This window comes from Callospermophilus lateralis, chromosome 6 (assembly GCF_048772815.1).
Source record: "Callospermophilus lateralis isolate mCalLat2 chromosome 6, mCalLat2.hap1, whole genome shotgun sequence".
Classification (NCBI taxonomy): Eukaryota; Metazoa; Chordata; class Mammalia; order Rodentia; family Sciuridae; genus Callospermophilus; species Callospermophilus lateralis.
In genome coordinates, this window is record NC_135310.1 from 20,620,149 (window position 1) to 20,692,237 (window position 72,089).

The 72,089-nt window shown below is 38.8% G+C and overlaps 1 protein-coding gene across 1 annotated transcript; it reads right to left on the bottom strand.

The window, feature by feature from the left end:
- Positions 1-3,215: 3,215 nt before the first annotated feature.
- On the bottom strand, positions 3,216-53,440 carry Samd5 (sterile alpha motif domain containing 5). The gene is made up of 2 exons (XM_076859657.2): positions 52,723-53,440; positions 3,216-7,942 (listed from the first exon to the last, which is right to left on the bottom strand). The coding sequence occupies exons 1-2, from the start codon at positions 53,179-53,181 to the stop codon at positions 7,880-7,882; spliced, it is 522 nt and encodes a 173-aa protein (XP_076715772.1). The 5' UTR covers positions 53,182-53,440; the 3' UTR covers positions 3,216-7,879.
- Between the last annotated feature and the right edge of the window lie 18,649 nt (positions 53,441-72,089).

The following is a 72,089-nucleotide window of genomic DNA, read 5'->3' on the forward strand; positions in this document are numbered from 1 at the left end:
ATAAGGCCTTCTATCAGTTATCACACCTGGTATTTTAAGAGGTGGTATTTACCCCTTTTTCCAGGTGATAGAGCAGATGGGAAAGGGTTTAGTAGTTTGCATAAGTCACAGCCAAGCATGGGAAGCTGGGATTTGTATCCAGAATTTTGTGACCCTAAAGCTGAAATGTTTCTCCCTCCCTTCCACAAACTCCACGCACATCAGAAAAGAACAGAGATACAGTTTGCAATCACCACAGAGCTACAGGCCCCTCTTAGGTCAAGGTACTCTACCTCTCAGCAGCTTATTGGGACTCAAGCTCAGATATGAACAACCCTGGACCGTTCCTAACTACTCCACTCCTTTTTGCCTTCCTATTGGTAAAAGATAGAAACAACTTCAGGGAAGGTTTCTTTTGTTCTTATTTCCAAGAACAAAAATCATGGGTCCCAAATTCATATCTGCAAGGGGGTGTGTGTGAAAATCGTGAGAAGGAAGTTCGCAGGGCGAAGAATCGACTCTGAAAATGTCTTTGCAGTTTATCTAGCAGCATACCATATGCTAACCTGTATGTGATAAAGAATTAAGGGGTTTGATTAGCTCTAATTGCAGGGATAGGCTGGTACCTATTAGTTTTAATTTGCAGGAATAGATGCCAATCCTCTCACAATTCAGACTAGGAAAAAATGATGGAAAGAAAACCTTAATTCAAATAGTGTCTCATGTTAGTCTAAGCACATGCCCTTGCCAACCACAGTGTTCAATACATTCCTGAAAAGGGAGACCTCATTGAATATATAAAATTTTACTTGAGAAATTATACAAAACAAGAATGTCAGAAGACCCAAGTAAAAGCAAAACCATACCCCAAGGTAAACTTCTAATAAAGAGAAACTTTCGTTTCCCAGATTTGAGGGTGGAAGGCATTGCTATCCTACAGACATAAGGCCACAGTATTCCTCCACCATCCCTCAAAATAGGCAATGCCTGGTAGAAGCAGCTCAGACAACCTCAGGATTCAGTTTCCTTAGGCATGGGAGAAAGCTCACTTGGTCCTTCACTCACTCAACAATATTATGGAACACCTACAAGGTGACAAACACGTACTAGTAACTGAGGAAGCAGCTAGTGGGGGCAATCAGATGTGCTCACAGCCTGGTGGAAACCAGCAAAAAACGAGCAGAGCAAGTCATTTAGTGACTTCCTTCTAAAGAACGTGAGGTTATTCAGATACCATCTGTTTCTCAGACCTTCCGCAGGGCGTGTTTGGCAATCCTGCTCCCTGAGCACTTTTACAGATGGGTGACCAAAGGTGTAAAAGGAAGTGTCTTAGACAGCTCTACTCCCTAGGAAAACCAAGACCGGATTCCGGGCTTCTGATTTATAGGCAAAGATCTGAAATAAAACTAAATGTATATATTCTTCACTCAAAACGGCTACTTTCGTGAATGCTCTTATGTAGATTAACTTCCAAAATGAAGTTGGAGTTAAATTGATTGAGCTAAAAGGGATGTCAAAGAATACACAATGAATATACACAGTTCATGATCTGTGCTTATTTTTCAACCAAGAAACAGATGAGACTCCACAGACATCCTGTTATTGGTACACGAAGGTATTTTAAAGTAGAGGAGCTAGCCAAAAAAGTGTCCGTGGTTACATGAATGCATTCTGTCCTCAGAGTAACTCTGGTAGGGCTGGGGCTAAGTTTTTCACTTGCAATTGTTCAAGACTTCTCTTTTAAATTACAAACCTTTAGTGGGGCAGCAGATGGCCCAGAATGAGACTAGAAGTTTTCATTATCCAGATTCAGATGAAAGACATTTTTAAAGCTGCCTTATGTGAAGTGACTTTATTAATGATAAAGACCAACTTATTCTTAAACATTTATTTGTGAGCTTTACTGCATTTCCCTTTCTCTTTTTTTAATGTTTTTTTTTTTTTTTTTTTTAGTTGTAGTTGGACACAGTACCTTTATTTTATTTATTTTTATGTGGTACTGAGGATCAAACCCAGGGCCTTGCACATGCTAGGTGAGTGCTCTCCACTGAACCACAACCCCGCATTTCCCTATTTCTAAAAATAAAAAATAAAAAGATATTTTTGTGTCACTCACCAATATCATGAACTATGAGATCAAAGAAGACTTGAAGAAAGAGGGAAGATCAGGACTCTGTACCCTGGTGCTGGCCCCTGCAGAAAATCAGGGTTCCATGGAGGTTTGGTTTGTGAATATGTCAAGGCTATGTCTTAAAACCACAGATCTAAGTTCAAACTAAGTTCAATCTAGAAAGATGGGTCTTTTTTAAAGAATTCATGGAACCCTTTAGGTATACTTTCTAAGATCTATGTTGGACAAGAAACCAGTAGCAAAGGATCTGGGAAAACTTCTTGTCTGCCACCAACCTGGTGTGTCATATGAGATGCCACAAACACCTATTTTATTTTATTTTTTATTTTTTTAGTGTTTGAACTGTGCAGTTTCTGAATCTGATGCGGTGAATCTTAAGGTCTTTTTTCATTTCCAGAATTTAAATTTTTACATCTTTCTCACTTTAAATATATTTTTATTCTCATATTCGGTGGGAATAAAAAGAGTCACTGATAACCATCGAGACCCAGCACTTCATGACATTTATATATAACCCAAAGCACTGTTGCAAACTTCTTCAGATAAATGTCTTTGGGCTAGTTAGTATGCTGATCAAGTACAATCATTATTCCATTTTTTCAAGGCTCTGAAACCAGAATGCAGTTATGTTGGGATCTGAATCCAAGACTGGTTTTAACCACTGCTGAGATCCTGCTTATCTGTTCAGCTGATGTGGAATCTGTGCTGCAGAAGCCACAGCAGAATCACGTGATCACACACAAGCTCCCTCCTACCACTTGATATACCCCCCTACCCCACCTCCCACTGCCTGAGCCACTGACTGCAGAAAATCACACAAGAGAAGGCCACAGAAAGCACACACAACAGGACAAAAGCATCCCAATATGTATGATGGTGTTATCTGAGTTCTGCATGCAGTGTGCGGAGACTTGCATTTTCCTTTCTTTCCAGTTAGAGCTCTGATTTCCCATGCTGACCATAATACTGTAATACCATGAACATTTATACATTGTCAATTTAAACAATGCAAAAACGATCACATTCATCAAAATGCAGAATGATCACAAAAGAGGCCAAGGCAGAACTGCTGTGCAGCTATAACATTTATTGAAAAGTAGGCATATGTTTGCAAATGACAGAGCTGTGTGGGTTACATTACATGGTTCATAACGGCGTTCCAATTAGGCTTCTCATAGAGTCTTCACATATAGCCCTTTAAAAAAATGTAACTGAAAAGGGGAAGAAAAAAAAAAGTGTGTTTACAAAACCAAATGGTAGCTTTCAATTAGAACAAATCTGTGCTTGGCTACTTAGATATACACATGTTGATTGTTCCGGCCCAGCAGATACTTCTGTATAGCCAGAATTCTTCAATGAATAATGGCTTTGGTAACCCAAATTGCATCTCAGAATATTCTTAAGGTTAGGAAACAGGGCCACAACTGTGATAAACAGTAAAACGTCTGACATTTGTCTCCCTCAATATACCAGTTTGTCCTTGAGATCGTCCACACAGCATTTCATTTGTAGAATAATAAGGAGAAATTCATCTAAAAAAGGGCAGGATACTGAATATAATCTATAGAAGACATTTCCCATATTAATGTTTAAAAGTTGCCTTGTTTCCTTTTGGTACAGTGGAAGAAAATTCTGGGGCCAAAACTGTAAAACAAAAACCAACCACCAGTTCTCAATGTGAGAATTTAACTACTTGTTTTCCTCTAAAAATATATCTTTAAAAAAAAACAATAAAAAATAAAACATCTCCAGAATTTAAACTATTTAAACATCACTTTCCTGTTTCACTTTCATTCAATAAGTAAAAAAAGAAAGTTGGGCTGTTCATTTTTCTAAACTACATCTTTGCCCCTTTTGCCTTTTATGGAAACATCCCAAAGAGTGATATCGAAATATTTCTAGTCATGGACTAGAAAGTTATTTGATTTTATTTCATTAGAGATTAATAAGGTAAAGCTGCAAAGGAGTTTTAAATCAAAGAATCGAATAGTGTAAAATGTCTGATGTGGGGATATGTAATTGGGAAAGATCAGAATAAAATTAGAAAATTCTAAAAAAAAAAAAGCTTAATTTGATTTGTTCTGAATAATTTTTTTTTATTTAGTAAAGCATCTATGTGTGAACCTATGCAGTTTTTTTCTAAGTTATCATCAGTTAAACTTATTTAAGAATTTTCTGATACCTGACATTTGGTTGGAATTGAGAATTGGTCATTTAGGATTAGGTTCCCATTCATTTCTCACATGTCCCTGGGTAAAATATTCTATTCTTTATCAGTTATTTACTTTGAAATATTGAAATCTTCCAGCTCCCTGGACATATTTTGATACTTCATTATTACATGTAAGAAATTATTTAAGTCAAACATTTTGTCTAAGAATTTTATTATCTTAAATCTCTTTTTGTTCTTCTTCAACCTCTTATACAAGGGATCCATTTACAGCACTCAGCCTTGTAATAGAAAAATTCAGACATGCCAATCTCAGTCCTCAGACAGGTAGTTCCCAGTCCCTGGTTGAGCTGGTTTCTCTTCCCATAGAGAAGGGTTTGCTGATCCACCATTTTCAGCCTTATCTCTTGGCTGGATGCATCCCAGAAGAAGCTATGGGGGTGATGCCCATTTGCACTCCTCCTTTATAAACCCAGTCATAAAATCAGAGGAAACTGGAAACTGCACATCTGCCACTCATTCATTTACACTCCAAATTTTTAAACCTGAAGATGCTACAAGAAACACAGAGGTAATGAAAGCCCTGATTATTTCCCCAGATTTGAAAATGCTGGTCTTGGTGAATCTGAGGATTGTTTTTTAAACATCATATTCTTTTCATTCAATCACTAAGGCATTTACTGAACTCCTACCATGAGCAAACACGGTAGTCTTTTTTCATGTCTCCAAAAAAGAAAGCAAAGGAGGTCTTTATGCTGTGGGCTACAGCAGCAGATGAGCATGTCAATTTACACTTGAGTTCTCTACTCAGTTTTAAAGTAATCTATTCCACAGAAGAGGAAATTACAGAAAGTCAGGAAGGAAAGGGAGACAGGAGTCAGCACCTATTTCATGCCAATCCTGGACCAGAACTACAAGTGGGTATAAGCCGTAGAGGTCTTGAGCCTCTTAAGAACTGTAGGAGGCACTGTATGTGTTTCTCCCATTTTATGAACAAGGGAAAAGAAGCTTTAGTACTGTCCTCACCATTCAAGATCCTTTCCCAAGCTACACTACAGCTTATGCTCTTAACAGGTTCATCATGGGAAAACACCATTAGGAAAACTCTAGAATCTGAACTGAGATCTGAGTAACTCCAAAGTGAAAACTCAATGCCTCCTGTGTTCACGTCACAGCAGCAACATGCAGGAGATTTCTCTGGACCGAGAAAATACCTGAGTTCTCTGAATGGAGAAACTACTTTTGTTGCTACACATCCAGTTTTCCCAAGATTGTTGGCTCGGCTCTCCCTCTGGTGAGGAAAGAGCCCTTAAATGTATGTGTCCCTATGCCAAGAAATCTTTTATGTGAATAAAAGCTTTCATACCCCTCAAATTTTAAGATGAACCGAAAAACAATGTGTTACAATCCTCCAAATTCCTCAATGTGATAAAAACAGTCTGTACTTAAATCTCTCTTGGTGTTATAGGAAATATAAATCAAGATTGCCCTTTAGTCTTGATAATATATTTTCCCCTTAGTGAATTGCTACTTCTTTTACATTAAAAACTCAAAATTATCCTTAGTATTTAAATAAACTGAATAAAAAACCTGAAGAATTCATCTTAAGAATAATCATTTCCAAATACCATTCTTGGTAAGAATAATTCTTTTCTCTTATATTAGACCTCATATTATTTAATGCAAAGAAAGCTTCCCTCAATGCTTCTGTTATTATTTAAAAATTTTCTTCCTATAGCTTTAACTAAGAAGTCTTTAAAATCTCTCGGCTATTTCATGGTTCTAAACTGTGACTCTTAATTTAGGTAGAGTATTAAATATTTTCAAATTTCAACAGCAGACTCAGAGAAAGGCTTTAACTTTGGCAAAATAATTGAAGTCAGTCATTACTCAAATAAAAAAATCAAACTTGAAATGACCAAGAGCCTTTTTTGATTTGGGTGGTTGTAGTGGACTGCATCATAATGCCCATAGTGAAAATAATAGATGTTTCAGAAATCAAGTCCTGTGCAGCCACAGTCCAAGAGCTACATGCAAATGTACATCTGTGAAATAAATCTGCCACAGATGCTGCACCTGGAAATGAGGTCTGAAACAGGAAGCCATTTACTATCACAATAAATTATATCAATAATCAATATAGACTCCCCACCCCTTAATTAAACCCAGCTTGAAAATTTTAAAGACTCTACTTCGAAAATTGATGAAAGGCTGACTAGTATATAATCCTTACAAAACCACAGCTAGGTGTAATTTAAAGGGCAACTTACACACACTTTTAGAATTCCTTTTATTTGTATTTAAGAGTGAGACATACTTTACTTAGTGTCTAAATTAATCTCTAAAAGTAGCTGAACTATTTAGACCTTATATTTAAAAAAAAAATAGTATTGTGCTAGGAGTGTCCTTGGAGACCTAATCCCTTCTTAATTATCTATCTACTCCTGGGGATCAGTATGCTCCAGGAGACGAACATTAAATCTCTTTTCCTCCGAGAGTTTCCTATTCTTGTCCTATGTCTATGTAAACTTATCTCTCTTGTATACTTCCACACAGTGCAAGAACACGGTACTGCTTAGGGGATCTTGACAGTTCCCAGCCACTACTCTATCTTCTTCCAAAGCCTCCTTTTGAATAAGTTTTGGTCCCATCAACAAGTTTGCATTTTCTAAGTAGAAAATAAAACTACCAACACCCAAAGGGAAAAAAAAAAAAACAATAGGAATAATCAAAACTCCAGCTTCACCTTAATTTCCTCCCTGATCCTCAACCACCTCTCCTTCAGGGCTGTGCCCACTGCCTTCTCTCTGTTCCCAGGCCCACAGGCCCATGGAGGGAGGTGGGCCAAGACACTGCAATTCAGGGGCCCCCGAAGCAAAACAATTGGCACTTGCTCGATATATGTCAGAGCATGACACACTTTTTAATCTGAATATCAACCCTCAGCCAGAACAGATTTAAAAAGAGAAGTCAGAAGAAATTGTCTTCCCTTGGTTATGTTCCTTAATTCACTTGCTTTATGTCTGTACTTATTAACTATAAAGCACCTTAAAATAAGAATTCCTTCACCAATCTATTCTATATAGAATTATGAAATACCACAACTTAGTGAAAAGAGGGTCCTAAAAGAAGTGAAAGAATGTGTATGTTAACATATCAAATTAAGACTATTGTTTAAGATTAAAGTTAGAAGTGATATAATTAATGGTTATGATTAGAAACCTACCTTTTGTATTACACTTAAAATAATTTTTACCCAAATGCCTTAACTTTACATCATCTATTTTTATGAAGAATTGACAGAAAGGAGGGGAAAATCCCAGTGTGTGCATAAGACTGTGTCTCATGCTGGTGTGTCCTTTTAAAAAATGAACTCAGTAATTCATCTGTGATATTTCACTACCTTATTTCTGGCTCTTAAAAGTCAGTTACCCAGTTTCCTAAGTTGATTATTCCAGAATTTTTCCAAGCAAAAAGTTAAGCTGATGAGTATATCCAGGGTCACCATCCATTTCCCTTTTTGAAAGAAGATTCTAAATATGCCCTTTTCCAGTCTTCAGGCACCTCATCAGTCCTCCACGAGTTCTCAAAAATGATATCTAGCGGTTCTGTGACGACTTCGGCCAATTCATTAAGTACTCTAGGATGCCAGCCATTGGGACCTGCGGATTTGAACACATCTGGGTTATTGAAGTTCTCCTTTACCCGTTCTTCCCCTAGTCCATCAGGGATTCCTGCTCCTGTTTTTAAGCCATATTTGTTCCTCTTGGGTTACCAGGTGGACTTTTTTGGGGGAAAAAAAAAAAAAGCTTTGAGAGTCTCTGATTTTTTATGTAGCAAGTTTTTCTTTCAAGATAATAAATGAAGAATGGATTTTATTCTTTTCAAATCTGTTTTTTATATACCTTTGTTTTATTTCTTTATTTTTATATGGTGCTGAGAATCGAACCCAGGGCCTTGCATGCTCTAGGTGAGTTCTCCACCTCTAAGCCACAACTCCAGCCTAAATCTGTTTTATTTTTAAAAGTCTACTTCTTTTTTTATATAAAAAAGAATGTATGATTAAAGTGTACTTTGTAATTGTGTGCATTCCTACATCACTCAATACTACACAGTGCATCCTTAATAATAAAGTCAACAGTCAACACCCTCCCTGAGTGTAAAGGCTACCCATCTCATGTTCAAGTGCCAAAGGGTACTTATCTATTCAACTTGTATCTGCAAGTGCTAATTCAAAATGCATCTTCTATGATAAGGAAGATTCACAATCATCTTTAATCATTATCATTTATATGCATAAACAATAATTTTTTCACACAGGCATTTAAAAAGCATAGCTGTAACACAAGTCAGAAAGAAATTAATAAGGATTTCTGACAAAGCAGGAAACTAGTAGAATTCATTTGCTGTGTGGTCATCAGCATCAAGGTTCTCGGGTTTATATTACACTAATTATCTGCAAGCTCTGATAGGTGTTGACAGTTTTAACCCCTTCACTGTCACAATGATCCCCTGAAACTGAAAGACAGCAGCAGATTATTTACTGCCCATCTGTCATAGCCACACGATGTGCTGAGAATCCCTTGACAGATCCAGGATGGACAAAGAACAGGAAGAAAAGGAGAATACAAAGAGAGAAAAGGGATGCCCGAGTTTTTCCCAGGATTTTGAGGCTGCTTCAGTAAAACTTTTTTTAAACTGGAAAACGTGGAATCATTTTTTTTCCCTCCTAGTCTCTATCTCTCCAATATCACAACAATTTTTTATCTCTTGAGGCTTAACCAATGTCAAAAATAAGTAAACATAAATCATATGTGGGCTGGGGATGTAGCTCAGTGGTAGAGCACTTGCCTAGAACATGTGAGGCACTGGGTTAGAGTCTTAGCACCACATTAAGAAAAAAAAAGGTATAAGCGTCCATCTACAACTAAAAATATTTTTTAAAAAAATCATGCTTCAGAGCTGGGGCTGTAGCTCAGTGGTAGAGCACTTGCCTCGCAGGATGAGACCCTTGTTTTGACCCTTAGGACCTCATAAAAATAAATAAATAAATGGAGTTATTGTATCCATTTACAACTAAAAAAAAAAATTTAAATCATATTGCATATATCCTGAAGACTTTTTGTAATACTGGGGATTGAATCCAGGGTTGTGTTACCACTGAGTTACATCCTCAGATCTTTTATTTCTTTTTTCTTTTCTTTTTCTTTTTCTTTTTTTTTTTCTTTTTTTTCTTTTTTTTTCTTTTTTCTCAGATCTTTTAATTTACTTATTTTACTTTGGAACAGGGTTTCGCTAAGTTGCTTAGAAGGTCTGACTAAGTTGCCAAGGCTGGCCCCAAACTTGTGATCCTCCTACCTCAGGTTCTTAAGCTGCTGGGTTAATAGGCATGCACCACTGTGCCCGGCCATCATGAAGACTTTTAAAGAACAACTGCACATTTTCTCTAAGGTACAATTTGTTTTAGCACAAGCTGTTTTCACCCCTGTTCCAATAGCCACCTGCTGATGGCAACATGTTATTATTAATTAGTTTGGGTGACACCACCAGGCAATCAAGTCTAAATGATAGAAAGTATTACTATCCAGGAAGTGTGTTTCTTTCTCCAGAGAATCAAGTTATTGTCAGGCCTTTTGTGGTTTGTTTTATTTTGGCTGTAATTAAAAGAAAATCTAATAACTATTATATTCAAATAGTCATTCTTAAAAAACAATATCCATGACAATTCCTATATTGATATCACTTCCTATCATGATCTATGAAAAAGTTAATGCCAATCTATCTTGATTAGCCAAGTTATTGGTGTGTTCTGGAGGGAGAGTGGGGTAGTGAGGGAGGTCCTCTAGAGAAGGGAAGTCACTTTAATACAAAGAAGTGTATTATAAAGAAGAAAGAGGTTTGCTTTTTAATGCTCTAGGAAGTAAAGAAATGAGAACACATTAATGGTGAAAATTATATTTATTATAGAGTATTAGATAATTAGCTATTTGTATCAGGGGAAAATACCAAAACAAAAAAACAAAAAAAAAAAAAAAGGAAGAAAAAGAAGAAGCCTTAGGCCACAGAGTTACAAGAAGACTTGGGCTAGGGCAGGCAAGGGCCACAGGACCCTGGCCCCATGCATGAAAGCAGGAAGATGGCCTCACCTACTGTATGATCCAGGACACACAAAGAGAGAGAGGAAGTACATTCAGACAGGTTTTCATCTAGCACACATCCACACCTCCACACGCAACTCATCTGGAGACGCTGACCATGAAGTCATTTCACAAATCTAATGACAAGCCAACAGCCTCCACAACCTCTGGTTCCACAAAAACAAATCACATTCATCCAACAAGCCCAGCCTTGCAATTTGCTGCTTTTCATTCTTTGGAGGAGGTGGTGGGAAGCAGACAAACAGGATTTCTGCAGTTGGGTCATGGAGAGTTTCAAGATGTGAGAGCAGCCGCAGACAACAGTAATTAACTGCACACGTTGCTTCATGATCATAGGACACATTAGTAATTCCCATGTCACAAATACTCATCAAACTCTGGTGGCTGATACACACTGTGACATCCCAGAGCCTGGTCCTAATGGATCCCATTTTTTCCAGTGGAATAGAAATGAGCAGATTTTTAAAAATTCTGACCATCTTGAAGATAATACAGGCAAACACACACTCCACAGTATTTCATTTTTCTCTCAACTGTTCTGGGATAGTCCTATCAAGAAAACCAGGGCTGTCTTCACTCCAAGGAAAACGATGTCTGTTCACATGTGTTTAGTTCCATATGAGACCAGCTTAAAAATCCTGAAAGCAATCACCTCTAATTTCTCAAAGTTCATGAAAGCCAATCATGGGAAGAATAAATTCCATGTTTTATTTTTGGTTCATAATACTCCTGAAGTTTTCCCATTTTTCTTTTCTTTTCTTAAGACATGGGTCTCAATATGCTTCCCAAGCTTATCTTGAACCCTGGGCTTAAGAGCTCCTCCTGTCTTGGTGGGGCTCTCCAATAGCTGGAACAACAGGTGCACACTATTGCACCTGCCTGTTTTCCCTTTTTTTAAGTTTAAAAAAAAATTTCAGTACTGGAGATTGAATCCACAGATGCTTTACTACTAAGCTGCATCTCCAGCCCTTGTTATTTTTTTTTTTATTTTGAGACAGGGCTTACTAAGGTTCCCAGGCTGACCTCTAACAATCCACCTGTCTCCATCTCCTGAGTCACCTGGTTTACTGGCATGTGCCACCATGCCCCACTATTTTCCTATTTTTAAAGACAAGCCTGGTTGGGGAGAAAAAATATTTTAAACTGCCAGCAGTTTGTTTGCAGTGTGCCAAATTATCATCTCCTTGTTCCTAGGAAAGCTAAAAGGCTAGTTGGTTTCCTCCCCCTACCTGACTGTGAGACCATGCTCAATCAGAGAGCTCTTGTATTAGGACCATCCAAATATAATTCTCAGGCAGAACTGTGGCTTTCTCAGTTTTTTCTTCCCCTAGGCTTTTATGAAGATGGGAGGAGCCTCTCATTTCCCAGAGATTTGGCAGCTCTCCCATGCCAACTCTATCAATGTTAGTACTCTAATTTGAGAAATATGAAGGGACAGAAAAAGTTATTCAATACTTAAACTATTATCCTATGGTTAAAAATTAAGATTTATGAGATGATTTCTAAGTTGATTACTCTGATTTTAACTGACGTCAAATCTGTTATTCTCTGAGCTTTTGATTTTCCCCTAATTAAAGGCAATCAGAGTTTCATGCAGGCGAAACCCACTGAGAAATGTCTCTCTATTGTGATATTACTGTATAGTGCATACATAGTTCAACTGTAGATGCAAAGTCAATACACAAATTCTCCATATTTGGTTTCTTAAATAAAAAAATAACTAGTGTGTAAAATTAATAGCATGTGCAATTTCCAAAGAGTTTGGGGGGCAAAACAGTTAAGGACGATACAAACAACTGCCTTCTCTTCTAGTTGACTGATGGGATATAAAGTTTAACTGTTAGTGGTACTGGTGATAAAACATGGGATATTTTTTAAACCTCATGATAGATTAAAAGATTTCCAATATTCAGCCATGTCACACTGGTTTTATTTATGGGGCCAAGAAAGGTGGGAATTTGCTTAGAGGAGGAATTTAAATATAGCCTCATTTTAACTATTAACCTCTCCAAGGGCAAAATCCATATTTTACACTTTTTTATACTAGAGAAGTCCTACAGGATAGAGTTCTTCAGTCTATAGACTAGAAAAACATTTGAGCTATTCTGAAATAAGCTACATAGATTTCTTCTTCTTCTTCTTCTTCTTCTTCTTCTTCTTCTTCTTCTTCGTGTGTGTGTGTGTGTGTGTGTGTGTGTGTGTGTGTGTGCGTGACTTTAAAAACAAATACCCAAATGTTGTCCCATTACAAACTGCTCTATTTAACCATCTGATCTGTTTTCGTGCATGGTGTGTGCTTGGCAGGTTGGTAGGTGCTGATTTGGCATTCCAGTTTCTGGGACAAATTAAGTGGGTTATAAGAAACTGCCTCTCACAGTCTCCTCTGGACCCACATAGATCTTATATTCACTAAGGACTTATCTGCAGCTTTTCAACCAACTACACTAGAGAGGCTGGCTGGAAATTTTCCTACTCATTTATTATTCAGAAAACTCTCAGGAACTTATTCAGAGGTTAAAAAACAAAAACATCTTTGTTTATGCTATCCTCAGGGCATTAACTGACTTTATAATTTTTCCAACTGAATAGCTATGTAAATTCCCAACTCTTTTAAAAGCACTTTGCTACACTCATCACAGAATATTCTGAATCAGCGAACTTCCCACTCAAGGAACAAGAACCAAGGTCTGCCAGTGGCTACAGGTGCTCCCTTCTGTCCAGGACCTCCCCACAGCTGGAAGTAACATCACAGCTTATCTCCCCCAGCAGAGGGAATGATCAGGAACTTATTGTCTGGGAATTTTGTATTGTATGTTCAATAATTTTATAAAAATTAACCTCTGGTCACAAGAAGCCAGGACTAAGTCACTACTTTTTCATGAAGTTTAGTAGTCTGACTAAGGAGGTGAAATGCCAATTGATTTTAAGAACAGGGAGGGAGCCTGGGTACACACAGACAGGGAGGAAAGACTCTATGGAGAGACTAACGGCAAAACGGGGGTGGTGGTGGTAATCAGGGGCCATAATCATTCCTTAGGTCAAGAGTACTCATTAAGAGTCTGAGAGGGGATTGAAGTAATTCCTCATCAAAAAATAGAGGGAAAGACTGGGTGCAGTGGCACATACGTGTAATCCCAGAGGCTCTGGAGGCTGATGCAGGAGGATGGTGACTTCAAAGCCAGCCTTAGCTAAAAGGGAGGCACTAAGTAACTCAATAAAACGGTGTCTCTAAATAAAATACAAAATAGGGGAGGGGATGTGGCTCAGTGGTCGAGTGCCCCTGAGTTCAATCCCTGGTAACCAAAATAATAAATACATAAATAAATATCAAGGGAAAGAAGACTAGATCGGTAGAGATGCCAACACATTGGAGGTGAAGGACGGAGGGAGTGGGGAACTGATGATCAGCAAACTTCTCAGTCACGGTGGATGAAGCTGGTGCTGTCTGCAGAATGGATGCTGGAGTGGGCAAGAGCAGAGCTCTGAGTAGGAAGTGAGGTTGTCTAAAATCACCCCCCAAAGACTTGACTACTGCAGGAAGGCAGGTTCAGTGGGCTTTAGAGTCTTTCTCTGCATTATGCTTAAAAGTCTCCAGTACCACCCAAAATGCAACCAAGATACAGGCCTATAAGTGCCCAGAACACAGGAACACATAAGCACTAGAGATTTGAACATGAGTGTGTTGAACAGGAGCTGAACACGTTCGATGGCTCTGTAGATGAATCTTCTGATGACGTCTGTCTCCACCCTGCTGCTCAAGGAGATTCTCCTTCTCCCTCTCCTGTCTGTCTCACCCACGTACTCACAGTGAAATCATCCATTATCAAGTACTAATGGTCTTTGAAATCAACACTAGTATTAGTCTGCTATTATTCTGATTATCTCCAATATAACTGCCACTAACAGTATGCTGATGATACATACTACGATTATTATTATCTCCTGCCCTAGCAACATTTGAAAATTACTGTTACTAATTACTGGATGAATGACCTCTGTAGCAAGCACTGTGCAAAGAAGGTGTGTTTATACATAATCTCCTCTAGGCAACCCAGGATAACTCAATGGTGATCTGGCACCAAACTTTATACATGAAGCTAAAGATTTAAAGTGTAGATAATCTGCCAAGGTCAAGTTGCTAACCAGGAGCAAAGGATTCTGTCCAACAATAAACCCAACCTCATCAAATTACTTCTATACACTACAATCATTTTCAATCAGGTATCTGTATTAGTTGAACAATGTCCCTCCAAATTCACTTTCATCTAGAACCTCAGAATGTAACCTTAGTTGGAAATAGGGCTTTTGGAAACAGATATAATTAGTTTAAAAAAAAAAAATCTCTGGATGAAATCATCCTGGATTTAAGATGGCCCCTAAATCCAATCACTGGTATCCTCTTGAGGGGCTTGGTAATTTTTGTTTTGTGATGGTTTGGTTTTTTGGTGCTAGGGATTGAACCTAGAGCTTTGTGCATGCTTATCAAGAGCCACATCTCCAGCTGACTGATGTCCTCATGAGGAGAGCACACAAGGAAGAAAGCCACACGAAGATAGAAGGAGAGATTCGACTACAGATCAGTAATTGTCATGAATGGCCAGAATCTGGAAGAGACAAAGGACTTATTTAACACAGAAGAAAGAACAGCCCTGCTGATGTCTTGGTTCCAGCCCTGAGAACTATGAGAGAAACAATTGATTGTTACAAACCACCTGGTTTGTGGCAACTACTTTGTTACAGCAGCCCTAGGACACTAATACAGAGGCCCTTCACCAAAATACATAATTTCTCAAATGCTCTTAGGAATATATTTAATTGCTTCATTGTTCCTGAAAGTGTACACAAATGAAAATATAGGCAAAAGGTATTTTGTTTTTACTCAGAATATAAAATGTGCAAAATGTTTATTTAAATGATATGTTTAATCTCATTCAAAATGTATAAAGAAAAAATTGACTTTTTCTTATTTAATCAGTGATCTAAACCTCTTAATTATGTAAGGGAAAACATAACTTATGAAAATAAATTGAAATATGTACTACATACACATATATAATATATGTGTGGAACAATGTATATTAAACTGCATACTGAGATGCAGCTAGCTACTACAGCACCAAAATTAGCAAATAGTTAACATACAGAAATATTTTTTTTCTTTTACTAAAACTGTCTACCAGTTTATTATTTACTTGAATACTGTAATTTCCTTTAAATTGCAAGATAAGAAAGAAGTTTCCAGTGGCTATTTCCAAACGTTTTTCTACAAATGACACACTGTAGTTGTGGCCAATACTTATCTCTGATGAATTAAAATTTAATATAATTTTCAGTAGTTTTCTGTTTTGATATCAGTTTTTAAGAATGAGAGTTTAATCTGTGATATAAGTATATTTGAGCTCTAAGAGTTTTTCATGTTAAGGAAGAATATTTGAATAACCATCATTCAGATATCTAATAATACATAATGGAACAGTTGTGGTTCATAACTTGGAAATCCTTTTTGAATTCTCTTGATAGCTCAGAAACCTCCAGTATGAAAATACTACAGTATTCTACATTTGCAGTTTTTAAACATTTCAGTTTGGGATGATGACTGCATTTTTTTAAAAAAATTAAGGATTCCAAAGTGATTTTGTTTATTTGAGTTAAAACTATTGGTATTTATTGTATTTTTGAATTAAAGCTGATAAATATTTAAAATATTTAATTCCTTAAAAAGTAACACTCATAAATGCACTATATGTTAACACAAATAACTATATTTCTCACCGAAATTAACAAGAGTGGCATTGTTTTACATTTTGGTCTATCTCTTTATGTCTGGCCTGATAAACTGCAAATACTCTCATCTCCTACATTCAATGGGTGAGAGAGAACATGTGTTTCAGTTGAAGTACATGAAGAAAATCCAGCCTCAAACAGATGTGTCACTGGAAAAGGGAGGAATAGTTGAAAAGTATTTTTAGATAATTATAGATATTCTTTTTGATACCATTCTAAAATGGCAACAGGCAGTTTCTAAAAGATCAGTTGTAATGTGAAATCTGAAAATGTATCAATGAACCTTTTGTGCTCTGCTACTCCATTAAAATCACTGGTCTATTTTCTACTTTTAATGTACTTTTCATTACATGACTTTTTATAACATCAAGCATTGCTCATGTGGAAAATATTGGGTTTCCATGTTAAGCAGATCTTCCAAAGATTGACACAAATAATTATGCCATTAAAAAAAAAAAAAACATAATATTGCCAACTGTCTTGTTAAAAAAAAAAAAAATCTCCAAGTCCTAGAAAACTGTCAATCTCACTGTGGCAAATAGGCATTTTTTACGTTCCCAATTTTCCCTCAACCATCCAGCTTATTATTAAAAATATTGTCAATTGTTTTTCTTGAATGGTTAGATTCACTTATTATTAAGAAATCTGGCAAATACCCAAGTCTAGATGACCACAGTTTGCCCTGCAGATGTTCTCTCAAGTACACATGGTGTTTTATGACAAATCAAGATGCTCAGCCGGCATCTTGCACAATGGCATAAGTGGCTGGCCAGGTGACAAGGGTCATACACACTGCTCTCTGCAGAAGTGCTTCTTTAGTAGTTCCATTTTGTCATACAGAATTGTTTTTAAATGTGCACAAAGGCTGAGATTTAATCAATTTATTAATTTCTATTGTTTCACCAGTGGTTTTTTTTTGGGGGGGGTTGACAAACATGAGAGTGAAGAATATAAAACATATTAATACAGACAGGTACAAATGTGCCAGCCTCTGCAGCCATCCTTGATTTTCTTCTAACAGTGCAAACATCTACACCATGAGAAAAAATGAGTAACATCATGGTACTACTGTGAAATCATATCTCACAGACCCCTGAAAGGGTCATATAACCCACAGGGGTCTTTGGGCCATGCTTTAAGAACCACTGATTGATTTCATCTCTGGATCCCAGAAACAGGGAAGAGGTCACATAATCAGCATCAAGCAAGTCTTAGACCAGTCTTTCAGTCTGGAATACAAATTTGCCCTCTCACATGATACCTCCTTTCTAGCAATCAGTCCACATTTGCTTTCCTGGCCTCCCATCTGGCTTGGTTCCAAGGAACTGGTACCTTCCTGCCAGGAAGGTGAGGTGACCTTTCACTCATGTCTCGTGAGCGGATTTGCAGAGATGGTCGGTGGGTTCAGAAAAACCTGCTTGACAGAGATACTTGCTTGCCAGTCCCTTTCAAAGCAATGCAGACAATTCTGAGAACTGCCAGTCTGCCACATCAAAATAACCGGCTGCCTGTCTCCTGGCATCCAGTCTCAGCCCCTACACACTGAAGCATGGCCTCCACTGGGCCTTGACCTCACCTGCCAAATTGGAATGGGCAGGGAAGCAAGACAACTGTCATAATCCTCTTTAGCAATTCTGCGAAAAGGCATATTTGCATGTTTAGTGGCTTCCAGAGTGAGGGCCTATCCAGGGAGCTCGAGCTGTTGTCTATTGCCCTACCTTGTGTCTGACTTTGGCAAAGGTGAAAAGTGACACTATGACATCTAACAAAAACAGCAAGCTCTGATGGACCACCACCTAAGGGTTTTAAAGAACAGCCATGAGAGTCATCCAAACAACCCTGAGAGGCTGGCCTTGTCCCAATGAACTCTGAGGAAGTGTCAGAGGTTACCCGAAGCAGCAAAAGATGTGAGTAGGACTGAGCTGCTTCACACACTGGAGACCCTAACCACTCACTCTTGCTCCTAGGAAGTAGCAGTTCCCCGGAGAAGATCTGGCCCCTCAGTCAGTCCCAGGTCACCTAATGCGTTGTATTCAGAGTGGGCATGGGGTGGGTATGGGGGGGGGGTAGTTTTGGGGGGAGACAGTAGGGAACGTGGGGAATGAAGGACACGTGGCTTTTATTACCTCAAACCAAACCATTCAGCCCCTAGCCACCCCTGGCTGTCATCTCATCTGGTCCAGCCAGGACAAATGGGAGATTCCTGGGGGAAGCAGCCCAGGGTAAGGGATCTGCTCTCTAGATTCAAACCCCAGCCCTGCCACTTCCCAGATACGGTTCCTTGGGCCCAGTGGACCTAACCACTCTCTCCTTTAATTTTCCCCATAAAATAGGAACAAGACTAATACCTCCAACACAGGAGGCTGTTGACAATTAAATTAGCTAAAATCTTAAGTCTGCTTAGAACAGTATCTGGCTTGTGAGCCTGTCTGTCTGGATGTTTTTCTAGTGCCTGCCTTATACAAAGATGTGGAATTTATACATCTCAGCTCAATCACTGAGTGATATAAACCCACCCCTGAGGAGACATAGATACTTAGGCACATCTTCAGAACAAAAACATAATGGATGTTCAGTGGCATTATTAAGTTAGTCATCCACAAATGTTATTAAAATAAATCATGAATAATGCGTGTGCTTTAAGCACCGTTTAGCCATTAACTTTAAAATTTTTTCATTTAGCTTTGTGAAGCATGCCCTATAGAACATAAGTACTGTGGTAGTAGTTCTCAGCTTGTTGAAGCATCAAGACCTCTTTAATTGTTTTAAAAACAGTCTCTCCCCACACTGCACATGACTGTGTGTATGCATATAAGCAGAAACACTCACACAGCATAACCTCACTATTCTATTTTTCTTACTTTGAAAAAAATCACTGCTTTAAAAGAGACTGAGAAATTTAGAAACAACTTCACATATATTTATATAAAGCATATTATTTATGGAGCATCACTGACAACAGTTGGTACCCAAATAGGTTCTGGGACTCTTGTATTTATTCCTCAAGCGTCTGTGTTCCTTGCACTGGGAGTATTTTCACAGGGGAATGGAATCATCAGAAGCTAGAATTGGATTCTTAAAGAAGTTCAAACACATTAAAATTTTTAAAAATGGTTAACCAAGCAAGATTCAAACTCCAGAATCCAAATTTCAGAATCAGCACGAGTGGTCCTACATGTTTGCCCTGGTCAACATGCAAGAGGCAAAAGTTGACAGCAGCATTTCAAGAAGCTAAAGGCCAACATTTTTTACGTCTTAACTCAGAATAACTGGATTTCCTCTCCGAGCAATCTTCCAAAGGCCTTAAAATATTTCATTGTTCACCCCTTTAGGAATCTGACCCATTGCAGCAAAGATGTTAAATAGAGAACAGAGATTAAAACTCAGGGAGTTTCTGTAGGAGCCATGGTTCCCAAAACAAAATAAAAAGGACACAAACTTCCTGGGACTCATACAGATCCATGGAAACATACCTGAGCACAAACACAGAGGTTCAATGGGTTCAGTTCCCCCACTGCCCGGAAAATGTATTACCCTCCCTTCTATTGATAAAGAAGGTTATGCCCTCCCTCTTATTGATAGGAGCTTCCTTTGTATGTCATAGGACACAATTCCAAGCATTGACTTTGGTCCATCAGAGATACACACACACACACACACACACACACACACACACACACACTTGCTCAAATCACATTTAGAAACAAATTCTTCCATGTTTTCCTCTGTACTTTTCTTTCCCTTTGAGCCTAAATATAAAATAACCTTTCACATTAAAGGAGAAGTTGTTTTTATTTTTGGACATAACGTGCAAAATCATGCTATTTAACACTACATTATATTCACAGATCATGCAAGTTAAATAAAGACACCTTGCTGATTTCTTAATATAGATTCGGCTAAGATTAGTTATGCATCTGCCACCTTAACATTCAGATGGGGTGGAAAGAGCCTTAGTTAAAAATCACACTTGCATTGTAAGTGCTTAGAATTTCATGGTTCATTTAAGAGCATCACAATCAAGAATTTAATTATGTCAAAAAAGAACAGTATCTTCTCAACAGTCCAAATTATATCCCCCTCAATTTTTCTCCCCACCCCACAAAACAGATCATTTTCCTTAACCTCTATGGATTTATTTTCTGATCTATGAAATAAAGAGGCTGGCCAAATGATTTCAAAATATCCTCTGGTTCTATCATGCTAGGACTTTAAAATTCTTAGGGAACAGAGTGGCAAGGAGTCCAGGAGGGGCAAGAGCCAAGGCACTATGGAAACGGGGTCAACTCAGTGCCTGGACAAGGCAGCATTTCCCCTGGTACCTGACAACTGTCGTACAGGGCACTCAGAGCTGGTGGGCAACAAGGTGTGGGTGTGGAAGGATGACTATTGTGCCAAAGCCTCAACCATGTCATAAAATTTAAAGATTTGCTTACCAATGTGCTATTCGACAATCGGCTGAATCTCAAAAACATGGATTCCTCCCATCTAATACCTGTACACCACCATCATCAGGATGGACTGAGAAGTATCTAATGATAGGGGATTGATCTGTGTGGTGGGGGCAGGGAGAAGACTTATTTTGGGACCAGAAAACCTAACAATAACTTCCAGTGTGAAGAGCAAAATGTTTATATTGTGTGAGTTATTGTAAGTATACAGTATTAGCCTTTACTTGTGAAATTAAATATTTCACTCTGGATGGGGGTAATGTTTTGATTAGTCCAATTAAAAGAGGGTCTAAGTGGTAATGAGTCAGGTTCTTCCAGCAAACAGAATCTGAGACAAAGGCTCATGAGCAGGCAATTTATTTGGAGCTAAAATTCCAGAGAGTACAAGGAAGGGAAGGGAAAACCGATACAGGATGTATGATGGGGTTGACCACTGGGGATGTTTTACTAAATTACACAGTACTTTCCCCCAGGAGCCTTAGGAAGTATCATTCAGAATGGTGCAAGGAAGAAAATGAGCAGAGAAACATTTATGACTCAGCTTCTATTTCCCACTTGTCCGTGTTGCCTTGTCCAAGATATGAATTTCCTTGGACTTCATATTGCCTCTGGACATAAAGCAGGAAGGCTGTACCTAAATCAGTGAACTGTCAGACTGCACCTGTATGCTGTGCTTGTTGAAACCCATGTCAAATTGTTTGCTTAATATTAGCTAAAATAAGACTTGAGGCCAAGATGATCTCAGTGGTGGTGCAAACAAGTATCAGGCCATGTGTATCAGTCAGGATGGGCCAATTAATGCTGCAGTAACAAATGATGCAGAATTTTAATGGCTTAAAGACAAGGGTTTATTTTTCGGTCATGCTACAAATCTACTAGGGATCAGCTATAGTTCTGTGCCATTTTCTTCACCCCAGATCCAAAGCTGACAGAAGAATTTCTATTATAAACACTGTCAGTCATTATAACAAAGAGAAAAAGATTTAAAATTTTTGAACTATGCAGAGTTTTGTAAAGTTTCTGCTTAGAAGAGATTCACATCACTTCTACTCACCTTTTGTTGTCCAAGGCGTGTCATAGTTCAAGACCAGGACACACAATACTTCCAACAATATTTCTATGGGGCGGCGGATATAGGACAGGTAATTAATAGCTAATGTAACACACTGGACCTCAATTCCATGGGCAGAAAGTCAAAGGCAGGAGGAATAATTCACTCTCAGGAACCCTGTGCAAACTCCTTCATAGGGCCTTCTTTTCTTTATACACATGGCCACCCAATATTCAGAAATATCAAGTGCCAATCAAAGAAAGGAAGTCATTTCCAGTAGACCTTTGTCCAAGGAGAAAACAAAACGAGGCATTGGGACCTGCTGAGACCGAAGCACTAGAAATCATCTCGTTCCTATATTGTGAATTTCTTTGTTTCACAGATGCTGAGCTGACATCAGTTCTCAGAACTCACAAAGGAAGCGACCTCTAAATGAGTAAATGACAGAACTGGAGCCAGGACTCGGTTTCCTGTATTTGTATTCCAGGGTCAAAGTGATACAAAACATTACAGTCATCATTCTGTATTCAAGTGGGGATGCAGAGAATAGACAATGACACATGTAAACACACAAGATAATTTCAAATCCTGTCGCATTCTGTAAAAAGGGTAAGACAGTGAGAGGCAGAGATAGGGCTGCCAGTCTTCAAAGGATGATCTCTCTGGAGAAGTAACACTTAAGAAAATTATTAAACCACTTATGTAAAATCATAAATTTTTGTTTTGTTTTTGGGAAGGGTCTTGCTATGTTGCCTGGCCTGGTCTCAAACTCTTGGGGTTAAGCAATCCTCCTGCCTCAGCCTCCTGAGTAACTGGAACTACAGGAATGTGTCTCCCTGCCTGGTTTACAAAGTGTTTTTTTATAAAAATATTAGCAAGATGACCCACTTAGGGCTATTGTTATTCTATTAAGATCTCAATGGACATCCCAGTTCCCATGAAATCTCTCTACTTTAATTGACTATTACTCTTTTTTAAGTGTACTTAATAAATTAAATTTTATAAATATTGTTCTTAATTTTAAAACCAAGCAAGTGAACTATTTTATATGTCCATGACCTAAGTGAACTTTCTTTTTTAACATTTTCTGGACATCAAGAAGCTTCTGAAAGAAAATTCTCTTTTCCCACCAATTCCAGCCATACTCACATCGAATTCTTATTTTAGAAGAATTTCTTACTTGACAAAACTGTGTTTGAGCAAAAATGCCAGTTCTACTAAACAAAAACTTCCTATTTTTTCCTGGGCAAGAAACACATAGTAGACAAAATTCTAAGAAAAGCCCAGTGATTCTTGCCCTCCCTTCTGAGTGTGGATAAAATCTGTAAATGCATGAGATGTCACACTCCCATGAGAAGGTGACAGTATGTGACAAAAGGAAAATAGTTCAGGTTGGCGAGCCTAGTACAATGTGCCCTTTCAAGCACTGTACTTCTCTGGTTGGAAAACAGGAAGTCAGAGACATGCAAAACTCAAAAATGATACAACTCTACAATCCACTACTGCTGGTCAAACATGGAAGGAGCCAGGTGAAGAGGAAGGAGGAAGTCTTTAGACCCAGACCCACGGTAACAGCCAAAAAATGAAATGGGAACCTCACTCTGCTGTTGCAAGAAACTAGACTGTTCCAAAAACCTTAATGAGCCTGGAATCAGGTTTTCCCTCCTAATCTCCAGAGAGGAGCCCAGACTGGCTGATACTTTGCATTTGGCTCAGTAAGACACTGAGCAGAGAACCCAACTAACCAAGCTTGGAACTTGCTCAGAATTCTGACCTACAGAACTATGAGATAATAAATGGGAGTTATTTTTAGCTACTAAGTTTGTAGTCATTTATTAAGCAGCAATAGAAAACTAATACAATATGTAACTGGATTTATCATCTGCAGTGTTCTGTTAAACAGTTAAATAATGACTCTTTCGCATCTTCTGAATGTGCCCCATTAATTTTCATGAAAGGGAGGGAATTCCCTGGGGACAAAGGAAGGAGAGGTCAGTGATGGAAAGGCTGGCCCAACGTGGGACAGACTAATGGGGACTATCATCTGCCCAGTGGGCAGGGTTGCATTTAGGCAAGGCAACCAGCAGCTCTAAAGGAAGATAGAGGCCGACTGTGATAAATGACCATGTACCCAGCCATGAGAGATAGGAATCTGGATGCAACCAACTGATTTTCTTTCCGTTTATTAGTATGTGGGGCAGAAGGTAGCAGGGAGATCATGAAACTACTTAAAAGATGTCATATCTTAATGATTTCCCTAGCTGTAAATTCTCAATAGTACATGCTGAGTACAGAAGCATTCATATACTGCAGCAAGAAAACGTGTGATATTCACAGACTACTATTTTGTTTCCCTTTTCCTCAACACACCAAAAGGCTTTCATTCCCAGGTTTCCTTACCCATAGGCCGAGGCCCTCCTCTGATGGAGTTCTGATGGGTGAGTTGTAAGCAGAAACAACAGAAGTCTCTTCTAAGCCTCACTCTAAAATCATCCTATGCCACTGTCCCCGAAGAAGCCAGTGTTGAAATGCTAGGCCACAAGATGAAGGTCACTGAGGCAAAAAAAGTCTCCACAAACCCACCAGAGTATTTGTGATGCTAAGGTTTTGAGTTGGGTGTGGGAAAAGGAGCTGATATCTCCTTGTAAAAGCATAGCCTAACTTATGATAAATACATATGTTCTCATTTGATTTTAACAGCTTCCTAGACGGTCTCTTTCTCTATAACTCTTCTCTTGATTTAGTATAACACCTAAACATTAAATAGGAATTTGAATATCAAAATAAATATTATAAGGAACTTTTATTCCGATGCATCTTGATGTTTACACTGGATGATTTCTTATAGAGTTATAATAAGAAGCATATAAAACCTGATTTTTACAAGTGTGTGTACATGTATATATACACACGTAAATTTAGACATAATTATTAATGATGGGAATAATGACAAACTTCCTCCAGCAACGCCAAATTAAAGTGTACTTAGCCTTCGCATTCCCATCCCCCACTGCCTCCACCCCAGATCAGGGGAAGGCCCTGACCCTCAGATCTTTTCAGCCTAATTCATGGAATGTCCATCTGGAACCACGACAAGTTATAGTGAAAACTAGCACGTGCTTAGCATGGAGAAGGATTCACAATGAGAAGTTAAAACTGTTTCGAGAACACTCAGAAAAGGTGTTAACTATTTATAAACCAGGAGGCAGAAGTAAATCCACCAGATGTCTAGTCCAATCACCTATATTTCCATGTACTTGAAATGGATTTCAAAAGACCTAAGAAGAGACAAAGGGCTAGCACATATTCTTTAATGTACAAGATTATAATTAACCTAACGTCTGTTTCAAATTTACTATTATCTATTAAGAAATAAATAATTTTACAGCCCTCTAATGTAGCTCTTAAGCTTTAAATCACTGACCATAACTAATAAGCAGTCTAATAGCACGAATACCCTAAATAGAGCCACAGACCGCAATTTCTCTGGGCATAAATCATCATCATTTTTAATGCAAAGGCAACAGCAAATCTCTGTAATTACTGGGTGCATTTTGAATCACTTTTATTATTACTGCACTGGCCCCATTAAAAATCCAAAACACTGAACTGCATGGAATATAAAACTGGAATTATGATACACTACAAACTCTAATTGAAATCCATAAATTTTCTACTAGTATTCAGAATTATTTTGTGCCAGAGAATTTCAGCTATGCAGAATTAACTTTGAAAGCTTTTGCTCTGTCTAGAGCAATAAGAACATTTTATACTGTAAAATTTGAAGAGTTGATTCTGGAGCAAAATTACTTGGATTTTTTTTTTTTCTTATTCACTCAGGATTTTACACTTATCAAGTAAACAATAACAAAAATAGAATGGAAAAACCAAATGGAATTTACTATTTCCAAAAGGATATAAAGTCATGCGCCAATGGCAGTGTCACTACCAAACTCACCCTCACCAGTCAGAGGCAACTACAAGATCTTGCAACATCAGCATTAACCTCCTTAACAAAAATGACAAAGTCTCTAAATTTTCAAAAAATAATAATAATTTTAAAAAAAGGATCAAGGACACTAAAGCAACACTGTTACTTTTGTGCACTTAAGAAATGAACATACCTGCAATCTCAGGGACTGGGGAGGCTGAGGCAGGAGGATTGAGAGTTCAAAGCCAGCCTCAACAATTTAGTGAGGCCCTAAGCAACTCAGCAAGACCCTGTCTCAAAATGCAAAATAAAAAAGGCCAGGGATGTGGCCCAGTGATTAAATGCCCTGGGTTCAATTCCTGGTAAAAAAAAAAAAAAAAAAGAAAGAAAAAAAGAAAAGAACTGAAGATAGGATGGGCCAGCAAGCCATTCTTATGGAATGCCAGTCTCTGAATATAACTTTGTAAGCTTAAAGGCTAATAATTTAATAATTCCCACTTTAAAATCTTGAATATGCTTCTTATAAACATTTATTATAACTATGGGTCAGTTGTTGGGCTATACATATGAAGTTTTTAAAATGTTACTCTTGAGCAGAATTGCTAGGTAGGCAGGAAAATCTGATATTTTAGGATGAGTACCCCTTACCCAAAAACCTTTGGCCCAAAAGCATTTCAGATGATTTTTTTCAGATTCTGGAATATTTGAGCATACTGAAATATCTTGGGAATAAGACCTAAGTCTAAACATAACACAAGATTTGTTTATAGTTCATGTATATTTTATACACATAGCAGGAAGGTAATTTTACATAATATTTTAATAACTGTATGCAGTAACTGGTTATGTAGTATGTAGTTTCATGGTATGGAATTTTCCATTTGTGGTATGATGTTGATGCTCAAAAGTTCCAGATTTTGGAGCATTTTATTTTTTTGGACTAGAGACATTAAACCTGTACATCTTTTAGAGTCAGATGACCATTCCATAAATACTTGAACTGGCATGAATATACATAAAATACTGTTTATAATATACAACTCATGAAGCAACACAAAGCATCTTATGAAAACCCAAATTTTCTATCTATTATCAATGTGGCTGTTGTCCACAATGGAGGAGGTAGCCCTGCAAACCAAGTTGTCCTATAATAACACTGTACCTCCACAGGGAGTCTTTTATAAAATTTTATATGTGGTAATTTCCTATTCACCATGTGTCAGCATCTTGAGGGGCCTTAATCTCTTTTGAGTATCTTAATTTTAAACATACCTTTCCAATTGCCTTTGAGAGAAGAGGACCTTGCTCCCTTGAGCATTTCTTTCCCACGCTACACATCTGCTGACACCCTTCCATCTCCTGAATCCCCCCCCACCCACCCCTGCCTCCTCTCAGATCCAGACCTGGCTCCGAGTCCACCCTTTATGTTCTAATTCCCAGGCCAGCTCCTCCTGAGAAGTTCATTCTCCCTACTCACAACTCTCAGTCCCTTTAATAATCTGCCTGATTTCTCATCTTGGCTGCCTTAAGTGTCTCTTTACTTGAGCATTTAATATTTCATAAATTTGTCTTCTTATCAACCATAAGTTCATCAGTAGAGAACTATCTCAGTGCTGAAAGAAACTGTCCATAATTCTAAATAGCCAATACTTGCATAATTTCAGAATTAGGTGTTCTTAAGTTATTTATGCCTAAATATTGCAAGTTCTGTCAATTATACCCAGTTATAATTGGGTATGATCAGCTCAAACATACAAACACCAATATGAAGACCCTTAATAGTAAATTTGTTAAAAGTTAAAAATTTTCTCACTTCCATATAATTTCTTTCAGCTAAGATCTATGGTTCTCGCCATCATTAGAATTTTTCTTTACAAGTGCAGTCCTGTATGCCATGAAACTCTTATTATAAATTGTAAAAATGTTCGCAGATATCAGAAGGTGTGGGGGTGTTTCAGCAAATCAGTGCAAGCAAGGACAAGACTACAGGCCTTTCAACAGGAAGAATTCTGCAGCTAAGAAGGAATGGCTTTGGTTCTTGATTCTATTATTCCACGATCATGGGATAGACACTGGTTCAGGAGTTAAGTAGTTAGTTAAGAAAAGAGAAGTAGTAGTTAAGAAAAGAGAAAAGAAAACATGGCGGGGGAGTGGGGGGAGATGGACGCCAGTGGTTTTCATACCACGTTCCAGAGATGTGCAGCCTGCTCACGGGAGCTGGTTCTGTTCTGTGCCTCACATTCATTTAGATAAGCAACTGTTAACTGTTGGGGTGGGGGGTGGGTTTCAGATTTCCTCCAACAGAGTTCCATAAGGAAAAAAAAATCAATGTAAACCCTAGTCCTGTCACTTCTGATGTGGCATGTCTCTACAAATGTCTTATTTTACATGGCAGAAAACTCGCTCAGGATGGAAGGATAAAAGGATTCACCTCCCAGAGGCCCCACTGAACCAGCTAAGAGCACTGCAAAGAGTTGAACCCCATATTTCACTTGCTGCCTTTTTCCTCCATTCTCGATGCCTCGGGCTACCTCCATGCTGTGGCAGGGGTCACCTGCCCTCACAAGCCCTCCTCTAGACCAGGATGGTTAATTTTATGTGTCAACTTGGCTTGGGAGTGGTACCAGTTTTTATATTAAATACCCATCTTGATGTCTCTTTAACATCTTTTTTTTTTAACACGTGACTAGCATTTAAAGCAGAACATTTTGAGTCAAGTAGATTATCCTGCAAAATACGGGTAGGCCTCATCTAATCAAAATGGAAAAGACTGATATTTTCAAGAAGAAAAGAATTCTGCTTCCAGACCATCTTCAAACTCAAGATTGCAACATTGGCTCACCCTTGGATCTGTAGCAGTTGGTCTGTCCTGCACATTTCAGACCCACTGGGCCCCTGCAAGGGCCTGAGTCAATTTCTTAAAATAACAGAAGAAAAAGACAGACAGACAGCCTATGGTTCTGTTCCTTTAGCAGAAGGCTCCTTGTCCTAGCCAACTAGTGGTGACCCTCCGTTTGCTGACTTCCTCCACCACTGATATTCTTGTAGATCTTAGTATCTACCTTCACATTCTTGAGCTGCAAACTTACTTGGTTTCTTAAATGTTCAGTTTGGTCCAATCTGTCTACTAGGAAGTTGAAGCCTCAGGACCACTCACCTGGGTTTTCCACAAGTCCTTTACCTAAACTTTTCATTCTATTGCCTTAAAGAGTCTTCCCAAATTTTTCGTATCATGTTTTAGGAGCCCTGGATCTACCCTGGACTCCGTGGATTGGTCTGGGATTTGACATGGGGTCTGAGCTCTGCTGGCTTGTAGCAGAATACCAAGCCCCTCCAACCCAAGGCCTGCCCTGATTCTGGGGCCACAGCTACATTGCCTTCATTCTACCATTCAGAGTGTAGTGCCAGAGCTGGGCATGGTGGCACACTCCTGTGATCCCAGCAACTTCAGAGGCTGAAGTAGGAGGATGATAAATTCAAGGCCAGCCTCAGCAATTCAGCAAGACCCTGTCTCAAAATTTTAAAAAATGGCTGGGCATGGTGGCACATGCCTGTAATCCCGGTGGTTTAGGAGGCTGAGACAAGAGGATGGAGAGTTCAAAGCTAGACTCAGCAAAAACAAGGTATTAGGCAAGTCAGTGACACCCTGACTCTAAATAAAATACAAAATAGTACCAGGGATGTGGCTCAGCGGTCAAAAGCTCCACAGTTCAATACCTAGTACCAAAAAAAAAAAAAAAAAAATTTTTTTGAATAGTACACCCCTGGGTTCAGTCCCCAGAAATGCAGAGCACAAGAAGTCATATATGGCTGTCTTTCAAATCCCAGCTCAAAAGAACCTTAGTTAGTCTTATTACCCAAAATCCTAGAAGTAACTAGAATAAAAAGGCTTCCTCAGTGATATGGTGCTAAGGATTTAAAAACTGGCTCTGGAGGAGGAAAAATGCATGCACATATACATATTCATAATTTATTGTAAATTATAAATGGTGATGATATAAAGGAAACAACCTATTTAATAAATTATGTGTAGCACACAATTTACAAAAAAAAAAATGAACTCAAAATTATCATATACCATAGAGCCAATGAATTAGAACATTTTTGTTGATTCTGGCTGAAGTCTTATATGAGAAGACAACCTACTGCCATAATAATGCTATAGTTCTGACATAAATTTTTGTGATTATGTTTTCTACATACATGCACAAAATGAAAATGGAGGAAAGAGTCCTCTGGGTGACCATTCCATTCAGTACCATGCTCACTGGGTACCTTCCAGGCCTTGTGTGGGGGCTCTGCAGACAAAATAACTAAGACATGAGTCTGCCTTCACAGCTCAGGGAAATAAGAAGACTTAAAACAGCAATTATCCTGATAATAATCTAAGATTACAATTAAACACTGCAATTTGAGGCAGGGTATTTTAAATGCTTAGCCAGATTCAGTTCTACAATTTACATAATCATACCTGATCATCCTGACTTTAGTGTAATTTCACATGTGGACTGGACTTTATCCACAAAAAACAGGATCAAAGCATTTTTATGAAACATTAGATCAAAAATTCATTGAACATTTTCAAGCCTAAAGAAATTATTTTACCACTAAAAAGTATTATTTTAAAATCCTTAGAAGTTTAAATGTCCTATGATAAATGAAATATATACTCTGGGTTTTTTTTAATTTCCTAAGCAGGGAAAGATCTACAGTAGTAATGGAACAGGGGAGGGCACACGTTTAATAAACACAACACTGTTTCATTTGCTACAGTCAAGACAGTAGTTCAGATTTTAAACAAGACTATTATGCTAAGTGAAATAAGCCAGTCCCAAAAAGTCAAAGGTAGAAGGTTTTCTTTGATATGCAGAAGCTAGTCCAAGATAAGAGAGAGAAAGGGAAAAAAAAAGTGAAAGGAAATTTTATCAAAAGAAAGATCATCAGCAGAGGAGACTAAGGGGATTGAAGAGGAAGGAGAAACAAGAAAAATGAAGAACAGCGGAAAGAATCTGCCTGGACTTTTTTATGTGCGTTCATGGATGTGGCATGGTGGGTCCCAGCACCAGGTGTATCCACAGGACCAGGACACTAATTAAAAAAAAAAAAAAAAAAGTAAACTGTAAATGAATTGAAGAGGTTTTGGTGGAGTGATGGAGTGGAGGGAGGGGAGTGCTGGGGACAGAATTGGAGCAGATTGCACTCCATGCTTCTGTGACTATGTCAGGGTATAGTCTGGTTTTATATATCACTAAAAAGAATGTTTTTCAAAAGGCTAATTCCAATCAAGAACTATGTAATGTTTTGAACAACCTACAATAAAAATTAATTTAAAAAATAAAATTAAAAAAAAGCTAATTCCAAGTGAAATTAGATCAAGTTCAGAGGTTAACTTGGAGTAACTTGGATCTGCATTTCATGATTTCATAGTTCTCAGAATAACAGATTAAGACATCAAGTACAAATTGCATAGAAGGCTGATTATGCAAATGCAGTGCTCAGAATCCAAGACCAGATTCTTCTTTTCGTGTTTGAGAACCACTGGCCTGGCCAGCATCTCACTAATTCCTTAACTCCACCACCACATTCCTTTCTTTTCAGTTGGTGATTTTTAGCATTTACAGGAACTTCCTCAGTCTGCAAGATTTGCCTCTCACTGGTTGTTCTGCTTCTTAAATTAAATTACACAACCCTCAATGGTACCACAAGACAAAAAGGAAAACCACAGCCAATTGTGGCTGGGGAGGCAGGGGCTGAGATCGGATGGCACTTCTCCAAGAAGTCAGGGGAAGGAAGGAGCAGGCTGGCCCCAGAAGGCACCAAGGCTGCTGCACTTCATACCCCTTAGCAGAGAGGAAATGAGAACTGACATGCCTATCACTGAGAAAAACCCTTCTGCACCTGCCTCCTGCTCACACACCTTACTTCTCCAAGGTAAATCCCAACAAATAAAATGTGCGTAGACACGCAGGTGTGTATGTGTCCATACCTGTGCATGCAGCAACCTGGTGCTAGGTTACTGTATTACTAAAAATCATTCCTCCTCTGGTATGAATGTGATTCCTGTCCATGTCACCTCTATTTAATAGTTAAAAAATAATAATAAGTTTAACTCTCAAGGAACAGAAATCTCAAAAACAAACAACAAATATTTTCCTTTCTGTGAAAAAAACCTCTTAATGGTTAGTTTGATAGTTCTTAGGTAGTTTTGTTAAGCAGAAACAAAATATCAGAAAAATATCTTCCCCATATATGGTAAAGACTAATCCACTTGAAAGAAAACAGACCACCACAAGAAAGAGTGCAGAAGACTCCCAAATGTATGTTTTTAAATGTCCTCTCAAACCATTTCTAAAACTAGAAATTTTTTTCACCAACTTTATTCTTTAAAACATACAATATAAGTCATGAATATCTCAGAGACCATATACATTGTTTAAACTGTGCAAACTCTGAAACATGTGTGTCTATGTGTACCTTTCTCCAGATCATAGATTCCTTCAGGACACAATTATACTAGAGTCACCTTTTAATTCCCCCATCTAACACCTAATAGTGTTTTGCACATTCTTCATGTTTTATAAACACTTGCTGAATGCAACCAACAATATTAATTAATAATAACCAAGTAATACACTAAGGTAGAGTGCTAAATATGAAATTCACCAAAACTAAGTCTTAAAAAAAAATCTAGGTTTAGTGTTTCCCCAGAAAATCACCATTCCCATTCCCTCTGTAGAGGTTCAAGCTTTTTAGCTGAATTCCAACAAGCCTGTTTCATGTCTGAGCTCTACCCCAACAATTCATTTCTATCAGGCCATTTTAAGAGCATGGTGTGAAGGTAACACTGACAAAGTGTCAACAGGCAGCCAGGTGTGGTCGCTGTGATACAGCCTCAGATAATCTGAACCTGTCCCTGCTTGCTGGAACTTAAAATTGGTTTAGGGATGAATGTCTTATGACCACCATAAAACCACCCGCCTTCCATAAGGCAAGCTGGTTTCTTGGTTCTGTTTGTCTGCCTGTGTGTGATTAACAGACTGGTCCTGCTCAAGAAGCAAAATCTGTCCAGCACATTTGGAACACTGGCGGCAACCACTGCTTCCTAATACAGGCTGACAAAGGTCTCTCTTTATCCAGACTTTGTGACACAGCCATCTGTTGATTTTGCTCACATGGTGACCAATCACCCTGGTTCATTCACACCTTAATTAAAATCTGCACTGATGTCCTCAGAATTTTTATGGCTCTGGTTTATTTTAAATTTGATCTTCCCATTGTGGTGGAAAACAATGGGAACTACATGCTTTGCAAAGCCTAGCTACCAATCAATACTTAGGATATCAATGAACAGACTTTACTACAAAACCAAATACCCCTTACACAGATCCCACTTTTAATTTTTTCCCCTTCCTGTGTGAGTATTCCGTAGACTTTTTAAATGCATCTCTATTCCTGAGAGTCCAAAGTGATGACATGCTTGCCTCTTTAGGGATCTCCATACCATCACCCACTCCATGAAATATATTCCTCTCTGCCATAGGAGATGCCTATTCCACGGTCCACCCTGGCAGGTCCTCTTGTTCACTCATAGTACTACTTATCACAGAGTACTGTGTGCCCTCAAAAACTTACTGTGGAACAGACCAATGTTCCACAGTAAGTTTTTGAGGGCACACACCAAGTCTTCTTCTTCAAGGTAATTCTACCACCTGCCTTGTATAGAGAGTGCTCAAAAACAGATTTCTTGAATTAATGCAGAAATGAGATCAGTCAATAGTACAAACATCAATTTTGAAGAAAACTCATGATGTTTCTGTAAATTCTTTCCTTAGTACATGGAGAGCTAACATTTCAGCCCCTACTGTACATAAAATTAATGCCCCATCAGCATCATCACAGATATGTAATCTGAGTACTTGCTATGTTCTGGGATTTTTCTAGGTACTTATGTGTACTAATTAATTAAATGCTCTCTCTCTCTCTCTCTCTCTCTCTCTCTCTCTCTCACACACACACACACACACACACACCAAAGTCACAGAAGATAGGACTGTTATCCCATTTCACATATAAGGAAACAAGACACTGAGAGGTTAGTAGGCTCAATGCCACCAGACAGCACAGTCTGATATGAACAGAGATTATCAAAAGTTTCTTAAATTTCATTTTAAACATGCATTTTATGAGAACCCATTATCTGTTCTTCCAGATTTTAACAGCGTTCTTGGACAGGTTTGTTGAGGTACAATGTAAATTACTTACCCTTTTTAAGTCTACAGCTCAATAAGTTTTGAGAATTGCATATGGTCGTGTAATCACAACCATAATCAAGATTCATAACATTACCATCATCTCAATGTTCCATGTGCCCTTTTATAGTCAAGCCCATTCCTCCATCACAGCCCAACACATATCTGCTTTCTGTCCCTACAGTTTTGGCTTTTTTAGAATGTCATATAAATGGAGTTACACACTATGTAATCTTCTATGTGTGGCTTCTTTCCATCAACCTGATGTTTCTGAGGTTTTTCCATGTTGTTGAAAGTAATGTGTTCCTTTTTATTGTCCAGTTTATTCTGTAGTTACAGATGTATGGAAATCTGTTGATGCATGAACAAGTAGATGATCCTTAGGGTCGTTTCACATTTGGGGCAGTTTTAATTGAAGCAGCTATGTCTATTTATATACAGGTCTTTGTAGAGATGTTTGCTTGAGTGTCTCTTCTGTTAATAGCTGAGTGGGGCTGCCTGATTGTATGGGAAGTGAATCTTCATCTTTATAAGAAACCATCAAACCATCTTCTCAAGTTGTTATACCATCCTGCACCTCTACCAGAACTGTTTGGGAATTCTACTCACTCTACATTTTCAAAAGCACTTGGTTCTGAAAGGCCATTAAAACTGTGGCAAAAATTGCATTTCTCTGACAACTAACAATGCTGGCTATCTTTTCACATGCATAACAGTAACCTGCAAATCTTATTTGGTGAAGGTTCAAATATTTCTCCATTTTTCAGCTGAGTCTACTGTGTGCTCTTATTAGTAAGTTATAAGAGTTATTATTCCAGTTACCATTTATTAATGGTGTGATTTGGAAATACATTTTCTTGATCTCTGGCTTAACCTTCATCTCCTTAACAATAGATCTCAAATGTATTCCTTAACAATATAAATTTTTATTAAACTTTATTTTTGGATTTACAGAAAAATTACAAAGATAGTATAGAGAGATCCTATCTACCCCTGTACCATTTCCATTAACATTTTACTCAAGTATGATGCTTTTTTTTAAATAATTAACATCCATTTTACAGTTTGTATGTGACAGATCCAAATTCCTAACCATTCCTAACTACTTTTTTCTCCGTAAGTCATTTTTTTTTTCCATGTGTAAATTTTGCTTAAATGTAAAACTTAACATATGTAAAAGAACAGCTGGGCCTGAGATAAACTGATGTCCTTCTGAAATGGGCACATCTCTTCCATGGGCATTATCATGGGTGGTCCAGTCAGTCTAAGTAGTGGTGGAGCTGGATTTGGATGTTGTTGTTACTATAGTAACCTTCAGTGCAGCAGGGACTTCCAGCTCCTCTAGAAGTGGATTCCAGCCAACTTGTTCTATGAAGCCTGGGGTGACAGAGTTTTCCTGAGTGCTCCTGCTCCACCCTCTCTCTGCAGTCCCTGAACACCTGTGCCACTGCGGGTGCTGCTCTGTGTGCTCACATTCTTCCCCCAGCTTGGGACTTGTTGCTCCAGGGGTGTCTCACACGGGAGTCAAGAAGGTTCTTCCTCTGCTACAGCTTCTGTCTTTGAAGGACTCTGCACTGGAGATTCAGGGATGAGACTCTCTCAGTATTCCTACCTGATACCACCCCTGACTGACTGCCCATCTCGACCTTGAATTGATGTGGGTCTTAGATTCAGCCTGATCCTTTTAGCTACGGCACACCACCACATTGTATCGTTCAGATCCTGGGTATAAGTGGATTTGCTAGGTCTCCCCTAGTACAGATGGGATTTATCTAGTGTCGGCACAGGGCAAGGAAAGCATCTTTTTTTTTTTTTTTTTTGAAATATCTACCCAAATAGCTGCCAATTTTTATCTGGGTCAGGTGTTTGGGCAGGTTTCTTGTTTACTGAGCCCTCACCTCTAAGTTTTTGTGTCCTATGACAGAAGGTCCCAGACTCTGGTGGATTTTGTGCATAGTCTCCAGGGGTAAACTGATCACCACCTGTGTACTTACCCAGCTTAGAATCTGTCTGGGTTTCCTGCTCTGCCCCTCATAGTTCTCATAATACCCACTGGAGGCCTGTTATAAAGATCTGGCATGAAGATACAAATCTTTGTACCTGTGGTTCCTGGGAATTCAAATTGTCATGCTAACCCATAGCGGCCTTTAAAACTTCACAAAAACTTTAGCTGTTTTTCTCAAATCTACTTTGATGGTTGTTAACCCTCTCCCTTGGGCTCTGCCAAAAACACAACAAAGACTTGCCCTTCTCTCAACTGAATTTAGATCACCTGGCTGCCTTTGTACCTCAGGTCTCTGGGGGGACAGAACAAGTGGCATTGTAGACTATTCATCTCTTTCTCTTTGCTAACATGGGAGGGATGTTTTCTTGGGGCTCTCTGTGACCTATGTGAAAAGCAAAACTCTAGAGTTGAATATCCTATAAAATCAGCTACTAATCCTAGAGGACATTACAGTACAACCAATACTTTCTCATAATTTCCAAACTCCCCTTTCCTTCTTTTCAACACAATACAACCACTGTTCCGTATATGCATCTTTCATTCACACTCCGATGTTTTCAAGGTATCCTAGGCCTATTCCCATTAAAACACACATGATTTCACAGATGGAACATGGCCCAGTCTTACTGGAGCTGTCTAATATACTAATTCCTCAGTACAGGTTAATTTCCTCTATCACAATTAAGGCTTCAGAACAAGGAGTCTGTTTCCCTGCGTTCATAATTGCTACACACTGAATTTTAAATATTTGTTCTCAATTTTAATAGCAAAATAAGACCATTCAAATGCATGATCTATGCAGAGGGGATACTTATTAGAAATGATTAAGTACATTAAAAAAAATCAAGCTTTATATATGCCCCCCTCCCCCCCCAAAAAGCATTTTTTAAAGCGATTTTTTCCTGGGAGACTTGTTTATGACACAGTGTAGCCACACACATGATTAAGGTATTAAGACATTGATTTCCCTGCAAATGCCCACATCTAACAAAACCAGCCTGGACACTTCATAATCACATTTTTGTTTATTTTTTTTATTTAATTTGGAGATGTGGAACTTCAGTCTGGACAATGCATATTCACATTTTTGTTTATTTTTTTTTTTATTTAATTTAAGGATTTGGAACTTAAAACAGGACTAGTCACTAGCTAACTTTATCTACCAAAATGACTTACAACTGTTTCCAAATCCAACCCCAGATGTCAAATAAGTCATTCTGGCACTTCAAAATCTGCTGGAGGTCAAAAAGCAATACCAACTAACTTCTAGACTTAGTCTAAGTAAGAAAAGCTGTTGGCTCTAAGTTATTCTCCATCTCTAATCTTAAAAGCCTTGGATCTTAAGAATATATCAAATTAGTAAAGTGTGGATTTAGAGAAGATTTTAATATTGTAAAAGTTCCTGAAGACCAGAACCAAAGAAACCAATATTGTTTTGTACAGTGGGTACCACAGTAGTAATCATACATGGCCAATAAAGACTGATAACTTTCTCATCCTACAGAAAACATGGAACAAGAGACTGGATGCTCAAGTTTAATAACATGAACTTTTGTTACCAAATTAGTGTGATTTCATTTATAGAGGACTTTTTCTTCATACCTCCTATTGTCCGTCAGTACTTATAATACATATTGAAAGAATGAAGGAATTCCCTTTATCTTAAATCAAATATAAAATATGGATTCATTCTACCATAACATCTTTGAAATTTAAACTAATTAGTATGCCATCAAAATTTTTTTACAAAGCAATAAAATCTCTAAGACATATACATTGCCTATCTCACACCTATTTTTCACCAAGAGATAGTTTCCAAATCCCATGATGCAATGGTTTTAGGGAGAACTGCACAATGATGAGGCCCATGGCTCTGGAAACCATAAGTGGTTTCCAAATGAAATTTACTAGTTGAGTGACTTTGCATAAGTTGCCCAAACTCTTTTAGCTTCATTTTCCTCATGTATAAAATAGGGATGACAAGAATAACTTCGACTTTAGAGGAGTGTCACAAGACATGAACAAAATAGTGTAGGAAATACACTAATGTCATCTCCAGTTGGAAATAATAATAAATAAACATCTCTGTTTTTATGATTTGGCAAATTTAAGGCTGTTGTCTAATTTGCCCAACTCTGACTTAAAAAGTGAATCTAGGTGGGGATGAAAAATAGTAATCTTTCTATACTCCACAAAGAGAGTAAAGGAAGTGCCTCAAAGCCGAGAAGGCCCCTCCAGATGTGAAGAGAAAAGCCAACAACTAATTAACATATGGTCAAGTGCAGAATAATTCTAATTATCACAATTAATGAAATCAAAGCACAATGAAAAAAATTTCAAAATACAGCTTCAGTTCATTGTTCAGCTCTTGCTTTTTCAATTTTCCAGCTTTCAGTTAAAAAAAGAAATCATTCCCCTTTTCTCCACAATGCACTTGTAATATAAGTTAGTATGTGCATCTTAGCACAGCCATATTGGGGATGATGGACCATACTGTACTTCCTGTCAACAAATCCATCTAAAAAGGCCCCAGCAGGTCAGCTGGGTCATTGACATACTGTTTTAATAAATAATCATAAGATTCAATTAACTACCATTTTCAAGGAGAGTATATTCATCCATATAAAAACATCAGATAAAAACACTGACCCAAATTCCTATGCCAAAAAAATGGCAGTAAATACTGATTTAAAATAACTTAATAATAAAACTCAAAGTTAATTTCTCCAATTTAACTCTCTCTTTCACCCCTCTGAAACAAAGTGGGTCTCAAAGAGTAAATGAATTTGTAAACCCTCTGGCTCAGCCCTGGGTACAATAGGCATATCCTGCTACCCTGCATTTGTTTTCCTACCATACAAGCCTAAGCAAGCTAGAGATACATTTTATGTGATCCAAATGGAAAATAATCCCATGCTTTCATTAGATGCCCATAAATGACAGTGACTTGGATGTAAATAACATTGAATTATCAATTTCTTCTCCCACATGAGGTGGAGATACTTTGCACCTTAACCTGATCCTGCAGGAAGCAAGTCCCATCTATTGCTCTGTAGGGAATTTTTTAATGTAAAATATTTTCCCTTCATAAAGCTCATCTATAGTTTTATTACTTTCTGGCCATGAAAATATTGCTACTACTTAAAGCAGTACTATTTTTGTCAATCAAGAGCTTCCCAGAGGAGCCTTCATAATACAGCAGTGTTGACTTCTGCATTGATACATGGTTACTTTAAAGTGGCTGTATCTTTATTGCATGATTGATGACCAGCTTGGGAAGTGTTGGGTGTATCCATTTCTGCAAACTCAGCTGAGTGCAGCACCTGATTTATTATCTTCTCCAGAAACATTCTATTCCTACACCCCATTTTTAATCCTTGCTTCAATGACTTTTTTAGAAAAAAAATCTATCTATTTGACCCTTTCATTGTATGTTTAAATGCAAATCAAGGTTTGTTAAATTAATACTTCTTTCAGAGTTTTCCAATTTCATCTGTGTTACACATTGGGCTATTGCTATGCAAAGCCAAAGATTCAATTTAAAATGAATGCCAATTTGATTTCTTTTGTAAGAGTTTTCAATTTGATATAGACAGGGACTCCTTGCCAGATGCCATATCTTCTACTAAGGCTACGACAGTGGGTAAGGGTCAAAAAGGGAACAGACGACTGGGGGGAAGCGAAGGATGGGAAATGTGGGAAAGGAAAGGAGAAGAATATGTTTCCAGAATCCAGGAATTTCCTAAACTATGCTTGGAGAAAGAAAAGACCCTTTTGCTATGAAAACAGTAAAATCAACAGAGATATAGGCTAACCCTTTACCCACTTCAGAGTCTCCACCCCCTTGTTCAAAAACAAAATTTCTATACAAGACAAGAATACTAAATTATTACCTCCAATTACATGGCTGTTGCCTTTCGGGTATGGAAACTGCTAGTCTCTATACCTGTCTAGACAGACACCATCAATTCCAAAAACTTATTGGCAGGAAGTCAAATGTAATAACATCATGGAAATAATTGATGAACTGGTTACACAACTAAAGGTAAGTGTCAAACATTATTCATGACAGAAAAGATATAATGTAGAAGAGTGTAATCATGTCCTTGGAGAAAGATTAATATAAATTCCTGTACTCACAGGTTGATTCAAGAGACATTTCATGTTTTACTTTACCAGAGCTATGTGAGAACAGTTTAATCTTAGGAAATCAATTAATGTCCATCTCAACAGGAGATATAATAAGGAAAAAAAAACTCATTTTCAAGTTGCTAAGAAGACATTTTGTATAATTAAATATCCACTCCCAGTAAAGATTCTTACAAAATTAGAAAAAGAAGGATGTTTTCTTTACATTATGAAGGATGTTTTCTTTTCTGTCCTAAACTGAGAGCCAATAAAAATAATAATAGCAAAATACTGGCATTTTCATTAGAATTTGCAATAGGATGAAGAGGCCTAATTGTATTTATTATTTAACACTACTTTATAAATTCTAGCCAACACAATAACACCAGAACAAAGATATGAGAGCTATAATTTCTGTAAAATAGGGGATACATTTATTGTGTGTATAATTATGTATAACATTAGAGCTTTAGATTATATTATGTACCATAATAAATTAGAGACTGATTACAGAGCTAAATGTTAAAAAAAGAAACAATAAAAATAAAAGATGTATATATGTGCGCATATAATTGTGTGTGTATAGATATATACACAGAAAAACACTAACTGTGGCTTAGTGAAGGGATTCATAAATATAATTGCAATTGCAAAAATAGGATTGATTATGCTTAATTAAAAAAGGAAAATCTACAAGGCAAATGATAAATAGAAAAACATTTAAAATGGTGGAACAGAAAAAAAGTTAAATTCTTGTTAAAGAATTTTTTAATTGTGAAAAGAATGCATCTCAACTGAATGGCAAGGAGATGAACAAATAATTTAGGATATGGATTTCATCTAGAGAAAAACTTTGTTTATTAAGTTATGCACAATGCATAAATATCAGCCAGATGTTTAGTATGACTGCAGTGTGTCAGGTATTGCATGAGACCCTTCTTGTGAATGCCTCATTAATTCATCACAAAAGCCTTAAGAAGCAGGTGATAGTATATGCATTTTATAAATGAGGCAATTCAGGTTCAGAGAGATTAAGTAACTTGTTCCAATTAAGTTTAAATAAAATATTCTATCTCAATTCCGAGTCTGTAATAGCTAACAGCTAAAAAATTCCTGATAAGGTATAATATATAAGAATTTTAAATTTCTGAATATCCAAAAAGCTATAAAATTCTAAACTAAACATATTCTTTTTGAGAGACAAATTTCTGCAACTTCTGTGAAGTAATGATTATTGTCCTTAATACACAAATACCTCTTGCAAAGCAAGTAGAAGTAGTGTAAGACCAGTAGAAAAAATAAGCAAGTACTATGAACAGGCAATACATGATAATAAAAAAACCCACAGACATCAAATTATATAAACTGATAGTCTTAATACAATTTAAATAATGCCAAAATTTCATTTCTCAAAGTTGACATGCTCAAATAATGAAAATTATAATAATCAATAATATAGGTAGGGGCTGGGGTTGTGGCTCAGTGGTAGAGCATTTGTCTAGCATGTGTGAGGCACTGGGTTCGATTCTCAGCACCACATACAAATAAAGATCCATCAACAACAAAATATTAAAATAATAATAATAATAATATAGGTAATAATGTGAACATAATTAATATAAATTGTTTCCAACCCAATAAGAGAATGCCTAAATTAATTATGATTGACCTGAGACAGAAAATTTCTTAGATGAAAATCATTTTTTCCAAGTGGGAGAAAAATGAGGAAATGTTGGTTAAATGGTATAAAGTTTCAATTAGACAGGATGAATAAATTCTGGAGTTCCCTCATACAGAACTGGGATTATAGTTAATAAAATGTATACTTGAAAACTGCTAAGAGATTAGAGCTTAAGTAAATCTTTTTACCATAAAACCATGATAAATATGTGAGGTGATAAACAAAGTTAATTAGCTTGGCTTAATCATTTCATAATAAACACATATGTCGAAACATCACACGGTACACTATACAAATATATATATATATATATATATATATATATATATATATATATATATATATATAATTTTTATTTGTTAATGGTATCTTAATAAAGCTGTGGGAAAATCATTTTTCAAATAATACCTGCTAAAACAAAAATAACCTGACCCTTATTCTCAAACAATGTGATATAAGTTTAGTGCATGAGTAAAAAAATATTCTGACACAAATATTTTTAAAGGAATAGAGAATAACATTAGATGTTTCAATATAGGCCATGTAAAATTTCTCTTGGTCCAGTTAATTTTTCTCCCAATTTTCTCAATTCCGAGTGTTTGCTGTTTTCCAACAGAAATACCTTTAAAATTTTGTCATAAACATTTATTTGCTATCAGTGGAGGACACCTTAAATGTGGACAGTTCTTTTAGAGTTTACACAGCAACTTTATATATATTATGCCATTAAATTCATACTACCAGACTGTAAGAAAAACATGGGCTCTACATAAGAAAAAAACTTCTTCATATCTTGTACTAACAAAGCATAGGGAAGGGCTCACCCCAGTTGTAGACAGAAAAGAGTTCTTGAAAACAGAGTAAAACCTTTCATTAGGAAAATGCTGTACTAACAATTCAGTGACATTCTAAACAATGTCACTGACAAGACACGTTTCTCATGGGGGGGGGTGTCTTTTGCTGGCCTAAATAACTGCGGCTCTTAGTGTCCGTTGGGTTTCGATGATCTGCACTAAGATTTGAATTGGCATCTCTCAATACCTGTCCTTTAATAAGCACTATAGTATCAATGGAAGTTAATTCAGAGTCCCCAGTTACAGAGTTGACCCCAAGCCACACACTTGGTTATGCAAGGACAATTTTGGACAATAAGTCTGTAAAGCTATTGTACCTCCTTCATGGATTGCATACTCTTGAGTTAAGCAGTGAACTTGAAATAATGATAGCACCATGATTTGTAAAAAATGAAAAAAAAAACAGCATTTGGATAACTTCACTTCTTTCTTATATTAGTTTTACTTGTGTTGAAAACTTTAAACAGTAAGACAGAATACAAACAGCAAAGTGCAAAAATTTCAGTGCAAATTCTATTCAGTAGATGAAATTATTTTTACTAAATTTGAATCCTTTTAAAATTTAAGTGAATTCCTTCTTTCAATTGTTCATTTCTTTAAAACAAAAGAAGGAATTGAGAAAATAATAAGCACTGCATATTACATAACTATTACTTAAAGTAATTTTGTCAAATAAAGGTAGGTATTAAACAGTGGCATATTCTGGGTGTCAAATAGGTATGCCTCTATTATTACTTTCTTGGGGAAAAAATCTTAAACTTTGTCACATGTGGTCATTATGATTTTGGTTAAGTCAAAAATTGTGAATGAATAATTATGATTGTAATGCATTCCACGATTGTCATGTATGTAAGAAATTTTTTAAAAAGTTAAAAAAATAAAAATAAATACATACCAATTGTCTTTCTTTCTGACATGCTCCAAATAAAATAGGTCTTATTTTGTTTGTATTTATAACTTTATGGAACAGTAACAGTAAGCTTTTTAGAGAGCCTCAGACCATTTATGTCAATTAGAAGCAGTAATGAAATCTTTAAACTATTAGATATCACTTAGCCTTTATGTTAGACAGATCATATGCTTAATGCCTTTTGGCATGATCCCCAGTTATGGCCCTTAATTGTTTATTTCTGTAGTACTGAGTTTAATTTCTGGTACTACAGGCAAGTTCTCTGCCTCCCAGTTCCCCTTTTTACTTTGAGACAGGGTCTCTCTGAGTTGCCCAGTCTGGCTCTGATCTTGAGATCCTCCTGCCTCAGCCTCTTCAGAAGCTGGGATTACAGGCATGTGTCACCATGCCTGTCCCTTAATATTTCTTATATTGACTAAGAAAAAGATTTCCCTCCTTCTCTTCCTAGGTCTCCACAAGTCTAAATCAGTGGTTGATCTGAAGCAGCATTATTTCACAAAACTTAGAAAAGAACTCTTAAAAATCTTTCAGCTCAGTAATGCTGGTGGTAAAAACAAGTCTTTGCTGTAGCCAAGGACTCACTGTTGGCTCTAACCCTACAGAGGTTGTGACCTTGAGAAACTATGACCCATCATGGTTTCTGACTGTTATGATTTAGATATGTGGTGTCCCCCAAAAGTTCATGTGTGGGTCACCAGGTCATGTCTGTTTGGTATATATTTTGTCCTTGGTGAGAGAATCTTTCTGTTTTCTGGTGGCCATGTCCTGAGCCATTTTCCTCCACTCTTCCACCATGATGTTTTGCCACACCTTGGGCCCAGAGCAATGGAGCCAGCTATCTATGGACTGAGACCTCTGAAACTGCGAGTCCCAAAATAAACTTTTAATCCTCTAAAATTGTTCTTGTCAGGTCTTTTGGTCACAGAAGGAAAAAAGCTGACAAAAACATGTGTCTTACTACCTTAGACAGTACCCTACTCCTAGGAGAAGGAAGCCTTAATTCTGTTCCCCTGACTTGAGCATCCTTTTAGTCAAGAGACTAGAAGGAAGAATGAGTTCAACTACAACTCCTTTACGACTGGATATAACAATGTAGGGAAGAGAGCTCTCTAGGAACAGCAGGACAAGCAAATACAAAGGCTTATGAACCTTCTTGTACTTTCCCAATTCTGAGTAACTCACAGGCATCACAGTTTTTTCCTCTCTGTGTGGTTTACCTGATTCCTCCCCAGCAGCACCATAGGCACTTTGCAGCTATTTCCTACTGGGAAAGACCATCACTGTGTCTTGTTCTTCACAAATGCTAGGAAACTGACTTCTGTATTCTGAAAAGCGTTTGGAGGAGTTTCCATATTTGCAAACATGGATGCACACTTTAAAGGTTTAAAAATAGGAAAAGGATGATAAATATCATAAAATCCAAAAACCAGTTTGCAAGTCCTAACCAGAGTAGTGAGATTCCATTCTCCATTTCATATTTTACTTAATGTTATTATTCTCAATTGACTGACTTTATTCCAAATTACTTTAAGTATTTACCCCAAACCAGATCTATCTGAGGACAAGGGCTTGCCACCACTGTAGATGGGCATGAAGTTCTAGAAATGCTCTGAGTAATGTCAACAATGTTATCTTCCAAGTGATTGTTTTTTAAAAATTACAACATAATTTTGAATATTTAAATTCTGTAATTGTTTTTACTGACTTTTAAAATTTGTTCTAATTAGTTATACATGAAGTAGAATGAATTTTGACACATTATTCATAAATGGAATATAACTTCTCATTCTTCGGGTTGTACATGATGTAGAAATACAATGGTCATGTAATCATATATGCACATAGGGTAATAATGTTCGATTCATTCTACTATCTTTCCTACCTCCATGCCCCCTCCCTTCCCTTCATTTCCCTCTGTCTAATTCAAAGTACCTCTATTCTTCCCTAGCACCCTCCTTATTGTGAATTAGCATCTGCATATGGAGAAAAGGTTCAGCCTTTGGTTTGGGAGAATTGATTTACTTCACTTAGCATTTAAATTCTCCAGCTCCATCCATTTACCAATAAATGCTTTAATTTCCAGAATGCTTTTATTTTTTAAAATAATTTTCATTATTGTATTCTCAGGCACATAGAAATGACTAGGCATCACATTACTTATACTAAAAATCTACTATTGATTTAGTTGCAAACACCCATATCATTAGGAATGAGACTTGGATCAGTGGGCTCCTCTGTATATGCTATATATAGTAAACATAGATTACATGCTAGACAGAGCTGTGGTGTCTAGATAAACCTCAGCACGGGGCTAGCTGGAGCTAACACAAGTGAGCACTTACCGTGAGCCAGGCTATCCACCTAGCAAATGCTCTTTTCTCAACCCTGTTAGTAAAGCCTACCAGAAGCAATTGGTTTGCAGCTGGCAAGGGCAGCAGTACACTTTCACTGTGTGACCACAGAAGTACATCCACTCTCCAGATGTATTTCACAGTTTAGTTCCCAGAGACCTTGGTCACCTTTCCTTTCCATGGGGTCTCACACTGTTCCATTACAATGATGACATTAGGCTGCTTGGACCTAGTAAGCAAGATGAAGTGACTACCCTTGACTTATTGGTATGACATTTTGCATGTCACAAAGTGGTAAATAAACCTGATAGACTCAGGGCCTTCCACCTCAGTAAATTTTCAGGGATCCAGTGGTGGGGAGCATAACAAGAGACCCTTTCTAAAGTGAAGAATAAAGTTGTTGCATCTGACCTCCTACAACAACCAAGAAGGAAGCACAATGTCTAATGTGCCTCTGTTTGGAGGCCACATGTTCATTTGAAAGTGCTACTCCAGCCTACTTACTGTGTGACCCAAAAAGCTGCCAGTTCTGAGTGAGTGAGGCCCAGAACAACAGAAGGCTTGCTGCAGGCCCCAGCTGCAGTTGGAGCTGTTTTGCCACTTGGGTCACAAGATCTAGCAGACCTAGTGGTGCTTGAGGTGTCAGTAGCAGATACGGAATGCTGTTTGTAGTCTTTGGCAGGCCTGTCTAGGTGAACCTAGGTGCAGGTCCTTAGGATTTTAGAGCAAGGCTCTTTGCCCTAAAAGTTCTGCTAAGACCTTGATCTTGGACTTGTAGCCTCCAAAACTGTAAGAGAACACATTTCTGTTGTTTCAAACACCCAGTTTGTGGAACATGTTGGGGCAGCTCTAGGCAAGTGTTACAAATTTTGATCTAGTAAGTTCATGAGTGTGAGCTCATCTAATCTCCATAACTACCCTATGAGGTAGTCACTAGTGAGGCCCTTTTTTTCACAGAGGAGCCAAGGGTGATCTAGTATGGACCAGAGCTGGGATATGAATTGTGCAATCTGGATTTGAGCCTGTACTCATAACCACCACCCTGTGGTGTCAGAAAGCGTAATCTCAATCCACAGAATTGATCTCACCTGGATGAACCCTATGAGCTGCCAGACCTCACAGAAACCATGTCTGCTTGAGTTCGGGAGACCAACATCATCATGGCTCTTAGCACATTGTTACTGAGGGTAGGAGTTAGGTGTAGGAAGAGTAGGTAAATGCTTAGTGTGCAATTCAAGAGACACTGAGGATACCTGCACATACTTGAAATTTCATGATAAGGAATTTTGTTAATAATGGCTGGATGTCTAGTACCACCTGGAGAGCAAGCACCTCTTTATCTGTGCACCCTGAGCTCCTAGCCTACCTCACACTTCTCCTGGCCCTGCTGTAGACATCTTCTTTTGAATGTCCTGCAGGATCAGCACTTTTTCTGAAATGTTTTTATTACTGTATTATAGTCAGGCATAAAAGTAGGATTCATTATGACCTAATCATATATAGTCCATGCTATATATGGGTGAGCCATAGTTGGCTCAACTTTAATCCAAAGTGCTTCCTTTTTCCTCCTCCTTCTGCCTCCTTCATTCCCTTCTCCTCAATCCTCTTCCTCTATTCCAATGATCTCCCCTCTGTTTTCATGGGATCAGAGCTCCTCCCCCCAACACACACACACATTTTGTTTTCCTTTACTTTGCTCTAGATACTGTATGTGAGAAAAAACATTTGATGTCTGACCATCTGAATCTAGCTTATTTCACTTAGCATGATGTTCTTCAATTCCATCCATTTACCAGCAAATGCCATAATTTTATTCGTCATGGCTGAGTAAAACTCCATTGTATGTATGTATCACATTTTCTCAATTCATTCATCTGTTGACAAGCACCTGAGCTAGTTCCATAACTTGCCAATTGTGAATTAGGCTGCTACAAGCACTGATGTACCTGGATTACTAGAGTTTGCTGATTTTAGTTCTTTTGAATAAATTCTAAGGAGTGGGAATAGCTCGGTCATATGGTTGTTCTAGTCCTAGGCTTTTAAGGAATCTCCATATTGCTTTCCCAAGTGGTTGTACTAATTTGCAGTCCCACCAACAATGTTTCAGTGTACCATTTCCCCTACATCCTTGCCAGCATTTATTATGATTTGTATCCTTGAAGACTGCCATTTGAACTGAGGACCAGCACTTTAATTCCCAGTCCTTCTCCAATAACACTTAAGAAATAAACATGTTTTGACTTTTAACTTCATCTTTCATTACCTTTACTCAAGTTCTCACCAAAGTTGAACTTTTGTTAACATTTGAAAGGAACACAAGTGTAAAATTCTCTAACCCCTGAGGTTTGTAGAACTAACATTTAACTTTGATATAATGTAACTACTTCAGGCCAAATCCTGGGTTAGGCCCTCCACGTATAAACACACGTCTGTCTAGCTCCCTGCAATATCAATCCGAAAACCTAGCACATGGCACATCTCAGTATTGGTAAAATGGGAGGATGGGAGTATGAATCAATGAACAATGGGTCAATGGACAGAGATAGATGAACAGACAGGAGGATGTCTGCAGGTCCACTTACACAGAAACTCCATACACAGAAACCACAGGAGCAAGAGAAAAGCAGCAGCCCCATCACCTCCCTACCTCTTGTCTGTGTCCCATCCCTTCTTCCTTCAGTTCTCCAATCAGGGACCAAAGACAAAAAAAGCCCATTAGGATCTAGGCTGAGGACACTTGAGGATCTTGATTGACCTGGGAAAATCTTAAGTTTGCCAGTCTCCAATCTGTCCTGGTAATATCATGAAGGCAGAAGGAATTCTTGGGAGAAGCAATATTTATTATCATTTCAACTTCTGCCACAACCCCAGGCAGGTCTCCAAATGACAGATGTGTGTCTGTCTCCGACATCTCTCCTTTCTTTCTAAATCCTTCTTCTCTCCTCCATACAGAGAAGCCTTCGTGCCACCTCTGCATCTCTAAATTCCTCCATTCTCCAGAGTACCCATAAAGAGCCCTATTACCATGGAGTCTTGTTAATTAGTTCATTTAGCACTAAGGTACAAATGAAGATTAACACTTCTCCAGCATTATTCAATAAGTCATACTAACTCAAATAGTTTCAGCTGATAGATGTGGCAAGAGGTACTTTCAGTCCAGAAGCCTAGAAGCCTGCTCCACCTCCTACCTCCCTGGGGCCTGCACTCTACCATTTCAAGTGTGGAAAGACTCTTTAAAGCCCTGTACCATTCACACCTACCCCAGACCCCTTCACAAGCATTGTTAGACCTCATAGAACTCAATAAAACACCATGCATAACCTATAACCTGTAGTACAAATATATGGCAAGGATACCTTTCTCTGTGTAACTGTATTTAATTCTATGTGTTTTATTGCATAGTATTTATATTTAGGCATGGTTATAAAAATCTGATCACAGCCACTGACATTTGTACATCATTAATGTTCTCCTTTAACCTCTAATTCTCCCATTCCTCCCATACCTTCATTGTCTCCCCTTCTCTCACCACTGCCATGAACACTTAGACATGCTCCGGTTTCTCTCATTCTCAAACACAAGCCCACAAAACACTTCCCTTGACCTAAAGTCTCCCTTCTTCCTCCAGTGGCTTTAGATCCACCTTCTCAAACTCTAAGAGAGGGGCATGCCCCAGGTCTCCACTCTCATTGTCTATTGTAAAGGCCTTTGTTGGCATGGTTGCTATTTCACCAAGATATGCTAGAATCTTTACCTGTTCTGACAAGTCACTTCCTCCTTGAAAACTGAGAGCTTCCAGTGGCTTCTAAACAGGACTTCTAAACAGGACTTCTTCCTCTTTTCCTCTGACCTTGCTGATCACCAGTCCCTGAAAATTAACCTGGGTACAACTGTTCCAATTCATCATTATTGCTCAATCTATTTTATCTCTGCTAAATCCCAAGATCTCTGAGGGCAGGCCTTCTGCATCCCATCAACGACAGTCACCTAGAGAGATCATAACATAGAGAAGCTTGGTTTAAAAAATATATATATACGTATAAAAATCTCTATTTGTAAAGGCAACAATCACAGCTGTCAAAGAAGCTAGCTACAGAGCAGATGAGGGATTCATCTCCAATTTCAAAGCTGGTGCTCTTTCAAAGCTCCTGGTTTTCCAAAGCTACAGACTCCCTTTGGGAAACAAGGAGAAACTTGTTTTTTAATTCCATATTAAATCACTGATTACTAAACCAAGAAACCTAAACAGTTACTGGAGCAAATCCTACAATCCATCCAGGTGACTCTTGGAAAAATGCTCTGATCATCCTTGATATAATCCACTTTTAAGCCATCTAATATTCTCACTAAAGCATAAAACCACAAGTATCAACAATGCAAATGACCATAAAGGAGGCTGGAGCCTATCTTCCAAGCAGAATCCCAAATGCACACAACGAATATTACACATGCTGATCATGACAGAGCCAAGGAATCTGGAAAAATTATAATGCAGATCACATTTTAAAGAAAAATTCCCTGAACTGCTTATGAGTGAATGAGGTGCATCAGGGAAAAAAAATCCCTAAATAATTTAAATCCACAACTTAGGAAGCAATGAATACACATGCAACAAATTCCAAATGAACAGGATCTGCTACTACACATCTCTATGTGGTTTCATGTCCTTTAATTATATTTTAATTTTTGCAAAGTGAGTTATTCTTTCTTACAAGGAAGTTTGTCAGCTTTGATTTTTTTTTTGGGGGGGGGTCCCCAGCTGGAGCACCTATGAAGGAGGTAATGAAAACCCTTCTGCTCCCATTTTTATCCTTCTATCAGTTCAAGAAAGAGAATTAGTATGTACAGAAAGTGAACAGGCCATATCTTTATTAGCAAACATTATTGTATTTATATGAAAGTTGAATGAAATAATTCTTTACGTAGAAAGTAAATAGCATAACAATGCAAGTGAAAATTTTCTTACATAAATCTAACTTATAAAAACGCACTGCTTTATCACTCTCTGATCTAGGCAGGAGTCCACAGTTTCAAAGCCTACAGTCAGACGCTGCATATTCTTAAAATCCTTCACAGTTTCCAAGTTTGATATTTAGGCCTGTCTTTGGGTTAGTAAGGATCAGAACTAACACACATTACAGTGCCAACTCCTATCACCCAGGTCCTCAGCCTCCCACCTCCTCAGCTGCATCACCTCACAGCTTTCCTGAAGACTAAGCAAGCCCTAGTGACACACCTTCCCTCTGCTGCCCTTTGTGGCCAGTACTTGAACTGCGCCCTCACCACAGGCCCAGGTACTTACAGTCTCTCAGTCTAAGACCACCTACATTCTGGTGGCAATTAATAACAAACATGGAGCTGGCTTGGCCCTCCTTTCTGCCAGGAGTAACTTCCTGTATGACTGACCAGGATCCCTCTATACCTAATGCTAACTGCTTTGGCAAATTGCATCCATTCTTGCTCCTGGCACACATCAATAGTACCGTCAGAGCAGGGAACTGGAACGTATGTTTAAACAGGGGCCCACTGTCCTCCTGACCTGTCTTCTTAATAATAAAAACCAACTTATATTCTCAAGCAGGTTATTCCCTTACCTGCAAGATAATAGATGGATAATATCAAACCCTATATTTCCATCTGCTTATTACATAGCTTTCACTTAAATCCAGGCATTATAACCAACACTTAAGAATATAAAGCAATTCAAGGGCCCCAGATGCCCACAGAACACTAGATCATCCCCATTTCCCCACCAGGGTGCTGTTTTCAGTCCCTGTCAGATGAGCATCCTTGCCATCATTTTCTCCCTGGGCTTCTCCCAGTCTTGATTTTTCAAGTTGAGGTGTTCATTTTCCTGGGCAATCTAGGCGAGGTTGGTTACCTATGCTGTTTATTTCCTGTCAAGTCAGGCCTCTGTGGACAGCTGCAGAAACCTCAACTGGACTAACCCAAGAGACAGAGGCAGAGCTCCAGGGTGAAACAGCACTTTCTGCTACCTAATTATTCAAAGCCCACTGCACATTTCAGCCTTGCTCGCAGAGCAGCTGTGAGCATTTCCAAGATGCTCCCCACCCCTTCCCGCGCCCTTGCAGAATCCTCTCTTGAAACTGAAATGTCCCCTCAGACTCTCTAGAAGTAAGTCACAGTTGTACCTACTTCATCTCATCTGGATCAATAACAGCCAAAGAGTTGACACTGCAGACCTCCAAAGGGCGCCCTCTGGCCCCATATTTCCCAGTGTCTTCAGCACCTCATTACCAAACACGGGATAGTTAAGTTCAAAGAAGGCGTCTCACTCAAGTGCATGGGCACATGTTTCGTGTTTCATTAACTCCCTCCCAAGGACGTTCAGGTTAATGGTACACTCCTCAAACGTGCAGCAGCGGCCGGGTTAGTTATTTTATAGAACTGAGAGCAACTGGGCCCAACTTCCCACTCTTTATTCAAGAGAGTTCATCAATTTATTTCTTTTGGGAGTTTATCAAAACTCGGAAAAGTAAAGAAGAAAAGGAAGGTTGAATACAATGTTCGGTGTTGACCATGTTTTCTGGTATCCTGAAGACCCAAGCACCACAGAGACGTTGGGAATCCCCCTAGTACCAGAAGCCACTCCAAGTCCACAACCCCTAACAGATGAGACCCAATGACTATGCAGAGAATCCGAGCTAGTTTGGAGTTAATATCCGAGTGCTGGATCTTGTCTTATCAACCACTAGTGACACAAGGAAGGAAGGAATAAAGAGATAACAGAAAAGAGAAGAGTTCCAGACACCCAAACCATCCTGCCCTCCCCATTGTCACCTGGAATGGGCTGCCCAGCCCGGCGCAAGCAGTCTGGATCTGTCCCCACCCTCCTCCCTCCCGGGCCGCCTGGGCGGCGCCTCCTTACCTTTCGGGAGTAAGGGGGCTTGCTCAGGTGGATGCCATCTCGAACGAGTTTATCCCTGATCATGATCTTCAGCTTCAGTTTGGGGTAGCTCACCAGCTCCCTACTCCGGGGGACGGTCGTCTGGACGCGGGGGTCTCCGCAGGTACCCTGGGCTGGGCCGCCGCACGGCTCCCCCCGGCGGCAGGGGGGCATGTCGTCCGCTGGAGGCCCCGGCGACGCGGGCTGCGGCTCCAGTGTGAAGTAGAGGCCCGCGGCGGCAGCGTCCTGCTCCCGCAGCCGGCGCACGGCCTCCAGGATGCGTCGGCGGTGTGCGGGCGCCAGCACCCCGATAGCGTCCAGGTCCGGATCTCCGATCTGCTTGCACACCTCCAGGTCATCGTAGCCGTTATCCACGAAGGATTCCGCGTACTGCGGGAGCTGCAGCGCTTTCAGCCACTCGTAAACTATGTTGGTGCACATGGTGGGACTGGGAACCCCTCCGGCGAACACCTTCCCAGCGCCCAAGCGGCACGGGCGGCACCAGTTCGTGGAACTTTTAATCCTCTCCTCAAAGGGGAAAAAGAAAGCGCAGTAAAGTTTTCCTGTTAAAGGAAACGATCAGGCCAGAGACCGAAAGCCATTCGAAGCGGTCTGAGAGAGAGAGACACGTTAAAAGCAGCAAAGTGAATTCCCGGAGCAGCCGCGGAGCTCGCAGGAGCTGGCGGCTGGGCTAGCCGCTGCGCTCCGCACCGCCCCTGGATGCGCCGCCGCCACTGGGAGGGGCGCAGGAGGGGGCGGAGGCGGGCGGGGCCGGGCACACCCCTCGAACCTGCCCTGGGTCAGCACCGAGCCGCGCAGCCCCAGAGTTTCCCCAGCCGGGACCGTCCGGCGGCCGCGCGCCGCATCTCGCCTTCTGCCCGCTGCGGTTGGCGTTTGCACGCGCGCCCCACGCTGGGGAGGCGGCTCCTCCGCGCAGACCAGCGGCTGCCCCGGAGCGCCGAGTCTTCGCGAGTGCCAGTCACTGTCGTCCTCCTAGTGGGGATCGGGTGGTTTTAAAGCTACCGGGCTCCAGTGGCCACCCTAGATTGCTTTCCACATTTCTTTTTAAATTCGACTTCCTTAGCCCGTGAAAGTCTCTGCGCTCACTTCTTCCGGAGTCTACCTGACTTCAGCTTGCGTGCCCAAGGCCGCCCAAGGGCAAGACCCCGCCACCCACACAGAGCTAGGCAGGGTTTCAAAATCAAGTATCTTCTCTCCCTTTCCGAATCGCGTTGAATCCTCCTTCCTCGGAGCTCCTGTGAAGGCTGGAGCCCGCAATCTGGCTGTTTCTGTGGTCACTCGCTCTGTGTCCCGAATGGAGCGGCGGCGCTTTGCCAGGCGGGTGGGCGCGACTTGGGGACCGCCCGCGTCCAGCCCGCGCTGCGTGCAGCACCTCCTGCTACAGCTGGGCACGCCGGCGTGGAGAGGCTGCTGTTGCTCCCGCTTGGCTCATTCTTGCCAGGCTCCCAGATATCCGAAAGTTTAGGATGGGTTGTGGTTTCTCCTTGGCCAGTGCAACCGCCTGTTCTCCTGCTCTGCTTTCTGCTGGCTACCCTCACCCTCTCCTGCCCTATGCTTTTTCTCAGGTCTCCCCACCCTGTATTCTATCCGAGCGCCCTGGGTGACATGGCTTTCAACGGACATGCGAGGTGTTCGGTCCTGGAGCCCGGGAATCACAGCAGACCCTCACTTCGTCCGCCCAAGGATCGCAAAGAAATCAATAAACCAGATGCCTCTGGTAACAGAGGGGACGTTAGGACAACCTCCGCGGGCGACACTTTCTCTCTAGAGACTAGCAAAATCCCTAGAGTCTCCTCATCCTGCTTGAGCAACCTTGTGAGATGGGGACCCAAGCGTCAGGTGGAACAGATCCTGCCTGGATCACTTTCCCGGTATCACGCCTCTTTGGCGGCGGGGGGGGGGGGGGGGTGTTGAGGGACTAAGAGTAGTTAAGAATCTTGGACCGAGGCCACACTGTCTCCTTTTAGCACAAGTGCGTTTCAACTTCAGACCTGAAAGATTTCGGGACCTGCCTTGAACCCTTTTTTGGAAGGCGTATTCGTGGGGTGTGCCAGCTTGTCGCCCTGACACTGAGAAGTGGACAGGTAATGATGTTAGAGTCGTTTCCTAATCTGCTGCGTGTTTAGCCTTTGGGCGTGTGTGTGGCGGCGAGAGGCGGGCGCGTTCCTCTTTCCCTTAATTGGAAGAACTCAAGCACATCTTTGGACACGGACCCCTTACGGAATCTGACAGCTTTTCCTTTATGCCGAGGAAAATGCGCGATGTAGATGCGCCCAAAATGTTCCCTTACATTTGCAGTTGGTTCCGGATTCCCTAGCTCCGGAACTCAGCGAATCTAATATTAAAAACAGCTGCCAGAAAACCTTATTCGGGAGGGAAGGGAAAGGCGAACGCGAACAGTTGTGGGGCTGAGGGCGCTCCCAGCCCTGGATCACCCAGGCGACCCTTTCTTGAGTCGGGGTTAGGATCTGTGGCGCTGGTGGAGCGCGAGGCGCCAAGGCCTTGGGATGCTGGATGTCTCAATCCTCCCAGCCCCGCGCGGGTGGCCGCCTCTCCCTCGCCAAACCAGACTCACAGTGCCCCCTCGTGTCCGCGCTGGCGAATTTTTAAGGCGTTGTCCAAGTCCTCCAAACTCATTTTATTCAAGCAGAAGGCACTGGGTTTTATGGCTACCAGTTTCCCGCCACCTTTTAAAATACAAATATTGGGCTGGGGCTATAGCTCAGTGGCAGAGTGCTTGTCTAGCACGTATGAAGCACTGGGTTCAATCCTTAGCACCACACAAAAATAAACAAAGGGATTCTGTCCATCTACAACTACAAAAAAAATTTTTAAGTACAAATATTTACATAATGTTAATCTTTGCATTCCAGTGCTCTCTCATAAAGACTTGAGTTTTAAAAGTAAAATATTTCCTAGTTTGAATTGCTCTAAGAGAGGTTATAAACAAAGATTTGTGGGGAAATCAGTATATGCAAGGCATCTATGTACATATATGATGAGAAGGATTATTATCCAATATCCTACAGAGAAGAAATCGAGGCACCAAAACATTAATTTGCCCAAGAGTTATCACCAATTACAGGTGTGCTGTATTGGGCAGGAAACGATGGGTTCTTTCTTTTTCAGACCAAGAAACTTAAAGGAAGAGGATTTTATTGACCTAGTTTTTTATTCTCCTGGTTGTGTGAAAAGTCCAACAGTGCTTCTTACTAGTTCTTTGCCTTCTTATACACAAGCTTTACCCTCTGGGAGCCTAGGGAGATTCATCTTGTCTCATTAATCTTCAGCCAAGGCAGTGAGTATTTTTATTTCCATTTTATAATTAGGGAAACTGGCTTAGAGGAAGATGAATGACTTGCCCAAGGTCATATTGTAAATCAGGACAGAGACAAGAAGGATCCTGTCTTGTCAGAGGGTCTCCCTGACAGGCAGCAGTGATTCTCCTTTATTTGTGTGCAGAAAACCATCTAATTAGGAAATAAAGCATCCTGGTGCTCTTTCTGGAAGGGACACCTTTTATGAACTAATAATCTGTTAATCTGTCATAAATAAAACCTCCTCATTTTGACCTCTTGAGAAACTTGCTATCTGGAGACTTCACTAGTCTGAGCTGTAGAGGATTCCTTTCCAGGGTTCCCTTCTGCTTCCTTATACATCTTCCCCCACTTGCTCAAGTCTTCTGTATGAACCCTGGAATCTTCTTCCTTTCTACCATTTGCCTTACCACATTAAACCTCTTACTATTTTTTTTCTAGAGACTAACATGTGAAAGCACAAAGCAGAACTTCTGTAGTCTAAATATGACTCTACTTTTCTGTAGACACATATGGATGAAGTCCACAATAAAACTGCCAAGAACAACAAAGAACAACTTAAAGATTTAGAACTGTAGCCTTTTAGAGCTCAAACATTATTTGCTATTGTCTCTGACATCCAAACTTATATGAAGGAAATAAGTGCTCCAGGAGGGTCAAGTAACTTATCTAAGATCACACAGCTAATGGGTGACAGAACTGGGACAAGAACTCAGCTCTGTCCTTTGCATGGCTCTTTGCAGTACACTGCATGACCTCATTTTTGCTGTGAACACCTGGCTACTGTCAAAATCATTTATTTACTCATCAAATCTTTATTAAATAGGCACTTCAGTACGGGGCACTGAAGCAAAAAGAGTTTTTCATCATTAATTGTAACTGAAGAGATTTCAGCTTTTAAAATCTGTACAGAATAACTGGTAGTTTTTTTATATGTTGGTTCACGAATTGTGAACATTACGAAGGTACAAAGGTTCTACCTTCTATCTTTACTATATACAAATTCTATATATCATAACATTAGCCAAAATTTGAAATTAAATTATATTTGACATGCAGACAAAAAAGTACTTTAAAAATAAGTGACTTTTATGATCCTAGGTACAGCCTTAGAATTTCAAATTAATTTACCTAGCATGTGTTGTCAAGTATGTTTAACTTTACATGATATTTTGAGTGATAATGCTTTCTAAGAATTGTTTTTCTTTAGATAAAAATTTCAAAATATATATCATATTGATTACTACTTAATATATTTGAGGTGAGACTTTTTTGCATGGAAGATTCCTTGACTAATGAAAGTCACTGGGAAAACCAGTTGTGGAGAGAGTTTTATTTTAGGTACTGTTTCAGAACTATGACAATCACTATATGACATGGTTTCAGATTTCAAAGAGCAAAGTTAACTTATCACTGGCACTCAGTGAAATTAATGAATGATAATTATAGTCAGGTTTTAAATTCCACATATCAAAAAACAGCTTTTCTGCTTTTCTCAGTAACTCAGTTTCAGGTTTCAGAGTGAAAAACAATTTGTTTTGGAGTTTTCTTGGTGCCACATAAGATTTTATATTATTTTATTTAGGAGACAGATGTTCATACCTAGTATGTGTAAAATTAAATTCCATTAACATCTATTAAATGTGAAACCCCAGGGTGTCTAGCCTTGTAAACGTAGAGGATATATAATATTAATCTTAAAATGCTAAATATGTCTTGTCTTGGCTTAAACCCTGAGCTAAAAAACATCAAGAAGAGAGAATAATGGGCTTGAGTGATGTAAGGGGCAATCTCTTCTTCACTGCTGGGAATGAGGCGTGGGGTTGGCACCTTAATTAAGGGCAGGCTGGGTGGGGATGTCTGTTAACGTGCCTGAGCTGCAGACATTATACTTGTGTGTGACAACACACATTTGAAAGAAGGAGCGACAAGGAGCAGTAGGGAACACCAGCAGGATGCCATTAGATTATTCATTGCTATTATAACAGGCCTTTCTTTTCTTTAAAGAAGGAAGGGGGCGTACACATTCGAAAAGTCATAGACTGAGAGGTCACTCACAGGAAGAGTGCTGAGCACAAAGATGGTATTCATGATAGAAAATAAAATGAGGTCCATTAAAAAACACTCGTACACTCTTACCACCTCATCTCTTACAATCTCCAAAAGTTCTTTGCTTTGAAATGTACTCGAGAAGAGAAGGAAAGATGAATCCAGTAGTTGCTGGGGGTAAAAATGGTTGTTGGTGCAGTATTTTGTTAAATGAACATAGACAGTTCTTAGGAATACTTTTTTTTTTTTTCCAATCTGATGTCAGCAAAGTTAACTTAGTGCTTCAAACTTGGGTTACATAACCTTATACAAGTGAAATGATATTGATAAAAGCTATTATAGACAAGTGAAAGTTGTTGATACCAACATAAAATTATTCATGTCAGGCTTAGAAAAAAAATCGAGTCTGAAGAAGTGATGAAGGGAGCGAGCTCCTGCCTGCCTGTCTGAGGTAAATCCTATTTCAAGGACTTTCCTTCACATTCTATGCCATAACCCCACTCTTTGTAAGCAGCACACATATGTACAAATTTCTTTAACAAAGATTATCTTTGATATTCTCTAATAAGACTGCAACAATTGAGACAAGATGCTATCGAAAGAACACTTGCCATAGCTTATTATGACACCATATTCCCACTGTAATGTTATCTCAAGTAAATACCATTATTCTTTGGAGAATCTCTCTCTGATTGTTCAGGTTAACAGTAACCTTTAGAGAACATTTCAGAACCACTTTATCATTTTGAAAACTGGTACATAAAGGAAGTAAATCAAACATTTTTTTTCAGTTTTTTTTCTATATGATCTGTACCTCAGAAAATAAAATCATTGATGAGGAAGAGTTCCTTTGCAACTCCTAATGCATGAATGGATCTCAGCCAGCTTATCTTCTATATGGACTGCTGAAGATCCCCAACACTGTTTTAGGAAGATCACAAATTCAATCTCATTTTCTCTTTGTTAACTTTGCATTAATGCTGCAAAGACCATGATGGTCAAAAAGGGCTGGTGCCCTAGCATCAATGAGTGGCACTATACTACTAGAAGTAATTGTATTTTCTACCACATTGCATTACAAGGGACAGGATTAGTTTCAGTGAAGAATTTCCTTAATGAAGCAGTAAAAAGTACAAATTGTATTAATCTTTACCTTTGTATACTTTAAAAAAATATTCCACATAATGCAATGAGAATGGCTTGTGAGACACGTGGATGCACTTGACCTTGAGAACCATCTATGTGATTGCTTGAGTTGCCAGCTGAACTAGCCATACTTTTCAAGGCACATCATTTTCATTTTGCAAAATGACAGGCAGAAAAATTTATGGTTATATACATTCAAGTCTTTGGCAGCATTTTCTTAAAAATGAATGAAATAAGTCTGACATATCAGGTAAATCACCAACAGTATTTTTGGCAGTGGTAATATTCAAGCTTTCAAATAAAATTTGAATTTTGGCAAGCTTTGATCTGCTACCATGAAATTGAGAGATTCTCAATATTGATAGACTTTTCTAATAACACTAACAGTTAATAATGTTGCTCTTTAGTATTGAATAGTGAAATATTTCCACATTTAAAAATCACATATATCAATGACCCAATATATTCCAAATAATGTTACAAAATCATGCATAGGCAAGAGATCCAGTAAAAGAGCAAGATAATTGGGAGGCTAAGGTATGAGGATCACAAGTTCAAAGTCTGCCTCAGTAACAGTGAGGCACTGAGCAACTCAAATACAAAATAGGACTGGGGATGTGGCTCAGTGGTTGAGCAAGCTGAGTTCAATCCCTGGTTACCCCTCCCCGCATTCCCCCCTCCCAACACACACACAAACAGAGCAAGATAAACCAATGGATCTTCATGTTACAGAATGAAAAAGTTTATTGACATGGTTTCAGATTTCATACCTCAACTAACTTCTAATAAACTACCATTTGTCACATTTTGATAAAGAAAAATATCCACAACTCATTGAAAAGGGTACTAAAGTAATCTTTGCACTGCAAACTCTATATTTTTGTGAAGATGAAATTCATAACTTTAATTAAAGCAACAGACTGCATGGGGAGGCAGATAAAAGAGTCTAGCTGTCTTTTGTGGAACCAGACTATAAAGGGGATTTATAAAAAATATAAACATGGTTCCTCATCTTATGAATTTCTTATTTTGGAAGATGAAGTTATTTCTAATAAAAGTATGGCATTTATTTTGATTTGTACTGGGTTTTCATAGTTATCACAAATAAGTAAAAATTTAAATTTTCTTCCTTTCTAATTCCTAATATCAACAGATAAATTCCACATGAACAAAAGCTGGGAAATGCATGTGTTAAGACCAAAAATTTGGTAAGTGCTGATCTAAGCAATATCTGACAATCTCACAAAAGGAGAGAGAAACAGACATTGTTTTTACTTCTTATTGAAAGTAGGCCACCTATGAAGTAGTCATGCCAAAAACTATATTGCACCAGAACCTGATCAAAGCTCTACATCTAACTATCAATTTATAGAAAATATAACACATGAACATGTGAGAGAAGCAATGAGAATAAAATGACCTGGTTTCTTCAAGAAAAATGGGAATCAGGGAAAAGGGGAAAACAAGAAAGAAAGAAAGAGACTTCTGCAAAGACATAATATGTAGATCAATGTCTTTTCTGGAATCTCATTCAAACAAACTTTATAAAATATTACTATTAAAAATGAAGAAATATGTGAGCAGTAACTGGATATTTGTTGACATTTAAGAAATTGTTAATTTCTAGTTGTGATAAACTATTATCGGTAATCACAGTAACACGTTTTTCTTTTTTCAGGTAATAGTGAGGCTTTAATAAAACATATTACTTGAAGAGTTTTTTCAGTAGAACAGACACAATTATGCAAGAGATCCCTTATGTAAAAAGTAATGACAGAAATTTAAACTTCTGTGTGTTTCTATTCTTTTATTAAAAATACCTTTGTTCTATTTATTTATTTATTTATTTATTTATTTATTTATTTTATGTGGTGCTGAGGATCGAACTCAATGCCTCACACTTGCTAGGCAAGTGCTATACCACTGAGCTACCACCCTAGCCCCTATGTGTTTCTATTCTAATTTGTACCTATAGTTTAATATTGATTCATTCTTTAAAAATTTTAGATATTGTGTATGTTCACATGGAAAACAAAGGTTCAAAATGAAAATATAAAACAGAAAACCAAGTAATTTTATGAAGAGGAAAAAAAAAACAATATGAACATTATTGCAAATCCTTCCTATTTTTAAAGCTTTGTGTATGTATCTCTATGTGTGTATTTTGTAGTACAATTTCTGCCAAATTGGCATTCTTGTGTGCACATCATACATACAGACATACCAACTTCATAGTTTGGAAAATTGTGGTTGTAGTGAATATGCCATTGTTTCATTAAATCATTTTCTTTTTTTCTATCCATTTTAAGGTAGATATTCCTTATATTTTGGAGGTGAAATTTTTTCAGATGAAATTATGTAATACCTGGGATTAGCTTCAGAATAATCTGAGGAGATAGTGGGTGATAATATATGAAACAAGATCAAGAATGAGTTAATTGTTGAAGCTGAGTGATGTTACTTTGGATTTGTTACACTCTTTATTAGTCTCTGTGCTTATGAATTTTCATAGTAACACATCAAACAAATACAGAGGTGATGAAAACTCCCACTGCCTGAAGGAATGACTTGCAACCCTGTAGAAAGACACAAGATGGCCTATTATAATGAAAACAGAACACTTACCATCTCTCAGAGGATGAGCTTGATAATGACAGAGATCAGAGCTGTTCTGTAGGGCTCAGAGCTGAGTGAGGGCTGGAGCTACAACAGAGGTGTTAAGGTCTGAATGTATGTGTCATCTCCAAACCCATTATGTTAGAGCACTAATCCCCCTGTGGAGGTCAGGAGGTAGGTCTTTTGGGAGTTAATTAGGTTTAGATGAGGTCATGGAGCCTCCACAATGAGATTCCTACCATTATAAGAAAAGAACTGAGTTCCTCTCTCTCTCTCTCTCTCTCTCTCTCTCTCTCTCTCTCTCTCTCTCTCTGTCTCTCTCATGCTGGGGATTGAACCCAGGGGCTTGTGCATGCAACTGAGCTATATCCTCTCCCCTCTTCTCTTCTGTCGCCCCCACATCCCATAGAACCAAATCCTCTGGCACCTTGATCTTGGATTTTCCAACCTCCAGAAATTTGAAAACTAAGTATCTATTGTGTAAGGCACCCAGTCTATGTATTTTGTTTTATCAACCCAAACATCCTTAGGAAAAAAACATTGAAGAAAGCATGTAGCAAAGAATGTACCAAAGAAAGCATATACCAAAGAATATGCACCAGTGGGGTGGGTCTAAGCTGAAAATAAGAGAGATCCCTTTTGCCATTAATTACTTTTATTTACTATTTATTGAGGTCTATCATTATTTCAAACCCTGTTCTAAGCATGGAGAAACAATAGCAACCAAGAAAGTTTCCATCCTGTGGAGCATAAATAAATAACTATCTCATTTCAGGTGATGACAAAAATACAAAGAAAAATAAAGTGGAGAAAGGAAGGAAATGTGTCAAGAGATTCCTGTGGGAGGAGCATCCTGGGTGGAGAAACAGCGAATGAAAGGACGGGTCAGCACCAGGAGTGGTGTGTCTGGGAAGCAGCAAGCAGGCCCCTGTGCTGGAGCACAGTCAGTGTGGAGGAAAGGGGCAGCAACTGGACTAGAAAGGGAGGCAAAGCCAAATCACTGTAAGCTTTGGGGCTCATTGCAAATGTGCTGGAAGCCACTGAAGTATTGCCCAGGGAGCAAGGTGAACTGATTCCTAATTTAACAGGAGCTTTCTGGCTGCAAGAGTAGAAGAATTGAGAGCACTTAGAAAGCTACTTCATAGTTCCAGCAAGAGCTAGGCATCACCTGGACTTAAACCCAATAGTGGTAAACCTTTAAGATAAGAAGCATTCAGAATTTCTATTTCTAGTTCTTGCTGGAAGCAGACAAAGAAAAGAGAGGACCCAATGTCGACCCCTAAATATTTGGCATGATCCACTGAGAGAATGAGTTGTTCTGTCCTAAGGTAGAGGAGACAAAAATAGAGTAATCTTGGGCATAGGGAAGGGAAGGAACAAGAGTTTTGGTACTTTGAGTTATAGGACCAAATGGGTTTAGATTAAAAAAGGCTGAGACTAACACATAGGGCACTCCAACATGTAGAAACTGGGAGTGACTACAGAGCCACAGAAGGGAGGGGAAAGGAGCAGCTAATGAGGTTGGGATCTGGAATCCTAGAAGAAAGCTGTTTCAAGAAGGGCAATTGTGTCCAGTGCTGCTGAGGTATCCAGAGAAATGAAACCTAAAACTGACCTAGATCAGGTACCACAGAGGTCAATGTCTGGGTTGTCTGGAGCTATCTCAGCTGGAGCTGACCCAAGAGAGACTGAGTGGCAGCAGAGGAGACGGTAATAGGGGAGTCTGTGGGGACAGATTCAGGTGGGTTGGTTTATTTGGTGGAATAGGAGGTGGAAGTTCTGATTAATGACCAGAGTCCAGGTCATTTGCTGAGTGAGCAGGAGGCAAGGGATCTATGAGACACTGCAGAAACAGTCCTCCAAGAGGGAGGGACAGTGAATGAACCGGAGAACAAGAACAAGCATGTCAGGGATTCTGGGGTCACACCAGAGGTCTAAAGTCATAACCCTGAATGAGACCAGTTATTAGCATCGAGTTTTGTCCTTCTGTCTCGTCGAGATGTACAGATGCAGATGCAGATGCAGAACAACCACAGTTCACCCTAACCAGACTTTGACTCTTAGAAAAAAAAAATACAGAGAAAAATGCAAGATAGGATTTACATATGAAAAGTCTAAAAATCATGCAGTCATACTGTGTCAGCTTAAAACCACTATGACAATATACCTAAGGTAACTATTTCATAAAAAAGGAAAGATTTATTTTGGCTCATGGTTTTGGCAGTTCTAGTCCAAGATTGGATGGACCCATTACTTAGGACCTCTGATGGGGTCCTAATCACATCAATGGGAGGACGCACATGATGCAGCACACTGCTCACCCATGGCCAGGAAGCAAAAGAGAAAGAGGAAGAGACCAGGGCCATGCAATCCCTTTTGAGAGCACAACCTCAGTGATCTGAGGGCCTCCCACAAGGCCCTTCCTCCTAAAGGCCCATAGCCCCTCTCAACAACACCACCCTGGGAACCAAGCCATAACACAAGAACCTTTGGGGAACAGTCAACCTCCAAACTATGATACACAAAGCCAGCTTCAAACGAGGCCCGGTCTTCTGATATCCAGCACAGAGCAAAGAAAGACGTGATCTAGTTAACCAAATAATTTGATTAATAAAAATTTCTTCTAAAGGATAATAACTTTTTTTTGACGGTGCTGGGGATGGGACCCAGGACCTTACCACTCTACCACTGAGGTACATTTCCAGGCTTTTTAAATGTTTTTTTTTTATTATTATTATTATTTTTGAGACAGTATTTTGCTAAATTGTGCAGCCTGGACTCAGACTTTCCACCTTCCTGCCTCAGACAGGCTGTGCCACCACCCCTGGTCTACAAGATAACTTTTGAAAGGACTTATATAAATAAAGTACCTAGTAAAACCAGGCTGACAACCTTGATGGTCCAGAAGGCAGAGTGGCCACGTTGGGGTTATGAGCACCAATTACTGTATTAGTGAAAGATAGGAGAGAGGTAAGCCAAGGTTAACCATGCCCAACAGAATTCCAGAGAGCCCAAGTTACATCCTAATCACAATCACCTTAACACAACCTACTATCCTGAAAGTGATGTACCAAAGGAAATCACAAGACTCAAAAAAAAAAAAAAAAAAAAAACTTTTTCCAGGGCCTGAAATCAGAAGTGTAGATGGGCAAAAACAATTTACAAGTCACTGACTGTGGGCACAGAGAGACGTAAATTTCAGGTGCAAAAGAAATAAAAGAAATGAGCATGAAAGCTATATGAAAGGAAGACTTTCTTCTTTAAGTTTTATTGCATTAATTTAATTCTATTCCTGGAAATAATAGAAAATGACTTAAGGCAATTTCTCTCTCCTTCCAGAAAATTCTGAAAGATTATGCTTTTGATTGGTAAAAGGAAGGAAGAAATAACTTATAAAAATCATGATGAAGGATTTATAAAACATAAAGACTATAAAGAAGACTCTTGCTGAAGAGGTAGAAATTTAAGATCTTCGTAAAAACTGTGTTCTCCAGTTCTATGAGATTTAAAAAAGAAAGTGTTTAAATTTCTTTGACAAGAAACTTAGGATGTTCATTAAAATGGAAATCCAATGAGGAAGAAAGCAGATAATAAAAAATGAACATAATAACATATTATGTAACCTTGCCAAAACTTATGTTCATATATCTTCTAGTTCCTCATGGAATTGCTGGGGAAAAGCAGGTTTCTTGAAACAAATGGTGTCAATGTTAGCATGTGGTGGTAAAACACACTATTGTGCCTTTCTTTAAAACATACAAAGCTTCCACAGTTTTGGAGATACTCTTATGTGATATAATGAGACAAGGGAATTAGCTAATGTTTAAAAAATAAAAGAATTGCACGATACAAAGTAATTGATAAGCAAAAATTTTTAACGTAACTACTTTCAGTAAAATTCCATATTTTCTACACTATTACATTCTGAATTTCTTCCTCATATAGGTATTTCAAGTGTCCTACAATGAAACTAAGGCAAAAAGGAAGATAAATAAAATAAAAATGATGAATATTTCTTAATGTCAATATAAATTAATAGGCTCTATTGAAGACACTACTTAAATATAAATTTTCAGACTTGGCAGATTCTGCTCAGTCTCATTCTGAGCCTACTGCCTTGCGCTAAAGGACACCTGTTCCTCTGATCATCAGACTCCCCTTGGTGTAGAGACATCCCAATGATTCCTCTCTTGTAGCTAAACCTGTCTTTCTGAGTCTCCCCCTCAGGCCCCTCTTTATTTTAGTTAGCTTTTCAATTCTGTGACCAAAAACCTGACAAGAACAATTAGAGGAGGAAAAGTTTAGGTCTCATAGTTTGAGAGACTCAGCCAACTCCATCGCTCCTAGCCTGAGGTGAGGCAGCACATCAAGGCAGAGAGGCAGGAGGAGAAAAGCAGCTCAGGACATGGAATCAGGAAGCAGAGAAAGCTCTGCTACCAGGGAAAATATAAACGCAAAGACATGCCTCCAGCGACATACCTCCTCCAACCACACTCCACCTGCCGGCAGTTACCATCCAGTTAATCCATATCAGCAAATCAATGCACTGATTAGGTTAAGGCTGTCATAACTCAATCATTTCACCTCTAAACTTTCCTGCAATGTCTCACATATGAGCTTTTGGAGGACACCTCCCACCTAAACCATGACACTGTTTCCAAGCTTCTTCCTCTGGCCTTCTTTGGCAGAGGACCATCATTCCATGACTGCTAAGTAAACCTGTTTTCCATAGTTTGCTCAATATATTTCTCCATGCAATTCATTAATTCACTAGTAAAGACTCAATGGCATTTTGTCCCCAAACTTTCTCAAACGCAATGACTCAAATGTAACTTTATCTCTAAGCTCACTCTTCTGTTTTAAATATGAAGTTCTAGATTTTCTGAATAAATAAAAATGAACATTTCGCTATCAATTAAACTGATTATTTAATTCCAATGTGCCAAAAATGTGATCCTCTTTCCTCTCAAACTGGTTCTTCAATTCTGTTTTCTCTCTGTTCAGGTAAATAGGCTTGTATCAAGTGCTCCTATGCTGCGTACTAGGTCCTGCTCTCTGGATCTAAAAGATGGGTAACATGCCCTCCCCGCCCCGGAGGACACACAGTAAAATGGGAATCAGAGACAAATAATCACAGAGGACAACACAACAAGTAAGTGCTCAGCTGTTGTAAGAATGTTGTAAGAACAAGAGCTGTGAATGCCCAGCCAGTTCCAGCTAAGAGTTTGATCTGCATCCTGGACGTAGCCATGAATTATCTGGCTTGTGGTTTTAGACCAGATATATTAAGGACTATGTGGATTGTGCTGACAAATGTCAAGTATTAACTTTCCAAGTGTAACAAAATGTTAAGTATAATACCTATATTATATATTGGCATTAGGTACACAGTTGTATATGTTAGTATACAGAAGGCTCTGTGCCTTGCTCGGGTGTGGCACACAGACTGGCTCAAAGGTTGAGCAACTCCACTCGAGCATGTAAAATTCTCACAAAGGTCTATATGGATGTTCACTGCCATCTTAATTATGAGGATAGGATCTTGAAAGGCTACCTGTCATTCATCCCTGGGAAGTGGATTAGTAAAATCACAGCAGGCACACAACATAGAGCAGCATCCAACCGTTAGAGGGCGCACTGGAGAGAGCAAGAGTCCCTAACAAGGAAGAGGAGGGCAGCTTCATTCAGAATGGATGCCATAGGTGGGGCTGGGGGAGGAGAGGAATTACTGGGGAGAACTGAAATGTATTCTCCTGCCACTGCCCGCACATCCTGTTTATCATTCCAGACTGGGTTCTCTGAGAAGGCCTCTCCAGGATCCCACCCTCCTCCACAGTGTTTTATATAAACCCCCACCCCCAATCAAGCACAGACCACACAGGACTGGGGATTTGGGGGAAATGGTGTACACAATGGTGGGGTTTCTGAGCTCTTAGTTACTGTGAATCTTTATGGTTGCATGGCCCTGGGCAAGTGATTGAACCTTCTGAGACATGGGATTTCCTCTTTCAATGAGTTCATGACTGTAGTACCTACTTCATAGTGCTACTGGGAGAATGAAGATAGATAATTCAGGCAAAGTGCTTAGAATGTTCGGCATGTAGCTTCATAAATGTTGGTGGATTTTATGATTAAGCTTCTTGAGAGACAAACTAGACTTTTATATCTTTGTCCACAGAGCAAACCAAGATCCTTCAACATTTGTTAATTAAGATGACACTTAAGTGTGCATTTCTTCAATGGTATATAGTTTCTGCACTTATATTTTTTCACAGTATAGCTCAGTTGTAGAAACTAATGAACACTAATAAAAAGTTACATGGCAGTCACATGCATTCTTTTTGAAGTCACTAGCTTTACATTTTGTCCATGCGCAGACTGGCCATGATATTCTCTGTCCAACAGACATTTTTGCAATGTGTATAATGTTGTTATTTTATGTGAGTAACTACAAACTATTTCCTTTTTAATTAATTAAAGTGCCTACAGAACTGTATCAATGATCAACTCTTTAAAAATTTGTACTTTTAAAGTTCTAATTGATATATAATAATTATTCAAATTTATGGGTTAGAATGTGATATTTCAATTTCTGTATAGAACATGTGATGATTGAATCAGGGTAACTGGCATATCCATCACCTGAAGTATTTATCACTTCTTTTCAACTTCCAACTTTTGGTAAATTTGGGCATGGGATCAAGGATCCCCAAACTTGTTCTGTAAAGGGCTAGATAACAAATGTTTCAGGTTTTGGTTCTGAATAGCTGATGATTCTAGAAAGTAAAGGATCTAAAATGCATTTCCCCCTTTAAAAAGAAATGCCAATCTGCATGTTTGTATTATGTACTTCACGCAAATATCTTAATGAAAACAAAGGTACTGCAAATACATTCACAGGTTTCTGTGATCCAAAGTCAGTCTTCTTTGGATGCGCTGGAAGGGGATTTACTGAAGATTATCTTGGGAACCAAGGTCTTTCAAGATGATTGCACTTTGAGGCTTTTCTTTGCAAAGCCCAAGGCTATGACCACCTTTGCCTCATGATCAAGATAACTTCATTCTTTTTATAATTGAGTATGTGGACTGCTATTCACCAAATAGAGTACAGTGAAATAGAAATGACCGAGGAAGACTAGGGAATAAGCAAGACTGGACAGAGGACTTCTTTTCCTCTTTTCCCCTTTGTGGGACAATAAAAATAATATGAAATAAACCAATAAGGAATTTGAAAAGGTGAGGATTACAGGGATAAAGGGAACCCATTCTATCAGTCTTTAGAAACATCATTGACAAACTGCCTTGAAATTCTTTAAACATAAAGGATTTGATTGTTTTTTTTTTAATTTGACAGGTCCCTTAAGCACTTGAGAGATGAAAGTGAGAGAATGTGGATTTCCAAATGCAGGTTGTGCTGTTGATGGAGGGGTTAAAATGTTGGTCCTTTGGCAGTTCAGCTCTGCTTGAGGCATTGAACAGGGAAGGTTGAGTCTGAATTCCAGAATTTCCTGACAGCAAAATGAGAATAGGTGTGGTAAAAATAACACTACTCTAACGAAAACAAAAATAAAATTGTAGATTTGCAAACTTTAAAAATGTATAGTAGTTGCAGTTCCACTGTGTTTAAAGTAATGGAATAGGAAATTATCACCAGGGATAGTAAGAAAATTTGAATATATATGAAGTTTAAAACAATAACAATGATAACAAGACATCATGGAGAAAAAGACACATGTTCTTTAAAATAACTGAAGTTAGTGAAAAGCATACCAGAAAAAAATTACATGTTTTCATTTTTTGATCATTTACTTTTTCTAATGATCAAATTTACCCAGTTGGGGAAAAACAAAAATGTTAAATTTAGAATGGCAGAGTCATGAGTGAATTTTAATTTTTTTTATGCTCTTGGTATTCGTCAACTTTTTGCAATTGCCATATATTTATAAATAGAAACAATCAATAAATGAAGAAATACTCATTCTTTAATGTTCATATTACCTCTGATATAACCTTTCTCAGAAAACTTCCTATCTCCACCCCACTTCTCAGAAAATGGACTACGGGCTACAATGAAGCACCTGGCTCCATTTTTTATATCTGACTGGTGCTAGCTGTCTATTTTTACCCATCCCTCTCCCTATTGTGGTACGTGCCAAATCTGGATAAACTGATAAGAAAGCCCAGCCTCTGGACCTAGCCTTTGCATCCTCCTTTGGATCCATCAGGAGATTCAAGCCCAGCCCCACCCCTGGCCACAATAAAAACCTCACCTATCAAATCATTTTGGACTTGCTTGAGGGGCTTCTCCCTACAGACCTCAATTTTGTAAAAAATAAAGCTTTCCAAAGTCTTTAGGGTTTATGGGGGATTATTAGTCCTAAAATCTGAACCAAAATTTGGGTGGGAGGTCTTCCTGCTTTTTCAGAGTGGCCACAACAGGGACCCTTATTCCATATTTCTATACTACTGTGTACTAATTCCTATGATTGAACTCACTAGACTCTTTGTTAACTATTTGCATCTCTGTATGTCCCACTCACTATGACCTACTTGAGAACAGGGGCTGTTACTCCTTTTTATTCTTTATTCAGCAGTCCCAGGAATGTAGTAGGTATTTGTAAATGTACAACAGTTAGAGATTGCTCCACAGATTTCAAGAGCTGGAAACATTTATTCATTTATTTTTCTAAATTAATTTGACTTAAATCCGGCCACTATCATGAACAGAGGTATCAGGAAGATAAATCCTTTCCAGGGCTGCTTTCCCCTCCTTTGTCATGATATAAGAACCCAGAGGCTTCTGCAAATAGGAGAAAGGCAAGAGAAAAAGCTTTCAGCTTTCATCTTATTCTGGCTATTCCTTGTTCATGTCTCTGGGGGCCATCTAGAGGTATGGCACTCCTGGTGACATCTCTAATGCCAAGCTCTGTGTACTCAGGTCCAACTAAGCCCAAAACGTCCTCCAAGTAGGGCTCCCCACCTCTTCATGCTATTCCAAAGGGATGCAACATTTTACCACTGGTAGAATCTGCCACCCAGCAAATGTATTCCCAATTCTTCCCCAACACCTCATTTCCTGTGCCATACCTCATCTATTATGGGTTGAATATTTGTTTCCTTCCCCAGATTCAAATATGTTTAATTTTAAATGGATGTGTAGTGGTATCTCATTATGGTTTTAATTCCATTTCCCTAATGACTAATGACATTGACCATGTTTCAATGTATAAGTGTCGATTTTTTGCCTATTTTGTTTTATTGAGTTGTTTGAGTATGGAGTAACAAGAGGGTGTTGTTGTTGTTGTTGTTGTTAATAAAAATCTGAGGTCTGGGGTTGTGACTCACTGGTAGAGCGCTCACCAAGCACATGCGAGGCCCTGGGTTCGATCCTCAGCACCACATATAAATAAATAAAATAAAGGTATTGTGTCCAACTTCAACTAAAAATTAGATATAAAAAAAATCTGGATACATGTTCTTTATCAGGATCTATCCATTTATTTAGATTTTCTTTAATCTTCATCATCAATATATTTATAGCTGCTAATGCACAGGTCTTGAAAACTGTTATAAATTCATTCCTAATATTTCATATTTGCATTGTTATTATATGCATTTTAAAATTCAATTTCTAAGCACTGCTTGGCATTTTGAAGAAACATGACTTTTTTAAACTCACCTGGTATCCTGTGACCTTGCTGAACTCACTTATTGGTTCAAATAAGTTTTTTGGGGGGGTGGGAGGGGGGACCAGGTTCAGTTTTCCTAAGAGTATTACATGGATGATTATGCTGAGAATAAATAAAACTTCACTCTTTCTTTTCAAAATTACATATCTTCCATTCCTTTTCCGGTGTTGACTGCTCCAGGGTAGGACATCCAGTGCCATGTGGAGCCCAGGGGGTGAGAGCAGATGTCTTTGTGTGGCCTCCCCAGGAAGGAGAACCATCTTGGTCCTTCTCCTGATGTGGAAGTCCAACAGAGGCCTAGCTCACCTATGGCCCTAAGCCAGGCTTGGTATCCTTTGCAAACTGTTCTTCCTCCTCCCGTCTTATGAACACAGGCTTTCCTGACTCACTCCTTCAGATGATCCTGACAATAGTGACCCATGCAGCGTCTTTCACATATTTAGGTGACTGAATTACAGCTCTGGCCTGACCCTCCATCAGCTCTGGCCAGGACCATTGTGGTGGCTCCAAA

Bases quoted from the DNA above. Each gene is read 5' to 3' on its own strand.
- Samd5 (XM_076859657.2), bottom strand. From the start codon at position 53,181: ATGTGCACCAACATAGTTTACGAGTGGCTGAAAGCGCTGCAGCTCCCG. The intron at 7,943-52,722 runs GTAAGGAGGCGC...TCAAATCCGCAG, and splicing joins AGCCCCCTTACTCCCGAAAG to GTCCCAATGGCTGGCATCCT.